Raw genomic sequence first — 69,328 nt, forward strand, 5'->3', positions numbered from 1 at the left:
TCCCTAATTCTACTGACGCCGTAACTGTACTTCTACTACTCTGTGATTTGTCATGATAATTTCATCTAATTGTGTTGATGTGGTGCGGAAACTTGAACCGATACACAAGTTCTAAATTGCTTATGGCTGATAAATTGATAGGGCATAGCAAGATTCGAAACTACAACTCAGTGACTGAAAGTTGGGCATTTAGACCAGTGAACTACTACTACTACTAGTGATTTAATGTATATTTACTGTTATATCCGAACCAAGTGATAGTAACTTCCAGGACGAACTTATATATATATATATATATATATATATATATATATATATATATATATATATATATATATATATATAATGATCATGACTTTTCAATTGAACTACTAAGTACTGTTGCATAATTTACTACTCTTAATCTGTCGCCAGTTTATTATTCAGTCTCACCTACTCAAAGCCACTTTTGGCTTAATCATACATAATTGTTATTTTTTATTTTATGGTATGATGTGGTCGGATATGCCCGTATATAAACTGCGTATGCTTGAAAATATTCGTATATTGGAGTCTGATTACTGATTCATAGATGTAGGACAGGGAGAGAAGCTACTGAATTGAGGACCAATAAGAACTTAGTTGTTGATCCAAGGATATTAGTGCTGAAACGGATTTCGATAGGTTTCTATCACATGATATTAGATAGGGTCATTAAGTCATAATGTAGTGGACTCTACTCGCAAGGATGTTTGTATGTAGCGGGAATCGAAGTCGAAGTTGCAATAATTATCAGACGGAGTGAAGAGTTTCAGTGTATCGAAAGCACGGCGTTGGCAGAAAAATTGGAGACCAGACGTGAACACAGTTCAGATGGCAGAGCACACCGACAGATGCAAATAGACGATCGAAAGCTACGTATTATGAAAATACTGTGTAACTTCTCGCGATACACATACATTCCTCTTGCCTATTGTCTTTTTTTATGGTAGCGCTTTCAAAAAAATGTCGGGAATGTTCTATTTCGTTCAATTATATATATAAAGAGCTTTTCTACAAAATTCTCCAATGCATTTATTTGATTTCTATAAAAATAACAACAATAATAAAAAAAATAAACTCTAGAGAAGAATGTTAACAACCAGACTAGCAAGAAAAACATAAATGCATTCAGAAACAAATGTGTACATAAACGTACAAAAAACCGGGAGCAGGAAAGAGGTAGTAAATATAAAAGAAACAGCAAAGAAAGTTAAGTGTAGTTTAATTCTGTTCATTGAACTCCAGTTAAACGTCCCTTTCCCAATGATGCTAAATCAAGTGATTTCAACTCGGTGAACTGAGCATCTACAGTTAATTTCAATGCTTTAATAAATATACCCAATGAAACATTATTCGATTTTACACAATTAGGAATCGGCAATGGTAATGATGATAATTCGGCTTCTGGTACCACCGCTGCTGTTCCTGTCGCTGATATCATTGAAGAATGAATCGATTCATTCATACACATACTGGATGAGCTAACATTATAAAATGATGAAGATTCATTTAGAATAGAGGAATTATTTTTATTAGAGTCTGGTAGATGAATTCGACGACAATGAAGGGTAGAATTATATCGCATATCAGGGATTAGTTTATTCAAATAAAATGCATACGCTAACAAAGGTAATTTGCGCAATGTACGACCATTTAAACCAAGACTATGTTCTGCTAAACGCCATAGTTCTATACTTAATGAATTGGCCTATAGAATAATGTATAATGAGATATACATATATTGAAAACAATTAATAACATATATCAAACAGATTAACTATTAAAAAAAAAGAAACAGCTTCTCAGTATTACCAAGTTAATTTTACTTACCTGTGAACGCTTACTATCTAATGAAATCAATGGTATGATCTGTTTATTGTAATATAATTGGTGAATAGAAATTCAGACACTTAACTATAAGGATGTAGACTAGTACCTACCTTACTAACCTACTACGAGTATGGTTTTCTTCAAATCATCATGATATCGGCCAGTTGTTAACGTTTTTTATGTAGATAAAAATTTAAACTAGTTATCCATTTAAATGTATTCACAAAACAACTGGACAATAAGCACGGTAGTCACAAAGTATACAGTATTCGTTAAAATTCTCTGCTAATGAACATGATTCCTTAATAAATTGTTGGAATGTTTAAAAATTTAAGGTTAGGAGCTGTTCAATAAGAAAAAACAGTACCATTCTATGATAGCCGTGTTACAGATCAATCTGTTACACAGCAAATAGGTTGCATTTATCGTGTGAGAAATTATGATCAGGAGTATGCTTTATTCTTCATGGGGAATTAAATTTCAGAGAAATTGTTTCGAGTTTGTAACACTTCACAGAGTCAGCACATAAAAGGTTACATCAATGATCTAAAACTTTGAAACAGAAATATCTATCAGTCTTTTTCCACTTAAGAACTGTTTAGCTTCGAACTATACAAGATACCAACACATTTTATTGTTAACTATACCTTATCTAAGACTTTGAAATCTCGATCATTAATCCATTTAGCTTATAAATTAATACATTTACATAATTTAAAACATTACGAGTTACCTGTTTAACCAATTTATTCACACTAGAAAAACTCAATTCACAATAATTGATCATTGAGTACAGATCAATGTCATCTTTGTCTAGTCCTTCTTAGTGTTTATCGAATGCTATCGATGCAATATGCCCATTAATCTAAGTGATTCAACATCACATATACTATGTTCTGTTGTTAATTGGTTCGAGATAGTCAAAGGAATACCTTGGACTATGAATATGTATACCAAAGATACTTATTCAGTGAAGCCCAACTGGGACTGTGAATGTGACGAAGTAACACGGTTAGATAGCTACAGTTATATGAAGTAAATAAATACAACACTTAATAATATATTTTTTAAAAATCTAGTCCTCACTTGATTTTCCATAAATTGTACAGATGCCAATGTTTGATAACTTAATAATCGACTATCCTCTGTAGAATTGATTAATCCAACTCTTATTAATTCATATAAACAAGTGCGATAGATTGAATAAATAGCTGGTGGAGATGGTGGACCAATAAACAGACGTATATCAGCTCTGTCTAAAAATGCTGGGTCTATAACACCGGTTACATTTGAAGTGGCCAATATCAAAACATTGGGGAAACGTTTAATCTGAGAAAAATAATTGTTGGATAGAGAAAGCAGAAAAAATTGTTCAATATGCTCTGAAAAAAATTGTTAGCTTTATTATCCAAAGATAAGAAAATGGTTCATCAATGCAATATCAAATATTATATATACAGTTGATCGTTTACGATTCTATTGGAAGTATTACTAAATTTATAGATAAAAAATCACTCATTTTATTTGTTTAAATAATTTGATTCATGAATTAATTGAACTTCTAAGATTATTATTATATTATTACAGTGTAATCAATTGTTACTTGTATTGTTTCAAAGTGACTGAATCAATGGAGATCAATCAGACTATTTTGCTGATTGTTATAATCATAAATTCATCGGGTGGACAACTGAACGACATCTTTCTGAATCAGTGTTTTTACTTTACAATCAGCGTTTTTAGTTATCTAAACAACTATTGATCATTGACTTATGATGGTTGAACTTCTGTCTCTACTACTCTTATGGTTCATTCAATTCTGTTTCGTATTATGTAAGGATTTTCAAAACATTACTTTGAGTTTACATTTTTTCACTTATCCATTTGTTTGGTAACTTCTAATTTCTACTGATATTCAAGATTTTAATGGATGTTACTATTGGTATTCATTTGTTGTTTTGAAACAAATTTTTATTTATTTATTTATTTGAACACATAAATATTGATACAAGAGAGTACCAAATATATTTGCGCCACACAAAACAATGTGAATTCGAAGAGAAGAAAAAGAACAATAACAACCACAGATTAGTGTAAGGTGGCGTAATAATAATAATAATAGTAATGGTAATAATGCGGGAAACGGAAAGGTACAACCAGGAAGAATTCCTTCAGTTAAGGTAGATACAACCACTTTTTATGAAGTAAAAGAAGGTTACAGTAGGATCGCCACTGGCTTCTATTCTGAGCCATATCTCATAACGTCTCTAGCCACTGTGTAGCACCATCTCTCGGACCCCAGCTAGGGAGTCATGAAGGACCAACAGAAGCCAGCCTTTTGCAGCTTTCTTTCATACACTGACCACCTTTCCGCTTTTTCCAACCAGTCCCAGAATCGGCAAATAATGCACGACGAGGAATGCTCTGGGACGACATTCGTAGAACATGTCCAGGCCACCGAAGTCGGTGTTTCAAGATGGTGACACCAATTGAATTATCGTCTCTGTGCCCAAACACACGATGCTGAACCTCTGCATTACTGACATGGTGTTGCCACTGGATGTCAGCAATCCTTCGGAGACAACGATGGTCGAACACAGAGAGTCGTCTAACATCCTCAACTCGGAGAGGCCAGGTTTCAAACACAGAGCAAAACCGCTCTCACCGACACGTTGTAGATCCGACCTTTTACAGTGATTCAAGACATGTACTAGCCAAATATAGTCCTAACTACTTCATGCTCTGATCAGATATAATTTGAAACAAGTTGGTTGATCAATTTTTAATGAATCAGCACTAGCAAACAAATCGAGATGCTAGAAGATTCTGTAAAAACTATTATTTGTATCATTGTAGGTTTGGTGTTCAGGTTATCGGGATATATATATATGTTCGCTCTAAATTGTCGTTCTGATTTAAAAAGAATCAAATGGAGTATCGTGGTCATAGAAGACTAGATACAAATAGAGCTTAACAAAATACGAGTGAAAAATTTAAATGATCTGAATATAGATGAAAATGTATACGGTAAAGAACAATCCACATGATTATTAGTATCACACTACTTCAGTTATCGATGGCATACATGTGAAGTGATAATCTCAGTAGCCTATAGAGCAAGCAATTTTCTGGGTTTGACAGTAAAATAAGGATAAATTAAACCTTTCGCCATGTATGAGACACAATCCAAGTGTAAGGACTGACGGTACTTACCAGTTGCCTAAACCGAAGTAGGTGAAGTGGTATTTGAGATTGGGACTAAGTAGCTGAAAGTCAATAACATGATTTGTGAAACTGAGATTATGTTATCAATGAGATTTTTTCAAAATATTTAGTGTTACTACAATAAAATGGGATTTATCACACTTTTTAAATATATACACAGATCAAAGTGAAAACTTTTGATGCCAAAGCAGAGTAAATTTAATTTTGGATGCTTGTTTATAATAGACTTATTAGCTTCATTTCCGCTGTTCTATCACGATCGTCATCTGGAAATTTTACGTTTAGACTGCTTAATTTCAGATGAAGGTTTGACAAATCACATTCACTGAACCACACAGAAGTTGTTCTCTTACTACTTTCTACATACTTTCTTCTATAGGTACATGCAACTTTGTAAATGAAACTGAAAGTAATCTCGAAAGAGTACTTTCCAAATAACTTTGTCAACAAAACTGTATCAATCCCTTATTTTTAATTCCCATGAAAAAAAACTTAAAATAAAATGAACTCATTTATTCATGTAGATCTTAACTCAATCCACCTCGCTCTGTTCAAGATTATGCCAAAGCAACCAGTATTGGCGAAACTTTGAAGATATTCCAACTTATTATTAAATATAAATATGATAGATTAATAGAGAAGTTACTGCGTTATACCTCTTTCACTAGCCACATGGTAAACCAAGCGTAGAACACAAAAAGAAATATTAAAAGTATAAATCAATTACTTTTATTTTACTGATTTCTAATTATAAATGTGATGAGTGTCAATATCCCCTGTATTCACTTTCTTTGTACAGCCTCATAAGGTTAACGACTGATTATCAGTTGGTCAGTCTTTCCATTTAAACTAGTGAATATAACTTTTCAATAAACTATAAGCTCGTGTAACAGACTTTAATTTACTTATAATTGATTGGTCACTGGGTAGTGAACAATGTCGTTCTTAATGCAGACTGAATTTTATCGACCATGTTGCAATGTGGCCACTAGTCTAGGTGACTCGACATTGCGTGCACCATGTTGAGATGAGGTGGTGGTTGGAGGTGATCAACGGGAAACTAATTTACGTATGAGTGTGATATTTAGAAATATCATTCAGGAGAAACCATACTGACAATAAATAGGAAATGATTTGAATCTGATAGTCGTTGAATGGAGGTATGGTTTGTGAATTGATGAAGCAGACAGAATTTCAATTTGTATACATAATATACACTAATATTGGGTTTTAAATATTATAACTTTTAAAGATAAACCGAAAAAAATGAAAAACTTAATTTGCAAATTTATTAATCCTTCTCTAAGTAAAACTCACTTGATCAATTTGAGTTAAAACAGAATTAACAACACGAATAGCATCGCTTGGTTCGCAGCCTGACATGGAAGAAGTTCGGACAGCTGTTAAACTTTCAACTTCATCAATTAATAAACATACAAGATGATCATTTGACTCTAAATATTCTTTAATTCCATCAAACATTTTTGTTACGAGACGTGCACTTTCAGAAAACCATTTCGACATTAAATTCATTGTATTAATTTCAATTAATTGTGCTGATGAGTAACGATCAGCCATTCTTATGGCTAATTTATTAGCTAATGCTCGACATAGTGAAGTTTTACCAGTCCCTGGAGGACCATACAACAGAATTACACGATTCCAAGAAATTACAGATGAAGATACCTGTCAAACCAGCAAAAAAACCAAGTAATAACGGACTTAATAACATATAGAAGTGGAAGATTATTACTGTAGTAGTATACAAACTAATGTTCTTGAAGGTGTTTGAGATAATCCTTATGTAAAACTATTACAATATGAAACTTAAGCTAATACCATTATCTGACGGTTATTTAGACTTGATATGAAAGTAAAAACAGAAGAAAGATTCAAAATAAAAGTATGTTCAGTTGTGTCAAGAAATCAAAAAGCGGAAGTAGGATAGAAGAAAATACTTTAGATTGTTATTTGTAAAGCGTAAGTTTCGGCCGATAAATGTTTCAATGAACAGGTAGATACTAAGTACCAATGCTATACTATATATTATTAATAATGAAGTTACAGTTTATTAATCTTACTGTTTGTTTCATTAATATATTCTGACGCCTAACAGAATAAACATTGAAAAAATGTTTTAACTAAAAGAATAATTGAATGTTTACGTCAACGTCTCAATATGAAAAATATCCCAAAGGCAATGTGTATTACAGGTTTGAAATATCTGGAACCATGGAACTTAGTCAGAGCATTCGAGTGATCATGAATGAGTCAACACAACAATAATAGGTTTATTTATTTTCATTTATTTAAACACATAAACATTGGTATAAGGAGGCACCAAATATGTATACGCCACAATTCATCATTCGATTTGTGTGAGGGCTGGGATACTGCCTGGGTACCAAAACCGAAACGGGTGGTTTTCTTAGAAAGACACACCAGGAGCCTTTAATTTACAGGGCTAATTCATAAGGCAGTGGAGCAACATCAGGAGATGCAGTACCATGGTAGCCAGTGACCAACAATAAATTCATACGCCTTTTGTTCCCTCAGGATCCTGGAGTCATGGGCTTGGAATCAAGGTTTTTCAACTCCCCTAGGTGGATGCTCTATATCCACTGACCCCGTTAAAGCGCCGGACATTTGGTTTTTATCTTCTCAATTTCGTAAACAACACCCTCGCCTCGGGAAGGTAGTGAGTAAGACTTCCTTGGTAGTGGCTGTATACGCGTGACCATGTGAGAAATGACTCTCCCCACACTCCACCATACCAGGGCATTTGGGGTCTAGTTGAATAATTCGAAAAATGAACTTCTGATTTACATTGTAAATGCTAAGCAATTACTTCTACATTAAAAGTAGTAACCCACTCAAGTGACAAGAAAGTTGGGGAAGAGTGGACGAGTTCCCCTTCATCGTATTAAAAAAAAAAACAGTAAAACTATTTTATTAAATTTTGACGAACAACAAAAAAACCGATCGGATTATAAGTAGATTAACTGCTCGAGCCGGTTGAACAAAAAAACGAAAACAATTATCTGTAAATAAATATAGAATTATGGTCGAAGCAAATAACTAACTTTTCGATCAGCAAATAGTAGAGCAGTTTGTGCATACTGTAATAAATTTAGTTTTATATCTGTATCAAAAATAAGTGATTCCCAGAGACCTGACATTTCTGCTGATGGAAGTAGCCATGTAGTTCCACCATTTATAGATTCTGAACCGAATTCAATTAATTCTTGAACTGGTAAAGCTTCATCTCCATTAACCATTTGATAAATATGTACTAAAATAGGTGTAATACAAAGATTAACTGATCGACCAGTATCATTATCATAAATTCCATCAGCTTCATCAAGCATTAACTAAAATTTAAGCAAATAAGACAAATGAATAACAAATAATTACAATTTTCAAATTATTTTTGATTAGTAACAAATAAATTTTGTAAACTTTTGATATTTTGACAGCTTCAAGTTCAATAAGCACCAGTCAAATTAATAAAGTCAACTTGAAAATGACGCGGAATCCACGTGAAAAAAAAATTATACTTCGTACTTTCATGCGGTTGGTCATGGAATAATATTTAAGAAGCTTTGAAAGTTTATTTGGAAATAGTATTCAGTAAATTAGCATTGGCAGTAGTGTCTTTAAAATCTAAGAATATTTTCATGTATTTCGTGTGACTCTGGAAATCAGTCAGTCAGCAACAACGTACGTACATCAGTTTGAGTTGCCATACCACATTACCACATATATACAATTGTCGATTCAAATCCCGTAGTTGTATTGGTAGTTAAAGTATAAGCAATAATGAAAAAGAGTAGGGTTTGAATATGTTATTCAAAGAGTACAATCCAGTGAAATTAGGAAAGAGAAAAAAAGGGACATGAATAATTCAGATTAGAATCTGGGAGAACACAAAGAGTGGATTCACCTGTGCCATTGCAAACGATTTTGAGCCATGTCATTCAGGGTCTCTAACCATCGGCTGCTATTGTCTCTCGGATCCCAACCAGGTAATCTACACCTACCAAGAAGGCTCAGTTCACTTGTCAATGACTTCATGGATTTGTGCCATGTTTTGGTCTGGCTACCTCTAGCTTTCTTCTGGTAAAGTTTCACTACTTCATCAATTGATTTGCCATCCTTACCTAGTACCCGTTTCCTAACAACCGTATTACTTACTCGGTAGTCCCAGGATGTACGAGCAGCGCTTCGAAGACACCTATGATCGAATACTAGTAACCTACGAATATCCTCTACTCTTAACGGCCATGTTTCACAGCCATAAAGTAGGACGGAACGAACTGCTGTGCAGAAAACCCATCCTTTGGTTGATAGACGGATATCTCGCCTACGCCATAAATGATGCAGGTTAGAAAAAGCTAGTCGAGACTTCTGAATCCGTGCTGAGATGAAATCTAAATTTACCATAATGGTCGGAGTATATTTCTGTATACACTCAGGTTACTTTGTTGATGTACATAACATAATTTTAAAATTAAATAACAGAATTTAAGTATTTTAACACTGTATAACTCAACTTACATTAATTGACGCAACACAACTAGTAAGAACCTGATGAAACTTATTCACCTCACTATTACATGTTACTAAACTCAATTCATTATCAAATTTGTTTAGGACAGTTGGTATGTGTCGAGGACCAAGTTGACGTAGAAATTCTACGACGTAAGATTCAATGACAGTAAATTCTTCACAATTATACGGAGATACACAAACTTCAGCATGCACCGGTCGTAAAGAGGGATCAAATGTTGTTAAATTCTGATGTTCACACATACTACTATTGGATAAGTTTAGACCGCACTGAATTCCACTATTGTATATATTCGCTTTATTATTAAGTGGATTCTCATCATTGTTTTGTTGCATTCCAATGACACTAGAAGTTCTCAAACAGTTGTTCAATGATACGTTTGGTAATTCTCTTTCCATTGGATACACAACACTATATGACAAATAAAAATGAGATGAAGGATCTGGACGAATATATTACAAAGTATTTAGTAATAAATATAAATGTAATTTATCAACTGAGGTCTACAGTTATTATTGTGGCAGCCAATGATATCTGTTAAATTATCCAAGTATCATCCAATTATGAGTAAAATTTTCGATTCGATTCCATTCCATGTATTGGATCAATTACTTGTTGATTTGTATCTCAGTTTTAACTTTAATGTGATCTTCCTCACACTGAACACAATTGAATGAAATAAAAGAGAAGTCAGGATGCATCTTGTGAAACTGGAATTCCAATTACCGATTACCTGTAAAATTATCAAAGATAACTTTTTATCTCAACTACACAATATCCAACATACATCCACGTAGTTTCGTATACACCACAAACGTTTATTCATGATAAATAATATTCACTATGTTCAGGCCACAATCAACGTAGTCTTACAGCACTTACCATTACGTAAACTAATACATGGCATGATGTTAATTCCCAGGAATCATACATTTGTCTCAAATATTTCATTTAGTAGTTCACTAGTAGATTTTCGTATATTACTTGGTACATGACCCTATTGACTGAAACACTAATATGCTTAATATTCTTTTTCACTTAATTCTATTCATGAATTTCTATATGTTAAATGAATTTTTCTGCAATAATCAAAGAAAAAGATGTACGAAAACTTTTAAGCGGTATTTAATAGTTTGCGGTAGAACAATTATCTGATTGATTCATTTCTATACAGCACGAACGCATAGTTGAGAGATGTTTGTATGGCTAGTTGATACATGAATGCAGTCAGTACAATGATAGCTATGTAACTCCACTGCTGGGTTTTTTTACAGCCTAGTTACCCTGAACTGTCAGCTAATAATTTTGGATAAATATTTTGGACAAATAAGAGGTAAACACAGACAATTTTTAACTTCCATGTTTGGTATGCTCTTTTAGTTTCCATATCTTCAGAGTCAAGATTTTCCGGCTAGTATAATAAATTTCATGTATTCACCAAGTTCCACTGGTTTTTGTATTTTGGCAGTTTAAATTCTTAGTGCATATTTGCACACAAGACCCTTTTCCCAATATTCATGTCTGAAATCAGCCAAAGAAAACCGTCTTTACACAATTTAACTACCATTACAATGGTAGATTATATCGGTTCTGTCTCGATGGATTTCACACTAAAGCTACAATCTGACGATAAGATGAAAAGTTTATATGTTGTTAAGTACTCAATCCACACTGAAGTATACTTGAATAGGGAAAACAAATCATAGTAAAACTATGGTATGTATAACAATTCACCTTTAAGTTACAAATGAAGATATCATTCATGATATATATATATATATATCACTACTATGATATTTCAAGCAAGCATTTATAAGAATTTAACACCAAATACTCGTTAATTTATGTATATTGATCATAAGAATTTATACACTATGTACAAAAAGCATGAATATCGATAGATAAGTGGAATAAATGTACTGAAACTTATTTCGGAGTTACTGTTTACTATGATTCCACTCTAAAAATCGTTCACATAGTGCGGAAAGACTATTAGAAGCTAAGAGTTGACATTCTGCATCTGAATCAGACAATGAACATGATTTTAACCAGCTAGAAATAGTACTTTCTACAGAGCTTTTTTTACTACCAGATAAAACGATTGACTTTCTAAAAATCAATTCAGGTTTAGAAGATAAGATTTCCAGTGGAGTAGTGGTGATAACTGTTCCAACGACTATGTGTAAAGCACGTCGCACTGCAGGTTCCGGATGTCGATGAAATAAAGGAATTAAATTTATCAACTCGTCAGCCATTCGAGCTTGGACAGATGAGAGACTGGAGCAAGCATAAATAGTTCCCAACGACGCCAATAAGCTAGCCAATAAACTAGCATCTTGATGAGCGAACGGTCCTTTAGCAGAAGAAAGAGATAACTGTGGAATGCTTTTTAGCAAGGGAAAGAAAAACTCTCCAGCAAAAGGAGCAAATTTATTAATAATATAGGAAGATGGAGGGCGCTTTTTACAAAATCGACGGGTTTTTCCTTTATGATCGTTGTTAGCAGTGACCGCATCATTATTGGCTATCTGATGATTTGAGGAGAATCTTTGAGAGAGTAGTGCGTCTTTGCCCCCATACAACTTACAGGCAATATCAGTGAGAGATGATATAATATTCATCCTTTGGCCAATGGAATATCCTGACTGACAAAATTCTGAAGTCAAATAACGTGCGCATTTTTTCGGAGCAACTACACCAATAGCTACTAGGGCATCATGTCTGGCACGAGCTATTTGTTCCGGATCAGGTGTTACAGGTGGTTCAATATGAACAAGAACACGAGCGAATTCTAGTGCTAACTCTTGTGCCGCTTCCGGATGAGCGTAGATCAACTTTTCTGCAGACATTGTACATGCAATATTCACTGGGTTATCTTCAACCTTAGATAATAACATTCCATCAAGACATTCACGAAGATAAAATGGTGTTTTATTGTAGCGATTTGAAGAACTAATGGAAGGGAGTGGTGTCAATGAGTCATTATCACTATCTGGATCATCATCACTGTCTAGTTTATGTAGAGCTTGTTTCGCAGTTTCACAGTTTTCGTTCGTTATCTCTAAAATAAGAAAAGGCAGTTGAAATATCAAAGTCGCAATAGATTGAAAAAGGAAATATTAACAATTCAATAATAATGAGCTGTAAATTAGGTGGAAAAATGAAGCTTAAAATCAATCCCAATATAGTTCACGTGACAAGCGTAAAGAATATAAAGGGGTTGAATGCACCAATGTCATGTAGCAAGGCGAGTGAGATAGGAACATTAGCTTTTTAGCTAATACGGGAGGTAGTTACATATTAGACTGAGTTTTCAATCATACTAATATATTTATAAACATAGAGTGATGTTCAATTTCGGTAAAATACTAGTGAATATACAATCATATATTTTATCAAGGACTAACACTTTATTATATATGAGTATAGGTGAATGAGAGCAATTCAACGACCAAATTGATCTAGGCTCATGTACTAAACTATGAGAAAGATTTAGCGTATGTGAACTATTGATAAACACTTTCAAGGTGAAAAGTATATCAATCAGATACATAGCGATTACATACGGTATATTTAGGAAACCTTTGTCACTAATAATTTCCAATATTAACGTATAAAACAAAAGACAACTAAAGAGGGAATATTATTAGCTTTCACTGAGAACGAGCCCAAATAGTTCCCCTAGAACTTTAACTAGGTATTCATGGGGCATGAGTAGGTGTTAGTCCAACTAAGTAACCACACTATGACATAAAGTAACCGTATCACCAACTTTCTAGTCAATAAACAATTTTCAATATAGAGTTTGTTGAGATGGCACAAGTAAAACTAATCTAAACCGTTGTGAAATACATTAACATAGTATGATGACATCCTTAATATTCAAATGATATGAAACCCCCGATATTCTTAGTTTTACCGAACACGAATAACCTTAAGTACAGCAGCAATTAACCATTGAGGATCATAAGCTCAGGAGTCAGATCCTATATGTCTAGGAAAAAGCAGCTGGTGACGAAGGTTTATGCACTCAGTCATTTACAGGTAAGTGATTGTGGAGACCATGGCCATTGATGTTACCTTGACGTGATGGTCGGACTAGCCTATCGTAATGAACCAATCGAGCTATACTGGCTGGAACAATCGTTTTTCAAGGTCCTACCATGCCAGACAGGTCGGTTGAAGAACGGTGAGACTAAAAGCAGCAAACCCAAGGTCCGAGGGCGAAGTCGCACTTTTGACCATACAGAGGTGTGATGGCAGTAAGGCGTTTCCTTCAGACAAGCAGCATAACAGCGATGCTGTCTTCCCACAAGGAGGAGTAGGGTTAGAAGTCAATCCTAAAAATGTGCACCTCGCCATATCCGACGGATTTTTGTCTCCGATGTGTCCGGCAAGGTTGTCCACTATCTCCATTTTTGTTTAACTTCATCATAGACATACTGATGGAAATAACGTCCTCGTCGACTGAATTTCCGGGCATTGATCTCCTATCAGGAGGTCTACTTATCCACTTAGGATACACACATGACATAATCCTGTTTGGTGAAGACGCTGGGAAAATGTAGTGTTTCGGTAGCACTAAGCAACAATGCCAGGGTGTTTAGGATGCGTTTCTCCCCTCCTCTGAATGAAAATTGTTGCTCCAGGACTGGCCTGCGTCAACAACTGAACTAAAGATAGGGAGTGAAGTAGTCGAACGTGTCGACATTTATTTTGGGCATCGGATCAGCCCTAATGCGTTGGTATTTGGCAAAATCTCTTCATGGATTCAAAAAGCTCGCTTGGCTTTTGCCAACTTACGTTACTCAAGGCGAAGGCGAGATATTCGTCTATCAATTAAGGGACGAGTATACTGCGCGGCGGTTCGTTCTGATGACCAGTGTTGGAGATGGTTGGGAGTAAGTTAGGGGCGGCCAAACCAAAACATGGCATCAATGCTTGGAGTCACTAACTTCTAGTCTTAGCCATGTTGGTAGATGCAGACTACTTGGTTGGGGTCCGCGTGACTATCGTAACCAATGGTCAGAGACTGGGCGACATGCCTCACAACCGATCACAATGACGTAGGTGCATACACTCTTTGTCTTCCCTTAAACCGTGAGATTAATATTGTTTTATATCTTTCTTTCTACCAACTAATTCTCTTTCCCTGTATCATATTCTCATATGTAATCTTTATTTACATATATTACCACAATTGAAGTAACTACTTCTATAAATTTGGTGTTCATCCTGTTGTGCTAATGAGGTGTGGCAACTTGGACCGATGCATATATGTGCCTGATCCTACGTCGTAGATGACTGGCTGACCCTGAATATTTGGCCAAGGAGGGCTTTACAACAAAATACTTGAGTCAACACAGTAGGTGGAGCTGGAAATGACTCCTGGACGACCCTTTACTTGTAAGAGAAATGTAAATTTGCATCCTATGATGCTAATGTGAGCAAATTCGATTATTCTTTCGGTTAAACTAAGAGGTAGATTATTGGAAATCTCGTCAAAAAGTTGGAACCAGTGCTTCTATTTACCACAGACGCCAAACACCCAGAGCTAAATATTGCAAAGGGTAAATAGTAAAAATTAGTCACTACAGGCAATAATCGGGAAGGAGAAAGTGATGTCAAAACAACAGAGGAATATTTGTAAGTTGCTGGGTATTGGTTACTTCTCAGATATCTACACAGTGGATGATTTTTTATAAACTAACCTTGATGAAATTCCTATTTCTTGGTTCCCCATAATAGACTTCCAGTACGAATATTCAAGAGACATCTATTCGGGGTACTTTTAAAGCCTGAGTGAAAATAACAATAACTTTCACATACAGTTTGCATGACCTTTTACCACTTTAAAAATAAATTTCCTTAACCGTCTTTGTCCTGCAGTAAGGTTATATTTCAAAAAGTTCCACTCCGCTGAAAAGGATCTCGTTGTTACAACCTATCACAATTAGAGTGAAATGGTGTAAGGTTCTTCCTAACACAAAAATACAATATTTTTCTTAGAGCTAATATTTAAATTAACTATATTATATCTAGGGCTTTTGGTTTTAAAAATCATTAGTCAAGTTTCCTACCGCTATAAAACGTTGTGAATCTAGTTACATGCAACTTGGATGGACTGTCAGCATCAGTAATCATTATCATTATAGAGATGTGCTATTCTTTAATCCGAATATTATCGAAATCGGTAGTCAATCAAGTGAGATTGTGCCAAAAACGGTTATTGAAGATAAAAACTTACTGTATTCAAGTGAATTAAGGGCGATTTTGGGAGACTCTACACTTGACGGCGTTTGAATTGGAACTGAATTGTGATCACCAGACTCAGCATCGACAGCCTCATCCAGAGGAACAAAATATGGTCGAATATGGCTAAGAAAATTTAGTTCTTCATAGTCAAATTTCAACTTCTGATTCTCATCACCAGGACTCCAGTCGAAAATTTTCACAATCCACTCCGCTATAACCATACCAAGAGTACGAATTTCAATTCGCGGACTTCCAAGGTGATTACTGATTCCATTCAGTACATCAGGTAATAAGTGGTCATTGGATAAGTTGATGGATAAATTAGCACGCACAGGGTCCCGAAAATCAATAATCCATGAAATTAATATTTGCGACAAATAAATACGTCTTTCTAGGGAAGCTGTTTGTATGGAGTTTATGTCAGACCATACGCGAAGAGCAGGTAGTCCCAAATCTTCATCAACCCTGGTAGCTAAACAGGTTGATTTTTCAAGCGTCTCACACTTTGAAACAGCCATGAAAAACGAATTAAAAATGTTTCTGACGGTATTTCCAGATTTAAACTGGCGGATGTAGAACAAACGACGACATAACCTCATATATGAATCAAAAGTAGGAGAGGACATTTCAAGAATTCTTGATAACAACGCATAATATTTTTGTGGGGTTGGACATTCTTTAGCGAGTGAAGCCAAACACATTTCCATACTTTTTGTGTTGGTGTGGATTAGTAATTTAGACCAAATGTCAGCGGAATTATGTTGTCCCTGCTCAACAATAAAATCTGAGACATATTTCGAATACCCGGCCAAACATAGATGACTAACAATTAATCCTAAAAGCTGATACATATTTTGCGATGTATTGGAAACACGTTTGAAGGCTGACAAAATGTTTTTGACAAAATGACTCCCAACAGTGAAGTAGGAGGGATTCTCACGTTTCACGTTAGCAACATAGTAAGGCACGTTGGCCAATAACCTGGCTCGTGACTCCAGAAACAATTGCGAGCTATCTGAGACAATTTCACTGTCATCAATGCAAGCAGAAATAAAATCTGACACTCTGTTGAACTCTGAGAAAAACTTTTCTAGTTCAACTACTAGTAAATGAGCTTCTGTAGATACAATATTGCTTGACAACAAGTTGCATGCGGACTCAAGCCAAATATCGCCTTTCGAGAATTCCGTCAAAAATCTACATAATGATAACATTTCAGTCGTTGGTAATTCGTTGACAATCTTGAAAGTGTGGCCCATTATTTGATGGAAGTATTTGTCATAGAGCAGTTTCTCATCTTCTTTAGTAATCCTGAAACCTAATCTATCATGTTTTAAGGGGTAGTGTACTAAGCCTTTAACACACTTAATAATATCCTCCTTATCTGCATTAGTAAGAAAGTCATTTACCAAATTTATCATCCTCGTGTAGCGAAAACTTCATCCACTCGCCTTATTCAGTATCCAATACTGTCACAATAAATCAAATTTGTGGGGCTTGATGGAGTGGTGAACACTGCTTTGAGTCATAAGAGAGACTAATTCCATATTAATTTGCCAGAACTTAATTCTCCCCAGTTTTGTCCTGCTTTTGACAACGTGGACATTTACCACTGATCAAAAGTTTGTTTAATTCATTTGTCGGCAGTACAAATACCAGTTATAACAAGTGAGAATTTACCACGCAAATCACTTGTTTTTTTCGTATTTGCGACACTTTTGACCGGCTGATATTACCACTTTAGTTTTTAGTAGTAACGATAGGACATCAATCAAAACGTAGAGGTATATTACATACTTACTTACTTACTTACTTACTTACTTACTTACGCCTGTTACTCCTCGTGAAGGAACATAGGCCGCTCACCAGCATTCTCCATCCAACCCTGTCCTGGGCAATCCTTTCTAGCTCCGTCCAGTTTGTAATTCATCGTTTTCATATCTGCTTCTATCATCCGACGCAATGTGTTCTTTGGCCTTCCTCTTTTTCGCTTCCCTTCAGGATTCCAAGTTGGGGCTTGCCTCGTGATGCAGTTTGACGACTTGCGTATTGTATGTCCTATCCATTTCCATCGTCTTTTCCTAATTTCTTCTTCAGCTGGAAGTTGGTTTGTTCTCTCCCACAGAAGGCTATTGCTGATGGTATCCGGCCAATGGATGTTGAGTATCTTGCGTAGACAGCTATTTATAAATACTTGTACTTTCTTGATTGTGGTTGTTGTAGTTCTCCAAGTTTCAGCTCCATACAGTAGAACTGCCTTGACGTTCGTATTGAAGATTCTCACTTTGATATTGGTTGAAAGTTGTTTTGAGTTCCATATGTTCTTCAATTGTAGGAATGCTACCCTTGCTTCGCCGATCCTCGCCTTCTCGTCTGCATCTGAGCCTCCTTGTTCATCGATGATGCTTCCTAGGTATCTGAAGGATCTTACATCTTCCAGAGTTTCGCCATCAAGAGTGATTGGATTGCTGTTTTCCGCTTTGAATTTGAGGACCTTGGTTTTCCCTTTGTGTATGCTGAGGCCTACTGATGCAGAGACTGCTGCTACACTGGCTGTCTTCATCTGCATCTGTTCGTGTGTACGTGATAGAAGGGCTAGGTCATCTGCGAAGTCCAAATCGTCTAATTGGTTCTGAGCAGTCCATTGTATTCCGTGTTTTCCTTCAGATGTCGAGGTCTTCATAATCCAGTCGACCACCAGAAGAAAGAGGAAGGGAGAGAGTAAACAGCCTTGTCTGACTCCGGTCCTTACTTGGAATGCATCTGTCAGCTGTCCTCCATGCACGACTTTGCACTGTAGTCCGTCTATGAGTTCCGGATAATATTGACAATCTTCTCAGGAACTCCGTAGTGTCGAAGAAGTTTCCATAATGTCCTCCTATCTACACTGTCGAATGCCTTTTCATAATCAATGAAGTTGATGTATAGTGATGAGTTCCACTCAACTGATTGTTCGACGATGATCCGTAGTGTTGCAATTTGGTCTGTGCACGATCGATCCTTACGGAATCCAGCTTGTTGATCTCGAAGTTGGGCGTCTACTTCATCCTTCAACCGGTTCAGCAACACTCTGTTGAAGACTTTCTCCGGTATTGACAGTAGTGTAATGCCTCTGTAGTTTTCACATTTGCTCAGATCTCGTTTCTTTGGAATCTTGACGAGGTGTCCTTCTTTCCAGTCCATCGGCACTTGTTCCTCCTCCCAAATCTTTTTGAATATAAGATAAAGCATGCTTGTGGTTGCTTCGATGTCTGATTTCAGTGCTTCGGCTGGTATGTTGTCGGGTCCCGCTGCTTTCCCGGTCTTGATTTGTCTGACGGCCATTCTGATTTCTTCCGTCGTTGGTGGGTTGACATCTATAGGAAGATCTATGTGTGCTGCTTCGATGTCCGGTGGATTCATTGGAGCCGGCCTATTCAGGAGTTCCTCGAAGTATTCTACCCATCTGTTTCGCTGTTGTTGAATTTCGGTGATTTTCCTGCCTTCTTTGTCTTTGACCGGCCTCTCTGGTTTACTGTATTTCCCTGCTAGTTTCTTCGTTGTATCGTGAAGCTGTTTCATATTTCCTTCTCTAGCAGCTTTTTCTGCCGTCGTTGCTAGTTCTTCCACGTATTTCTTCTTGTCGGCTCTAATGTTCCTCTTCACTTGTTTGTTTGCTTCTATGTATTCAGCTTGTGCTTGGAATTTCTCTGCTCGTGTTCGGCTGTTGTTTATTGCTGCCTTCTTGTTCTTCCTTTCTTTGATCTTGTCCAGTGTTTCTGTAGAGATCCATTCCTTATGGTGGTATTTCTTTAGACCGAGAACCTCTTGACACGTTGAAGTTAATGCTTCCTTGATGCCTTTACAGTTGTCCTCCATGGTAGTTTCTTCTTCCTTCAGTAGATCTTGAAAGGCTTGGAATCTGTTGTTGAGAGCTATCTTGAATTCATTGAGTTTGACAGTATCTCGAAGGAAGGCTGTATTGAACCTTTGTAATGCTGTTTGACCAGTTGTCCAGTTCCTTTTTAGCTTCAGTTTCAAATTGGCTACAACTAGGTGGTGATCTGAAGCTATGTCAGCACCTCTCCTGGTTCTCACATATTCCATTGTCCTTCGGAATTTTTTTTTGATGCAAATATGGTCTATCTGGTTCTCTGTAGTGTGGTCCGGTGAGATCCATGTAGCCTTGTGTATACGTTTGTGTGGAAATATTGTGCCTCCTATGACTAATTTGTTGAATGCACACAAATTTGCAAATCTTTCTCCATTTTCGTTCCTCTCTCCCAGTCCATGTCGTCCCATAATATCTTCATATCCAGTGTTGTCTATTCCGACTTTGGCATTTAGATCTCCCATCAGAATAGTTAGGTCCTTTCTTGGGCATTTCTCAATGATTGACTGTAGCCGCTCGTAGAACTGATCTTTAATGTCGTCGTTGCTATCATTGGTGGGTGCATAACATTGGATAATATTCATTAAGATCCCCTCCTTCTTTGTTTTGAATGATGCTTTGATGATTCTGGATTCGTGAGATTCCGATCCTACAAGTGCATTTCGTGCTACTTTGGACAGCATCAGAGCGACTCCCTGAGTGTGTGGAGCATTGTCCTCTTCGTGACCGGAGTATAGCAGCATCTCTCCCGTAGCTAGCCTTTTCTGTCCAGCTTGGGTCCAGTGGGTTTCGCTGATTCCCAGTACTGTTAAGTTGTATCTCCTCATTTCCATTGCTATTTGACTGGTCTTCCCGGTTTCCCACATTGTTCGAACGTTCCATGTACCTATAAAAATTTTTGCTCTGGTTGTTAGAAGGGGCATCGGCCTCGTGGCTTCCGAAGGAGCTTGGCTTTCACCATGAAGCGTCATAATTCTTCTAAATGAAGACCTTCTAACTCCTAGGGTAGAGTTAAAATGGTTTGAATTATTTTCTCTGGTAAGCGTTTTTTTAGCGAGTTAGTTTTCTACGGGATGGGGACGCTAACCCCATGCCCAACCCTCCTCCTTTACCCGGGCTTAAGACCGGCAATAACCCTATAAGAGCTACAGGCGGAGTTGTATAGGTATATAAATCCCCAAAATTAATATCTGTAAGTCTTCGACATTTGATACTGACTGCATTCGCTTTAATGGACTCACCTGGTTGAAGGCTTACAGTCATTCATCCGCACCATATAACGAATAAGTACGCTGTGCTACATATCTCCTACAACCACCGGCCAAATTAGATTGATCACATATCGATATATCGATATTCTATCAAATATATCTTCGAACCTCTTCACTTTTGACCTTCGACTTCACTGGGTTGGCACATTTTGATTGTAGGAAATGTTACTGGTTAGGTGTTATCAAACTACAAGTGCTTGTATCACCTTTAAAACTTTTAAGCGGAGATTTTCCCTACCCTTTCTAGTTACACCAGTGCCATCTACTATTTTATTCTCTATCCTAGAGACATATCAGACCGCAGTCAAATATTGGTGTTATCGTGACATCAAGCACCAGTCAACAATACATTTCGTTGTTCGTCTGACCCTAGGATTACTTCAATGAGTGTGTATAGTCGGAGTTCAACATTTCCGTTGGTCATCTTATCTATTATTCCCAATCTTTTATCTGAACTATTGTAGAATTATTCGGTAAGATGTCAGGAGCAAATGCCTTGACCTTTTCCAAATTACTTACGAGTCTAAATTTGGATCAAAGTCACCTGATTCCAGCAAACTGCCTATAATAATATTCGACTAGATCAGGCATTTCTCAGCAGTGCTAGGGTCAAGTCTAGTCTAAATTTGGGGTTTTGATGGTGCGCTTTGTAATTCAGAATAAGAGTCTGCCAGAGACTCATCAAACAGGCGGACGCTATTTGTAGCTTTTTCTTTTTCCTTGTTTCTAAACTATCGTCCACTTCCCGTCATCTAGGACAACCACTTCGGGACTACTTGCAACGGTGACAGTTTTACCTGGTTCTTCAAGTATTACTTTTGAATTATGACCATTAATATCTAGCGATATTTCAATCCCTGTTTGTTCCAATGGGGATTTTCTTTTCCATGTTTCGCATCCATGTATTTGGCTCGTCCCATGAAAACACGTGCTGCGCTGACAAATTAGCACTCTTTATACCACTGCCGTGACCCTCAAATTTCTCTCTGGTTAACTCCAGAATGATAATTACCTTCTGGATCAGTAATGTTTTACCTGAACGCTAAACATTCAAAGCCAGTGTGAGTTACGCTTCTAGTAAATTTTGTATGTGATGGGATTTAAATGTGTACACATGTTGTGAAACCATCACATCAAGTTGCATTCCTTCCGCCATAGGGAAGCAACAATTTGGTTGTCTGCATCTATAAGTATAGTCAACCATTATAAATAGATGAGAGGAAAATGTAGATGAAAATACACAAGTCAGTCGTTAGTATGAGAATCAACTGACAACGAATAGCACAAAACGGACTTGACGAAAATTTCAAACCCCAACCGAAACTATTCAGGTTAGTGTAGACTAAGTAAGCTTTTGATGCAATAAATACATAGAAGCAAAGGTAATTCAGAATTAGTACGCAATCACTGATTTATTGTAAAAAAAACTCGCACGAGAATATTCTTTGCTCGAATCCAGATCCTAAGGAAATAAAAAGATTTACCTCTTAAATAAGTAACCTTGTAAGTACCAAACACTGATGCTCATTATGATGTTACAAACGACTCAATCTGAACTGACTTCTTATCACACATAATCTTTCGAGTCCCTACCAATCATATACACAAAAACTGCAATATCCGCGCCAAATATTAGAGCGTAAACATTTTTGAAGTAGTTCCTTAACTAACGTGTAACTGCTACTAAATGAATTTCCAACAATTCCTAACGCTTACAATGCTTGGAATGTCGTAAAGATGTCTCGGAAATTCAGGTTTTGATATGCATCTTATCCGTTGCAACTATATAATTTAGGATCTCAAACCCAGTCATAGTAGAAGTCAGGAATGAAAGGGTTAGAAGGCACATCATTGTGATTATTATGATTAATGGCTTATTCAATATTATATTTTTACTGTAATATAGAATTATTAGCACAAAGTATTCCAAAAAGCTTCCTTTTCTTGTTTCCTGATTGATCCTGACAATAAATAATGAGTGATCGTCAGTTATGTGTTACCAGTCCAGGAATCCACATCTGAATAATGTTCATTCTTTCAATTCAGATTGCCAGACACCACAATGTTTCTAATTGTACTTCTTTGTAACTCGTACAGCAAAAAGTCGTATACTTTTCATAACCGCTCTTGAATAGATTATGCGATTATTAGCCATAATGATGTGTTAAAACGAACAAAAACACAACCTTTTGAAATATGGAGGTGGCAGAAACAAATATCTCGGATATTCAAGCAAGCTGCCAATGACTTTTGGAAGCTAGTCAGTATTTTGAAAGGTGTGTCGTCTAAGTTGAATAGCATTTGCGAGGGATCTGGTCCAGATCCTTGACCAATAGCTCACTGTTATGGAGTGTCCAGTAAAAAAATGTGGTCTGCAACAATGTAGAAGACCAACAGAATTATATATTTTTGGAGCCTGTCCACCACTACGATCGGTGAAAAACGGGAATTATTTATGATAATAGATCATAGAGAGTTAAATGCCTCAAGAATTAGTCACAACAATAAATTTAGCCATATAAATGCTCTTAACAAGTATATGTGTGACCAGATTGTTCGAAATGTATTGCGCTAATATATCACATAGTTCTGATAATCTTCGTCTTCTAATATCATTATCGAAATTTATCAAAGGGACTAATTGTTTTAAATGAAAGCTCTGGTGTAGATGATAGAAAATTCCAGATACTGTGTGCATAATTGTCAAATCTGCATTAAATACGAATAAATCTAGAACTAAACAAGCTTGACATACGTGTGGCAAGTCAAGCCGTCAGTTGATGCACGAGAAGAACAATAGGTAGAAAGCATCATTAAACATTATTATTACCTGGGTGACCAGATTTTGACAGGTGCAGAGAGCGTAGCCGTTTTACAGAAGAATGTCGTCGAATGCTTAGCAACGACATTGAGCAAAATATTGCGAACAGTTATGCGATGAATTTCTACTTGTGGCCTACGGTTGAATTAAGCCATTTATATGCAGGTTGCTCATTCCTAGTATGCCGCCTTATGGGTTATTTAAGTATGCGTAATTCTAACCATAGCTCACCCCTGATGGGCAGATTTATACAGGTCAAACTGAAAGTAGTTACTAAATGTTATAAGGCATCACAAACAGTAGAAAAATCATTTCATGTATAATGAAGCTCTCCAGAGCTACTTTCATATGTATGTGTTTGTTAATGACCATGATGGCTTGATTATAATCATAGTTGACCGCCTATGTAAGTCGGTAGAAGTATTTGTCTAAGTTTATATGGTAATCAACATTGAGATCAGACAGTTAGGCCGTAACGGATATGCAGTTTTTAACTAAACTATTGTCCTGAAAGTTTATTTATTCCAGAATCCCAAAACGGTTAAATGGGTCGTTTACTCAGGTTGGAGGGGAATGTCGTTACCACTTACCTTATGATGGATTCACACATCATGACCATCACATAACTTGGATTATCCTGTCATGATAATCAGATGAACCGGCCGCCTTAGTGACTGATTGGAATAAAAAATCTTATTAGGGCAATAACATACATTAGTAAAGACAGATTAGAAAAACACGGAGCGGATTTACTGAGACACGGGCCATTTATAAGCATGTCGATAAATTCATATCTCTTAAGTCTGTCATTAATCGTTGTTTTCAGTTGATGAGGCTTCCGTTAAATTTATCACTCAAATTTCTCTGCGTGGAGGATTCGCATAGATCTGTTAGTGACCTACCTGGTGCGACTACTTCCGGCGAATTCGGTGTCGAATCAAACGTACATGTTGGTTCAGTGAAACGCTACTGAACCCTAACATAATCAATCGTCAAGCCGAACCGATCCTACCTTGCACAACAGATCAATGACCACCGTGCAATCGTAAAGATTAGAGATGACTGAGGTTAATTAGTCGATTGAACGTCATGGACTGGCCCTCGTCAGCCGTGCTTGCACTCCATATTGCTTTAACCTGTTTTAACTAACGCATTCCTTTAGTACTGTCACGTTTGTTCTATACATTCGTTAAAGAAGCCACAGCACGTTATTACCAGAAAGATCAGTCCATCTTTTCATGTTTCACGTTTTTGCCACTGCCAAATCCATAGTTCGAGTTTTTCACTACGCGTACATGGGATGATATAGGTTCAGTGAAACATCTTAAGCCTCAGACGAAATGTACACCGACCAGAATCGTCTCTACCTTAGACGGCTAAGAGTTGAACATTTTATCGAACCTTGTCATGATCAAGAATAATAAACACGGACTATTGTGTAGAAAGCCATAAGTCGGCCCAAGCTGCAGTGGTTCTACTCTGTATTTCCGAGGTGTTCCTTAATATATAAATTTCGCATTATTCTTCCTGTCATAGTTAATCATCAAAGTAATTGCCTTACCTGCTTATCACGAAATGACAAGCCAGATTACGCATCGATGATTAGGTTAGATTCTGACGTGGGCTGCGATCCAGCACCATTCCCGTCCTTTATTGTCATTAAGGTAATCAAACGATGCAAATGTCTCATCATATTGACATATATTACCGAACTAAGATGAACTAAGTTAAAAATGACAACTCATAACAAAGTGAAAGTAGACCTGAGTGAACAGCAGACAACATAAAACTGGAAAAGTACAAAACCTAGCACGTAGTAGTAAATAACTCCTTAAAATACATGGTTCTGTATACATTAAGCGGTGAGATAAACAAAAATTATTCTAAAGGACACCACCAAGCATCATCAGATCACGGTACATCCATGACGTCATAGGCTTCTCCTCTGCATGATGACCAGCTTATAAATTATATATTCATCGGCGACATGCAAAAGTCGAACGTACCTTAACTCAGAAATGTTAGTATCTTATTCCACATCCTCAGGTGGAATTGCAGAAAGTTACTCTTAACCAGTATTGTCCAATTCTGACGTTACCAGTATATCTTATGTAAAATCAAGCCTTTGCAAATGAAGACATCCAGAAGAGTGAGACACTGTCTGCCACTATGTAAATATATTTTAGTTTAAAGCATTAAAATGTTTATCTGCCTTTGTATGCTTCTAATTAACTACAACTGAGCTTTCCGCTATTCATATGTAAGTTATGTTGTATACCTTGAAATAGGAGTTGTGAATTCATTTCGTGAGATAATTGTGCTGGACAATGATTGATTACTGCAAATATTTGTGACTGAGAATCGTATGTCAAGTAGTGTTACTTTAAATGGACTAAATGTATATATATAGCTATGGAAATATTGAGAGTGGGAAATGAAAAGTCGCTACTTTACACCAAACGAGGTTTTAGCACATAATTCACCCGAAGACTGTTGGGTCTCGTTTCTTGGACATGTTTGGGATCTCACACCAATATGCGCACAGAACAAGGGTGAATATTGTTGACTGTATCGATTCTACTTAAATCGCGTATATATTCATCAATATCAGATTTCAGATTTGTGTAGTAAGGACAGAAGGCCTACCGCCTATGTTATTCCTTTTCTAGTATGCTTCTGTGAGTGTCCAGTCTTCTCTTGAAAGAGTCAATTGAAGGTGCGGACACCACTGCTTCAGGCAGCAGGTTCCAAGTATTGATGACTCGGTGTGAAAACCTGTATGCCACGGATATTTTGTTCGTTCTTGGCTTTTCTACTCGCCTGCTATGTCCTCTGAGGTGTCCCGATCTAGTGGGAAGAAAGAGAGAGAGGATAAGTTAGGTCCGAAATCATTTCTCAGTATTTTGTACATCAATATTAGATCTCCCCTTAGTCTGCGATAGGACAGAGTAAAGAGGTTCAGTTTTTCAAGCCGCTCTTTATATGATAAACCCCGGAGTTTCGGAATTGCAAGGGTAGCTGCCCTCTGTACCTTTTCTAGTATGTCTGAGTCACCTTTTAAACAGGGGCTTGCAGCCTGAACACAGTTCTCTAACTTTGTTCTCACTAAGGATGTGTATAATGTGGTGAACATGGTAGTATCAAGCTTAGTGAATGTCCTTTTTAAAGCCCAGAGGGTTCGAAACCCCTTAACTGCGACCTCCTGGCAATGGGCCGTCGTCTTAAGATCATTGCTCACTGTCACCCCTAGGTCCTTATGAGACCGGACTACGGGTAATGACACATCCCCTATGTTGTACGTTTTAACCTTTGAATCCCCCAAGTGCATGTAGACACACTTTTCCGAGTTGATAGGCATTAGCCACTCTTTAGACCAGTTCATCATATTATTTAAGTCCGCCTGAAGAGTAAATGCGTCTTTGTCTCCAGTTATTACTCGCCAAATTTTTACATCGTTAGCGTACAATAACATTGGAGACTGTACTATACTTGTAAGATCATTAACGTACATTATAAAAAGTAAAGGACCTAAGACGGAACCTTGGGGTACTCCACTAAGTACTGGTCTCCAGATGGAGCACTTGGAATTTATTCTTACTTTTTGCCTACGACCTACTAGGAGATCCTTAATCCATTTTAAAAGAGGTCCGGCAATACCAAGGTTTGCCAACTTCAATAGCAGTCTATTAGTTGGCACCTTGTCAAAAGCCTTACTGAAGTCTATGTAGACAACATCCACTGATTTTCCGTTGTCTAGCGCATTAATCCAGAGCTCCCTAGCTATAAGGAGGTTCGTTGTACAGGATAGACCCTTTCTAAAACCATGTTGTGCCATGTTCAGCAAGTTATTGGTTTCCATAAATGCTGTTATGGTCCGTTTGATTATTCTTTCCAGTATTTTAATTACAACACTGGTGAGGCTTACGGGTCTGTAATTTGATGGAACTTGTCGTAGACCTGTTTTATGTATAGGAGTGACGATTGCGTCCTTCCAGTCCATAGGTAACACACCTTGGTCAAGTGACATTTTGAATATCACAGTCAGTGGGGCTGCGATATATTCGGCAATATGTCTCAAGATTTTAGGGTGTAGTTCATCTGGTCCTGTTGACTTCTCCATGTTTAGGGTGCTAAGAGCCTTAAGCACATCGTTTTAGTCGAAGTCCACGGTGAGCAGCTGGTTTGTTGACTCTGTAATTAGGTCTGGTTCTGTCTCTAGAGGAGGTTCCTGAGTGAAAACTGCCCCAAAGTAGTCAGCCATAACCGAATTACATTCGTCTTTTCTGGGAACAGTTATATCATATATATTTCCGGTTTGATAGTTATTTTAGCCTTCATAATGGTAATAGATACTTAGAACATTCAACACAATCTTATGTTCTGCAATATCTGACCCAAAGAATTTAAGCTTTTGATCAAAATGACTGAAATGTACCTGACACTTGTTCGTGATATATTCTTTGTCGTATTGTTATTTCTCATGAAAAACAGATGAATTTCTTTTTGAATTGTTTGCAACTAATGGTGATAAGTGACGTTATAAATTTGACGATCAATAATAGAATTGAATGAAGCTTCACTTAATTACTTCAGAATGGTTGGTGGGTTCATTATTTATCACAACAGTCTGAGGAATAGATGTGAATCTGACTGATTTAAAAAGTTACTGCTGCGCTATGGGGCATCCACTAGTTATAACTAAGTGTGGAATACAGTCCAGTTATGTCTAGGAAAGTAGACAATCCGGTGTACATTTATGCGAAAATTAGACACTGATGTAAATTCAGTCACTTCAAACACATGGCGGCAGAAGGAGGATATGTCCGACTATTTGCCCTCGGCAGGCAAGGGATCGGACTTTTTGACGCGTTACTCCTTATTTTCCTTGGGAATATTTGTTTATTTGCCTTACATCCGTCTTTATTTCCTCTTTTTGGTTTGCTTTGGTAAAAATGAATACACAAACAGTCCTAGATTAGTTTTAAGTGAGGCCGGATTTGATCAAGCTGAAAGCTATTTTCCGTTCTAAAAATACAGTATTCTAGCAATTTTCGATCGTCACCCAAGAATGACTGACAAAGATTAGGCGAAACCCAGTTGCAGTGAAACGAATACTGAAAAAAATTAAGAAAAAACGATTATACTGAATTACATGTACATTTAAAGACAATCAACAGACTGAATCTCAATATTTTTGTGATTGTGACGTGTTTTTAAGTGACTAACTGGATGGTGTTTTAATGCGTCTCATGAAATCACACGAATTAAAAGGTTGGGTAGAGTGAAAGTACTGTCAAATGTTATTGAAGCTATTCATACTGACTAGTCTCGATCGATTTGAAACTCAATTTATTGTATTCATTTTAGGTAGCATACTTCTCCAGCCAATCTTAAACGAAGCTGGTAGAGACATATCGCACTGGTTTGATGCAAAAACTGGTGACGTTCGACATCACATTGATCCAGTTACGAACTGTTACGTACCTTACACCCCCTTTGGTCGATTTGTTCACATACCACCACCTTATCCAACGACAGATTGGGCTACAGATTTCGGTATACCTTGGTGGAAAGATGAGAGACTGATTGTTGGATATTTAACTAAGAAGACAAGGTTTGTACGTATTTTCAATACACTTGCGCTACTTCAACACGAAATTGAGGTTTGTTTTCTTTTTTGTAAACTATTATAATTATGCCTTTAGTCAAAAATATATTACTATCTCGGCCATTTGATCAAATGTGAAATACCTCTAGCGCCGAATTCAGTGACTTATTAAACACAATAATACAAGAAGATAGTTAGTTCATTAAACTCCTCTGGATATTTGTTTTTGTGTCAAAATAAAAGTATAGCATCGTCAAAAATTAGAAGTAGGATAACTACTTTTCTTCACGGGATACACAAACGTCAATCACTGCTTGATAAATTCCAGTTTTTTAAGAAGAAAATAGGTTCAAAATATCGTTTGATTCACATTCTCAAAAATATTTCCGATGTAAAATCGATGTCCACTAGAGAGACAAACAAAAGTGGAAACCGAGTTTATTCAACATCGATAATTATTGTCTCGAACCCTATAGAATCGTCCAATAGGCTGTTGGGCGTGATAAACACCAAGATTTTCATCTGGTACGATATCTTAATAAACATAGGGGTTTTTATTGTTTCAACGTTAGTATTTAGGATTTGTTTTATGACCGATGGTTCTCATTCCGCCGCTAATTGCTATTCAAAATATAATTAGTCAAAAGAACAAAAATATTATATAGACGTCCATTCAGTTAAGTCATACGTTGTGAAATGTTGTCCAGTGAGGCGAAACCGAAAACGTAGGAACCATTTAATTTCAAAAAGATAATACCTATTGAGAAGGGGTCATACGTGAGGCAGTGTAAATAATTTAACGTACCGCTATAACATCTGTTTATATAACATTTCATTTTTTATTATTTCAGTACAACATTTCGTCCCATCTGTTCAATAAAACATATCATTTGTATCAATTCAGTGTAAACTTTGTTGTTTCAACTCACTACGACTTTCGTCAATTGATAACTAATGCAGGTAAACCTGCATGTAAGAGAGTGTATTTTGTTCTCATGAAGGAGGAATACTTTTGGTATTGGATGATTAGAAAAATCTTCATCTGCCAATAGTGTTGGTCTCCGTTGCATTAAACCACAGCGACTCTCAGTTTTATACATACCACTGTTCCCGCTTCTAAGTCACAATGCAAGCAATAACAATATCTATTAAATAATTTGGCTTGCGAATCCAAAGCTTAGTTCATAATGTTTTAGCATTTGAGGTAACAGGTACTAGATTCAATTCTTACTGCGAAAATTAACACTGAGATTTAGGTACATCAGTCTGACTAGTTCCAAATAGGATTAAACATAGATCCTGAATCCAATTGTTAGCGTCCGTTTAAAACATATCTAATTTACTCTGTAAATTATCTCTTTGGTGATAAAATTAAAATTTGTTTACAATAAAAATATAACGACCTGTTGATTGAGTCATGTTACCTGTAAAATATTCGTCGACTTTACCTACAATGTAAAATGTTAAACTATTTTTGTTTTTCTAACTAAACGATAAAATTTTGTTAATCAAGCTGTTTACTTCAAAGAACATCTTATTTTTGCTACTCCATAGACCTTCTGTTATGCCGATGCTTTAAAAATGGGAGATTCGGAAATGTATTTTTCTAAAAATCTGTACATTTTCTTATTTTAAATCTATTATTTTTTTTATTCTGTCGATTAGGTATGCGTTGAGGAGACTATTACAGATATTCTTGTTCGTTACTTAAAATTTAATTCACACGCTGCCTCGTATACATGGAAGTATAATGGTGTTGTACTAGATATGGAGAAAAATCTTGAGGAGAATAATATTAGGGAAGAAATACAAGATATTGAAGATTTATTTATGCCTCAAATATATCTTTATTACAATGACGATTTGACTGAGGCATAATTAAACAATAAGTCAAAAGAATAATTTATGATTTCATGGTTATTTGTACGCAACAAATATAAGTACCATTATTTACATGAAAGTAAATTTCTTTAGGGACTTTCATTTGATATGAAAAAAATCTATTAATTTAAAAATTTCGTTTTCTTATGTGTTTTATTGGCTGTTATACATGTTTAAAATAGTTTCTGTGATCAGGTTTCAATGATAAACCAAGATCTATGAAATATATAAAACTGAAAATTAAACAGTAACTCACCGATTGATTATAACTGACTGATTAGTGTGCTGTATTTTTGTTATCATAATGTTATTGATCACCACACTAATACATCAGTAATTTAAAAAGATGATTATCTAATGAATTTAAGATAATGCTACTTGAAAAATAAATTATTAGGGGGAATTTTATGGGAATAGTAAATTTTCACAGTCTAAACCAAGAACGCATCTCAGCTAGATCACCAATTAAAACCTACAAGCACTAGACAGCCGTTTCGTCCTAGTACGAGACTTTTCAGCAATACACACCCACGAACCCGCATCCGATAATTAAACTGAAGACCTTCGGTATCTTCCACTAATGCTTAAACTGTAGACCACGAGGCTGGCATCCACGTTCATTTTTTCAGTATAAAAAAATCATTATATTTAAAGCTTTTATTTCCTTAATATAAAATGTCCCTCCGGTCTGAATTATTGAGGATTTTTAGCTGCTATCATACTGATGTTAATCATTAATTATCATATAATCGTATTCTCTCATAAAATAAACTCAAAGATTGGAAAAGTTTTACTAACCTATTTAAATATTTTTACAGAAGCATTTTAAGGCATCCTAGTTAAAAGCACGTATGATTAACACCAGTATTGTACCTATAGAATAGTTAATTGCTAATTCATTCATTCATAGCTAAGTGAAAATATCTTTGAGATATGAATTTATGACCATCCGTTTAGAGATAAATCCATGAATACTTACTTTGAAGCTGTATTATTATATTGTATATCCCTTAGAACTACTACAAATATAATAAAATTATCAGAAAGTAATGGTGAGGTTAGTTAAAGGTTAATATTTAAAGATGATAAAACGGTTGGTAGGGCTATGTACTTTCGTCAGCTAAGGTTAATTATGTATGTGCTACATTTTATCAGTCACTTTCTACTACAAACCACAAAGTATGTTGGTATAGGAGCCGATGAAAACGAGTAAATGAAGTGAATAACTGCTGTACTAAATTATATCAAGAGGTACGTAATACTCGATCGGAATAAAATGGGTAACCATAATCTATAACCTCAGACTTAAAAAGCTATGATTCGAAACAGGCCACAATGGTACAGCTATATAGTTGTTTTTATCTACTGTTTTACCCTGAATTTGAACATTATTTTATCTCAATTTTTATTTCGAACTGTATTTTCTATAATTTATTCTTGGTTACCGTTGAAAATACTATTCTTACTCATTTCTATTTTATCTAAACAATTCCCTCTTTAAGTGTGCTAATTTGAAATGCAACAGTTTTTAGTAAGACACATTTCTGAAAACGCTTATACTGTTTATGACTGATTGATAAAGATTAGCTTTTAAAACATTGATATTTTCTCTTTACATACTCTTAATTCAGATAATATTCAACCAGTAAACTACAATAGGCTGTCTCAATACAATCATTATATCATATGTGAATATTTCCAAATTAAATTAATACTATTTACTGGAATCTTTAATATTCTTTGTCAATCTAAATAAAAAGAAACTTATAACTATTTTGTTTTGGAAAAAAAATTGCGTTAAGAAATGCACAATAAAAGAGGTCAGTCAGCTACAACGTAAAATCAGGCACATATATGCGTTGGTCCAAGTTACCATACCTCATTAACACAGCAAGACGAGCATCGGATTCATAAAATTAGTTAATTCAGAGGTGGTAATATATAAAAGGAAGATTACAATAAGGATATAGTACAGGAAGAAAGAATTAGTTCGTAGAAAGAAAGGTATGAAGTGATTTTAATCTCATAGTTTAAGGGAAGACAAAGAGTGTATATACCTACGCCATTGTGATCGATTCTGAGCCATGTCACATAGAGTCTCTAACCATTGGTTATGATAGTCACACGAACACTAACAGTACAGGAAAAAAAGAATTAGTTCGTGGAAAGAAAGATTTAAAGGTAACAACTAGAGAAGTAATATCAGTTGATCATATTTCATATTCAAATTCTACCTCTTTTTAACAAGAAAAAAAAGGGTAGAAGTTTTATTACTTTCTCTATTGTTATTTTTATGTTCATATATGACAGATATATCAATATTGGAATTAGTTACCTGTTATTTTCAAAAAAAATTTATTTTTATATTCATTGAAGGATAAAATACACTTCTACATAATTACTAATTTGTTTTCATAATGTTAAAAAAGATAAATATGCCATAAATCTTAGTATAGATTTAAGATAAAGATTATATTGTAATATATGCTTGAATGTATTCAATAATATGTTATTGAAGTTAATAAGATATGTCATTTATCAAACTGAACAATGAATTGGTTAGATTTAATCCATCAGTGTAATATGTAGTTTAAATTAAAGGTAACAATTAAAGTAATAATATTAGTTGTGTTGTATCTCGATGAGAATAATGAATGGTAATTTTTGGGATTCATTTATGGACCAATATTATGAGTATATTTTTATCGTATAATTGTTATGGAACTAAACTGTTCATATTCATGTCGCTCTTATTATAAGCTTTGATTTGACCTATGAACTATTATTATACGGTTTACCATTCATGAACTATTCCCTGTCTGTTAATCGCTACCTCCCTCATTCACAGCCACATCTGGCTAATTCCTGAACAAATGTTGTTTATATTTTATTGGTACGTTGTGGCCGGTTTGTTTGGTATACAAACTCAGTATGCTTGAAATATAATGATTCATATCTTAGAGACTGAGACTTGCGTTCTGGACTCAACTGGCTGGGCTAGACAGCGAAGCGAGACCAATCAGAACTCTAGGCCGTTCTTACGTGTTTTACGCGCCTGGTCCGATCGATAATACGCTGCGCTCTAGTCTGCAGTCACAAGTTACAACAAGTCGATCACATTTCAAGGCATTCTTTTTATTATTAAACTTATTAAGAAAATTAAGTTCAAATTCTTAAATTGAACTAATAGTTTAGTCAGTGAGATTATAATTTATGGACGATCTTTGAGCGACGTTAAGATGATCTTAAGAGTGTTCATCTACTTATTAGGGCTAAATGAGGGTTATAAATCAGTTTGAAGAATAAGGATTATGATTTACAGTTGATGGTTAGGGTTAGAAATTAGATTTAGGGTTTTTATCACAAAGTGACATTAGCTATAATGACAAGACTTAATTCAACCAATTGGGTGAATGAATTTCGTGCTAAAATCTAAGACCTGTAATCTTACACATGATTGGTTTGTTCATAAATTATAGCCTTGGTATTTAGGCAATTTAACTGCAATTGCTTAAAGTATTTGAAGTTGATCTATTAACACTTATTGTTCTCTTTTATGTCAAGTTATTTCCAGTTATCCCAACTTTTTTACAGTTGTGAAACCTGATATAAAATAACCATTTGATGTTGATACAAAACAGGATGTAACATTAGTGCAAATGATACATAATTTCAGTTTACAAACAGGGAAAAGTACAGTTTTCTAATCTGGTCACAGATGTATCAATAAAATCTTTATCTGTCATCAGTTTTGAAAATTGGCATTCTGACTGGTGTTTGACTATAATTAACCCACAGGTCACACATGACTAATTAATACTTCAGTGACTGCGTCAACTGATATTAGTCAGGACTATTTATTATACATCATTGTGATTAGCTAGACCATAATTACGTCCCTAAAGAATTTAACATTTATATTCAACTCTTTTAAGACGTATCTCTCGCATGTAGATCTTTTCATCAACCTAGATCTCGTCAGTGATAAAATGTATAATCTTGCACAAACTTAGATAATAGTGATAGAGCTTTGAGAATGAATGTGTTGAGCATAAAATATTTCCTTAGGACTGGTCTATATGACATCATATTTTGATCAGTATTCTCAACAAAAGTGATTAACTTAGGCATACTATTTTTTTCGAATAGGTGGTATAAATGCTTCAAGTTAAAAGTGGCTGATGATAAAAAATGGATTTATACTATTTTACTACAGTATCTTTACTTCAACGTATCAGGAGATTCTAGGCCCTAAGAAGCATCATTATAAGGAATGGATAACTATCGAAACCCTGGGCAAGATTCAAGAGCGAAAGAACAAGAAGACAGCAATTAACAACAGCCGAACACGAGCAGAGAAAGACAAGACACAAGCTGAATACATAGAAGCAAACAAGCAAGTAAACAAGGGCATTAGAGCTGACAAGAAGAAATACGTAGAAAACCTGCCAACGACAGCAGTAAACGCAGTAAGAGAAGGAAATACGAGATAACTATTCGATATAACGAAGAAACTGACAAGGAAATATAGTAAACCAGAGAGACCGGTCAAGGACAAAGAAGGCGTGCCGATCAATGAGATTCAATAACAGAGAAACAGATGGGGAGAAGGACTTGGGGAACTCTTGAATGGGCCAACTCCACTAATCCCATCGGACATCAAAGCAGCACACACAGACATTCACTCCACCAACGATCGAATACGTCAGGATGGCCATCTGATAAATCAAGAGTGGGAAAGCAGTAGGACCTGAAAATATACCAGCTGAAGCACTGAATTCAAATATAGAAGTAACTGCAAACATGCTCTACGTTCTATTCAGAAGGATTTGGGAGGAAAAACAGGTGCCGACAGACTGGAAAGAAGAGAGTTTCATCAAGATATCAAAAAAGAGATCTGGATAAGTGTGAGAATTCAGCCACAGAGTCATCTCAACAGAGTGTTATTGAACCGGATGAAGGATTAAGTAGACGTCCAACTTCGACATCAACAAGCCGGATTCCGTAAAGATCGGTCGTGCACAGACTAAATCGTAACACTACAGATTATTGTTAGGAAATTGACTGAGTGGAATTCGTCACTATACAGCGATTTTTTTGACTACGAGAAGGCGTTTTATAGTGTGAATAGGAGAACATTTTTGAACCTTTGAGGACACTATGGTGTACCCAAGAAGATCGTCAATATCATACGGAATTCATATGGTGGACTACAGTGCAAAGTCGTGAATGGAGGACAGCTAACAGACACATCCCAAGTAAAGACCGGAGTTAGACAAGGCTGCGTTCTCTCTCCGTTCCTCTTTCTTCTGATAGATGACTAGATCTGAAGACCACCATATATCAAGGGAAGCACGGGATAAAAGGAACAGTTTGCATGCAACTAGACAATTTGGACTTCGTAGATGACCTAGCTCTTCTATCCCATAAACATCAACAAATGAAGGTCAAGATAAACAGTGTAGCAGTATCCTCTGCATCAGTAGACCTCAACATGCACAAATGAAAATGCAAGACCCTCAAGTATAACATGGAGGATACCAATACAATCACACTTGATGGAGAAACTCTGGAAGAGATGGAAAGTTTCACGTGCCTGGGCAGTATTATCGACAAACAAGAAGGATCTGATGCAAATGTAAAGTCAAGAATTGTCAAAGTAAGGGCAGCATTCCTACAGTTGAAGAACATGTGAAACCCAAAACAACTGTCAACTAATATCTAAGTCAGAATCTTTAATACAAACGTCAAAACAGTTCTACTTAAATTTTGATCTCCATTCAAGATTACCAATATAATTGGGTTTTGAATCATTTGGAGTTAAGAAGTAATCTAAAGATTCATCGTTGAATGTAAGCGAAACTAATATTATTCAATCATATAAGCAACAAAAGATTTCATTCATTTAAAAATTTACATCAAATGACAAGAATAAACTACTTTATAGTCAATCAAACAAACAAAACAGTGATCAAGTTGATTAGATTAAACTTTCCAAATTTCATTCTGATCAAGTAATTACATTTAGCAAAATGTATTTCATTGATTATATTACATCATTAAAGTCTATTTTTATTTTACATTACTTCTTAATAGACTTACAACAAATGTATTCATCTATTAGTTGGTGTCTTGAATTAATAAAATAAATGACAGAAATTTTACTTCATGTTATCTTTGTTGAAATACAAAGAAAAAAGATGAGTTTTTCATTATGTCAAGTGAACAAATCTTATTTTACCAGTCATAAAAATGTTTTCAAATCCCTCTGGGCAGGATCGTGGATGTGTACTACTGAAGAGTCCCACTATAGGACGAAACGGTCGTCTAGTGCTTCCAGGTTTTCTATGATGGTCTAGCTTCAATCGACTCATAATCTCAAGTATTTAAAGTATTATAGTAAATTAAGTGAAATAATACGGATTTTCAAACTAAATAGTTGAATAGATAACTTGAATAGTTATAGTTAATTGTTAATGAATTTTAACTTCTATTGACTTATGATGGGAAATGTTTTATTGACGTATTATATTGTTTCTTTAAAATAAACCTCAAAAGATAGAAAGTATCAACCAAGTTCAAGCTGAAGATTATGTTTAAATAGAGAAAGTTAAATAAGTTTTACCAAAATACTGAGTAGTATTGACCAATTTATCTGAATATCTATTAAGAAAAATATGTAAATATATAAATATATGGGTTATTTAATAGTTGAATTTGAGTCAATTAGAGCTAGACTATCATGAAAAATCTCGATTAACCTGGGTTAATTTTTCTAAAAATAAATTAACTAAACTCGTGAATTAATTGCTAATTGATATTTTGAAATACTGGTTATGTAAATCCGATTTGAAAGTGTGTAGCAACTATCCTACAACCAACCTCACTTATGGTGAAATTTGGTTAAACACTTTTATTAAGTTACCTAACTGACAATGTTATTTGAACAGTAACAATTCGCATATGTCTTTGTACTATTATGATCACTATCTTGTCGGTATAAATGTGTATCTTGATCACATGACAGACTCTAGCTAAAATGTTGATTGCTTAAATATCACTCGATGATTCATTTTCCTCCCCATGTATATATGTACTCAAATCCTATTATTAGCTTTCTCTTTGCCTTGCTGTGCCCTTATGCAATTTGACTATAAATTTGCCTGTGTAATTGTTTGCATATCCATAATCACCACTCTGCTTCAAATTCGCTTTAAGTGCCCATAACTTTGGTCTGCGCTATCTGCTAATAAACTGTAGTTGCCGCTTATCATTGCCTTCTGATTCCAAACACCGTTGAAATGTATATAATAACGGTTACAAGGGTGATTGATCAACAAACCAAAGCCACTACAAGCGAACCAGCTGCGTGATATTATCCATTTGTCAAACGATAATGTCAATTAATTACCTCTACGTATAATTATTATTAAGTGATATGTCAGGTAGTAAGTTAACCTGATAATTCAGTTTGAACACTGTTAACTGTTCAATGATCTACAAGATCAATATCCTATGATGACCATTTACGTTTTATTTGATGTCAAATAGTTTTTTTCTTTCGAAAATTTTATTATTTTTCTACACAAAACAGATTTTTCCTTACTAGTCAGTTCATTATTCTCATATCCATTTATTGAACATTTAAAGTCAGTAATTCTTGCTTTATGAGCAGTTTTCGTTCGGTTAAACTACTTCTTGTTAACTTATTTAAATGATTGCATAATCTATAAAGGAAAGCACCTAACTGCGTCACAAGACAAACCCTCACATGGAATCCTCAAGGCCAAAGGAGGAGAGGAAGACTAAAGAACACATTACGCCGGGAAATGGAGACAGACATGATAAAAATGAACAAGAATTGGATAGAACTGGAAAGAAAGGCCCAAGACAGAGTGGATTGAAGAATGCTGGTCGTCGGCCTATGCTCCATTAGGAGTAACAGGCGTAATTAAGTAGGTAATAATCTATAAACTTAATGTACAACAATTCATCCAGTTATAATACAGAATGAATGAAACTAATATTACCTTGTAGATCGAGCCTCATCAAAATAATTTGTTTAGTCGGCTTCCGGAGAACTTCAACAGAGCCCCCAGAGGCCCAAAAGGAGCCGAAGGGTCCTAGCCAATCAGAGTATGATGGAACGTTCGAGAATTCCGGCGTGGCGTGCTACTATTGGTCGGTAGCATAATATGACGTTAACGGATTGGCTGAAATATGATGTTGATTTAACAGACGTCAACATCTATAAATACCCTTGATTTTCTGTACAAAAAGGAACCTTAGGATAAAGTATTTTCTCTCATCCTTGTGTCTTCTCTCTGGTGTTTAAGTCGCTGTGTAGTTCTAGTCTGCGGGTTACCAGATAGCTTAGAAATCGTATATAGCGTTTCATCGACAAGACGTATCATAATTACATTATTAATCTTTATAAGATTATAATTGTTATTCCCATGATATTTCAATTCTGATTTATTTTTTATTGTTTTATAATCTTTTAACTCGATTTATTATTGTCATATCATTATGAGCCAATCAAATTAATCGGAATTTTAAAATTCAACTCAAACTTATCTACCAATCATAATTATACGAGTGAAGAATGAACATTCCAAGTTTTTTTTGCCCCTATCTATTTATCTATCTATTTATCTACCTTTAAATCTATAGTATTTAATGGTACTAAGTGTTATTTATTATTCATAAATACCCAATTTACATATTGAAATACATTGTTACAGATTAATATCTAATTTTGAAATATCATTTATAGAATAAAACTTTATTAGTACGGGTTTTTTCAAAGAATGAATCAATTTGTATGTTATTTTATTATTCTTAGTTTATATATAACTTATTATTATTGTTATACAATTAAAATGAACCCATATGGAAATTTTATGTATCCTTCATTATCAACCTCATCATCGTCTGTCTCATCATCAGAATCAGAACCAGAATCATCTCCAAAACTGTTAGTACCTTCATCAAAATCACTACCTATATCTCAATCTTTAATTGATAAATATCTTACATTTAATAATAAATTCAATAAAGATCAATTTAATCAATATTCTGATGATCGTTCTAATAATTATTATGATTATTATTATAATCATCATCATCCACGAATGTCGAAACGTGCTGATTTGAAAGATTTATCAATTCATAGTGATATGGCATTTATACGTAAATTATTCGATCAAAAAAATCATGAATTATTAAGACTTGGATAAGTTTTCAAAAACAAAAAAATCATAAAAATTTTAATTATTTTAGCTAAATAATGATCATTATTATTATCATTGATTTCATTCTTGTTTTACTGAACTAACAATTCAAAGATCTATAATTCTATGTTATTAGTAATGTATTTATTAGAAATGTTAACCAATAAAAATGCTAATAAAATTTAAAATAAAACTGGCGGGAATTTTGTAGATATCATTACCAGGGTTTTGGTTATTTATTCACTGAAGAAATAGTTTACACTAAGTGACGAAACGTCAGAAAATCTCATTTTTCTACTCATTAAGATATTACAAATATATTACTTTATTTATGGCTTAGATTTGTTTAAAAATTACTATTCATCTAATATATTTTTTTATATTTTAACAAGTGATCATGACAATAGTATATTAAGTAGTATAGTCTATAGTAAAAAAGAAATATCTCATCAAATCTAGTTCGTTTGTTTTATGAGATGTGAATATTTTTTTGGATTTCGACTTTTAGAAAGTTGAAATTCTGTACTGTTTAAATGTCTTAAACTAGTAAAAGAACTATCAACTGCCTCCTTATTATAATTAATAATGAATTTTTGTAAATAATAAACTGTGAATAATGAGGTTGGAGTTATGGGGATATTGAGTGTAGCGCACACAGACAGGTTGTATAGAGAATATAGATATAGTCAAAGTTACGACTGGAAAATGAAAACTCTCCTCTAAGCACCAATTATTCATTGAATGAACGGAAAAGTGACCAAATTTCTAGGTATGTTATGTACCGAACATGAAAATAATGTGATTAAACTTAATCGAGTAATTATATATTAACGACTAATTATTACATGCACGAAGAATTTTGTTAAAATGTAGAAAGTGAATATCACTTTGACAGTTGAATGGTTAGTTGATAAAGAGAAAATTTGTTACACTGCCAATAGTAATTTTTTGTCTATTTTTCTGCTTCTAACTTTAATTAAGATTGTAGTGGATTATCATCAAGATAATTCCTTATGCTTAACATGTTAATTGTCCTAACAACCGTTATTAAACCAATCTCAACGATATATAAATTTCAGAAGATAATAAGAAGCGTTAACTACAGTTTATTATTAAACAGCTTAGGTTACCAAGTCACAAACACACAAAACGAATTCGAACAGAAATGATAATGATATCGAACAAATGTAGAGGCGCATTAAGACATGAACGAGTTAACAAGACTCAATCTCACATGTATGAGAAAGCGAAGATTCATTGAACAATGTAAGCAACTAATATTTGAGCTAGTAAGAGGGATATATGTGTTTAAGCTGTAACACGTGACCAACCATACAAACACGATATCAATAATAATATAATGATATACAAATTGTCACTATTTAACGCTGCTTGCTAAGTTAGTTGAAGGGCTTGACAGGATTAAACGTAAACAAACTTAAGTGTGAGGTGCTATAATACTATGTACTACATAGTAAAAAGCTTCAATAACATATCGAAGCAAGATTCTTTTTGTATGTAAGTGTGAATATTATTATTTTCGCCACCTTAATCGTAGCAAGAAATGGAGTTTCAACTTGTTATCCATTACTGATATAATCATAATTATTACCATGTTACGTATTGCACTTAGCATTTTGCTTATACAACAAATTTGATCAGTTTAATTAAATGATAATTTGATCTCTATTTTGATAAAATCATATCGTCCTAATTACATCAGTGAATATTTGTCTGAAACGAACATAAAAATGATAACAATTTACCGCTTCATGTTATAAGTAAACGGAAACAATGTATAGCCTTAATTATTACAGTACTTACCAATAATTATCAACAAAAAGAACTCAGTGACAATCTAAATGCAAAATATCTCACGATTAATCCTATTTTAAGTTATAATGACTTTGAAGATTACCATAGTTATTAAAATGGATTTATACCGCTTAAGTACAATGACTTTCATTGCTACTAAGCAAAAAGTGGAAATTTAACTTAAATCTAACTTTTTGCAGAGACTACAATACTTGTAATTCTGACAAATCTTATTATTTAGTAGTTGAATACACCAGTCAATTGAATCTAGACAACCATGGAAAACCTGGAGGCACTGGACGGCCGTATCGTCCCAGTATGGGACTCCTCAGCAGCGTGCATCCACGATCCCTCCTGTCTAGCTTCAATTGACTCATGAATTCAACTACTATAGTATCCACAAAACGTTTCTTTGATTGAAATATTATTATTTGAAGTCGCCAAGATCTGACCAATTGTTTTCTATAACTTGAATGTCTATTCAGCCATCACATAATAATTATTTAATCTAATTGCATTTCTGAAACTTAAATGAATTAGGATTAGTAAGGGAATAGTCACTTTTCAATTAATAATTCTTTTAACTTGTCAGAGTTTTATATCAATCTAATATTAACTTTTTTTAATCATTTTACTTTACGAAAAAGTTTTCATACCAATTTTTATCATAAACCTATTCATCTTTTCGACTATTAACTCAGTTCGATGCCAATATTAAAATAACGTTTACTTAATTTTTCATGTTGTATAAATACCCTTGAAGAATCTTACTATCAGTATGACTACCATAGAATCGGTATTCACTGGACGCACATGAAAATTTGTTCTCCTCAAGATGTACTGTGTAAATGTTATTATTAATAAACTATTTATCTCAATGACCTTAATAATAAAGTATAATTTTTCTAATAGTTGAATTCATGAGTCAATTGAAAGCCAGACCACCATAGAAAACCTGGAAGCATTGGATCGCCGCTTCGTTCTGCGATGGAACTCCTCAGCAGTCTGCATTCACGATCCCACCTCATGAGATTCCAATCCAGGATCTATTAGTTTCGCATACGACCACCTAACCATCAAACCACTGAGCTGGTCGGTATCCAATCGTGGTAATGTCTAACTTCAACCAATCCACGAAATCGAACCACCTTCCACCATTATCTTTAGTGAGTTATTATCTCACGACAGATCCGGTTGAACTCCACTGATCACTAGAACTCCAGGAAATACGTCTTGGATACCGTCACTAGTGAGTATATGATGATTATAGTCAGAGAGGGGTTTAACAGTCAAAGAGTTAGTATTTACAATTTGTTAATGATTGATTGAACATAAAAATAAGCGATCATATTCTGATGGTAAATAAGACTATTGACCTAGACAAAGTTATTTTATTTATTAATCATGAGATTATATTCAAATAAACCATCAAAATATGTTTAAAATTTTTTTTAATTTTTTATTAAAACTGATTAAAGGAATTTGGTAAAGTACTCGATATTCATTTGTATAAACTATTAAATGAAAACAAACAATGTATTCACTAAACGAGTTCTTTTGAGTGAACTCATACTCAAAGCTATACAAAACGTATTTAGATGTGATAAATTAAAGGTCAATGAATAACTATATGTCTATTAGGATTTGATTTGTTGTTATGTGAAATTTGACTACACTATTTTAAATAAATAAATAAATAGTTGAAGTTAAACATCAATAGCATTGAATGCCTGCTCAGTGGTCTAGTGGTTAAGTGTTCATTCGCGAGACCCATAGGTCCTGGATTAGAGTCCCGAGGGCAGGATGGTGAATGTGCACTGCTGAGGAGTACCATACTAGAACGAAACGGCTGTTCAGTGCTTTCAGGTTTTAAATGGTGATCTAGCTTACATTAACTCATGAATTCAACTATTAAAATTATTACAATCTCCACAAACCCTATTTTGATCACAAGTCATTTTTGACGGCCTTCAATAATTAAAAGATAAAATTTCTTTGGCTTATTGTTTTGGACAATATTACAGAGTATAAAATTTTATCTTCCGTTTTAATAAAACCTTCAAGGGTAATCAAAATTAAATGTAGAATAATGAATAAGATCATGCAACACCAATTATATTTTAATATTGTGATAGAAACTCAAAATTAACATGTTAATATATAGTGTATAGCATAATGATACTATTCGATGTCAAATATGAATAATTAATTAACATATAGTTGTGGATTTATCCTTCTACTTTTGTTAGCCATTATCCATAAAATCTGAAGTGACTTGATGTTAATAACGAAATAAAGAGTCAGTGACAAACAATGAAATTGACTTCTTAAAATATTATCTTGCTTAATTCTTAATCTGTAAAGAACTAACATTTAGTTTTGTCTCTATTTTAGTATGTGAATTATAAAGTCTTGTTTAATGTATAAGTTACTGTCATATTCTTTGCTATTCCGAAGTTATTTATTTACTTATTATTTATTTGAACACATAAATATTGATACAAGAGAGTACCAAATATATTTGCGCCACACAAAACAATGTGAATTCGAAGAGAAGAAAAAGAACAATAACAACCACAGATTAGTGTAAGGTGGCGTAATAATAATAATAATAGTAATAATAATAATAATAATAGTAATGGTAATAATGCGGGAAACGGAAAGGTACAACCAGGAAGAATTCCTTCAGTTAAGGTAGATACAACCACTTTTTATGAAGTAAAAGAAGGTTACAGTAGGATCGCCACTGGCTTCTATTCTGAGCCATATCTCATAACGTCTCTAGCCACTGTGTAGCACCATCTCTCGGACCCCAGTCAGGGAGTCGTGAAGGACCAACACAAGCCAGCCCTATGCAGCTTTCTTCCAAACCACGACACCATGTCATACACCGACCACCTCTCCGCTTTTTCCAACCAGTCCCAGAATCGGCAAATAATGCACGACGTGGAATGCTCTGGGACGACATTCGTAGAACATGTCCAGGCCACCGAAGTCGGTGTTTCAAGATGGTGACACTAATTGAATTATCATCGGTGTGCCCGAACACACGATGCTGAACCTCTGCATTACTGACATGGTGTTGCCACTGAATGTCAGCAATCCTTCGGAGACAACGATGGTCGAACACAGAGAGTCTTCTAACATCCTCAACTCGGAGTGCCAAGGTTTCTCAAGCATAGGGCAAAACTGCTCTCACCGACGCGTTGTAGATCCGACCTTTTACAGCCAGACTAGCATCATGAAGGCGCCAAAGATGGCCCAGATTGGCATAAGCCGCTCTGGCTTTCACTATACGTGCATTGATCTCGTCACTCACGCCACCGCCAGCTTTTGTGCGGCTACCTAGATACACGAACTTCTCGACTACTTCTATCTGCTCACCATCCAGGGTGAGTACAGAATTGGAATCCTACCAGTCTTATAGAAGTACTTTGCACTTCGAAGGTGCAAAGCACATACCATACCTACGGACACTGATTGCCAACTGACTAAGTGCGGATTGCATGCCTTGGGCATTATCGTACAGTAAGACAATATCGTCCGCATACTCAAGGTCGAGAAGTCTTTCTCCAGGCAACAGATCCACACCACCATTACTTACATCCATCAGGGCTGTTTCCAGGACATCATCGACGGCAAAGTTGAAGAGGAATGGTGAGATTGGGCAATCCTTCCTAACCCCACTGCTTGAATAAAATAATGTAGAGAGGTGGTTGTATGCCATCACTTTGCCTGAAGTGTTAGTATATAAGGCTTCCAAGATGTTAAACTTCTCAGGCACACCCTTCTTCAACAGACAATCTCAGAGAACAGTCATGTCCAACGAATCGAAGGCAGCCCTAATGTCAAGAAACACTACGATCATTAGCTCGTGATATGTATGATAGGGTTCTAACATTTAATGGAGGGTGAAGATATGATCAATACGTCCTCGACCAGAACAAAAACCAGCGTGCTTCTCGCGAGTCAATCCTTCTCGGGTTTTGAACAACCTACGAAGTATGATGGAAGCCAATAGCTTGGACGCAATCGGAAGTAGACTTATCCCCCGATAGTTGTTGCAGGAACGACGTGAACCCTTTTTAAAGATAGGGACAACTGTCGACTCATTCCATGGCGTTGGTACACTCTCTAGCTCTCACACCTTTGTAAACAACGTCGTCAGTTCCTTAGTCAGAAAGTCACCACCATCTTTAAAAAGGGCCAGAGGTAAGTCATTCGGGCCCGGTAATCTGTTGCGCTTCAAGAGTTGGAGTTCCTTGCGGACTTCTGCCTCATTTGGTGGATCAGTCGTCACAGGCCATGGTAGGGCAGTACAGTTTGATCGATGTTGCCGAGGCAGCAGACCAGTTGCGCTCTGCTCATCGTCCAAGATGTCAGTAGATTTTATTGATTGGCATCCCGTCATCTTCACAGATTGATTCGCTCACACTAAACTTCTTGCTGCCACTGGCTCAGATGAGTTAGAAGAGCTTCCGGCAGTTACCAGATGCAGCTGCTACTTCCAACTCGTCAGCACGCTCCGACCACCAGGCTTCTCAGTCCTTACGCAAGCTTTGCCCGATTTCATTACGTAACAGCCTTCCTTTGTGATCGAACTAATGGTCACCCAGAGTAGACTGACGGACTTCGAAGAGTTGTAAGGAACCAGAAGAAACCCAGTGCTTAAAAGCGGGACGTTTCGCGAAGCCACAAGCGACTTTACTCGCCATTTCGATGGCGTGATGCCCTTGCAACCAATGCTCATCTATACTTTTCGGTGGAGTGGTAGCTAGCCTTGAACCTAGCTGAGTTTGATACTTACTAGCAACAGAAGTTGCAACCAGCTTGCTAACATCAATCCGTTGGTGGCGGTCACTTCGTTGTCCACTGAAAAGTAAGGTAAGATTGGCGCAGACCAAAGCATGGTCAGAGTCCAGATAGGTACTCCAAAAGGAGCGGCAGTCTTGTACATAACCACGCCAGCGGTAGCTGATCGCGATGTGATCAATCTGAGTCCAGGCTTGGGATGTAGAGGGAGGACGCCAGTTGGCACATCGGCGATGACCGTGCCGAAAGTTAGTGCTAGCCAGAAACAGGTTGTGGTCTGTGCACAGCTGCAGTAGACGGTCCCCGTTATCTGTCATGCGACCAACAAGTTCCCATCGGCTACCTAAACGATTCTCTTCTGTGCCTAGACACCCGATCTGGGCATTCAAGTCTCCGGCTAGTACTACAATATCTGTCGAACGCACTTTCTGGAGAAGAACTGATAACTGGTAGTAAAACTCATCCTTGATTGCATCCGGGCTGCAATATGTCGGGGCATAGGCGGAGATGACGAAAAGACATCGTTTCTCACGCCGATTTCTTCTCACTTTGATGGAACTTTCTAGTCTAACAGCACATAACCGACTGTTAATGGGGATTCAATCGATTAGTGCTGCCTCAGCTCTAGCGCTTAGTGAGACACCAACGCCAGCAAGATCAGACGAAGATGCCACAGGGTCCCCGGATAAGCGCACGTAAAACAAGCTTTTTGAAGTGACAGATGGAGAGCGAATTTGTAGTACTTCACCAGAGTCTTGAATATGGGCCTCGGATAGACAGCAGACATCGATATGAAGACTTTCCAAAGACATAGCCAGCCCTATCTGTTTTCCGACCTGCATAAGTGTGCGAACGCTGAAGGCAGCCAGTTTGAATGGTGCACGTGGTTTCAGAAAAACTGCTTCAGTCCTCGTATTCGGTGGTAACGTACAATTTTCAACCAGGCAGTGACTCGAGAACGTTTAGATAGAGTCGAGTTTCCTCCACAGGCGAGCTGCTGTATAAGTGGAAAAATAAGGATACACAGAGTGGGAATAAAAGAGAGTGAACAAATGACGCAGTAAATAATAATAATAATGTGAATCGTTTGATTGCTATTCGAAGCAAAACAAGTATTTTCCATAAATATTGACATTTCATCATATTTGTGTGTGGGCTGTGATAATGCCCGGGTGCTCTGACCGAAGCGGGTGGTTTTCTTATGGGGCCACACACCGAGCCCTTGACTTAGAGGTCTGATCCACAATGCAGTGGAGCATCGTGAGGAGAGGCAGCCCCACGATAGCCGGTGACCGACGATTGGTTCATACGCCATTTGTTCCCTCAGGATACTGTAGCCCATGTGCACCATTGGTTTGGGATCCGATTAAAGCGCCGGACATTCGCTTTTCGTCCTCTCACTTTCGTAAACAACACCCCCGCCACGAGAAGGCAGTGAGTAGGACTTTCCTGGCAGAGGCTGTATACGTGTGACCGTGTGAGAACATTTCGAGAGGGAGGGCGTGCCCACCCCACTCTCGGCCATACCAGGGCTTTGGGGGCTAATTCAATATAATCGTAACCCTTGTATTCCATTTTTCTACTCTAATATTCTAGTTTAGATATAATTTTACTTTTCTTGTTTTTTGTAATTTATGTATTTATATACGTTTTTGAAATAGTTTGAATCAGGAATAAATCAGATAACAGTTCTCTCTATCCTCAAGCCCGTTCATTCTTTCTCGAACTCATACTTTACAAGTCTTAAGGTTGTACTGAGAAATTTAGATCAAGACGATTTTCTCTCTGTATGTAAAGAATTCATTAGTGGGTAGACAGATCAAGGATGTACTAAAGCTAAAATACCCTCCTAGATTTTAAATAATTACTTGATATTCGGGTTCATAGTGAGACGATAACCAGCCTTTTTCAATGTCGAATAAAAATACAATATAAAGCATTTTTGAACATTTCCCTCTTTGTTTAAAAAATGAGTTCTGCATTTAAAAGCACAGTTTTTCAGAGGATTTCATTTTAATCACCTAAATTTATCTAAATATGTCTTCTATGAGCATCTCACTATAGTAAATCCCGACTTGCTGAAAAGAAAATGAAGCAAAATTCAAGGCTAGAAACGAAATCCTTAGTGAAAATTATGCACTTAAGTCCAGTACACTCACTAAATAAACGAAAAAGTGAAGCCCATATTGAACACTGAAAACTGATGAGCTGCAACCTTACGGACATGTGTCCAACAAATATAAAACAGGACACTCATGTCATGATCAAAAGAGTCATTTTAATTCTTTTAAATATTTTATACTTATTTAGATAACTGATTATGAACATTTATCCATGTACTATTTTCACGTCAGTGTGACCGCTCATTCGTTTTTTAATCTTATTTCATTAACACTTTGAACAGTTTAAACCGAATAAAAAATTCACTCAATCACTTACTGACAAAATCAAGTTTACACATCACATAATCGATCATCACGTTGATCTTTACAACCCACAGTTCCTACACATTTCGAACCTTACAAGTTTGGCCCTCTGGTTACAGTATCTGAAATACATATATTCCTAAAACATTTCATATCAGATATTTAATATTGCATTGCTCTATGAAGTTGATTACACAACAAGATTAACCTATGAAGCATACATAACTAACAGGGATCTAAAACAAATGAAATCAGATGAGCAATGAAACCTCTTATAGATTTTCATCATTTTTACAAACATGTAAATTAACTACATTTAGAAATAGATGATCAACTGTTAATCTTTAAAAGGACCAATAACTGTAGTAAAAATCAATATATCAAAGTCAATATCCGTGATTTAAGACTCACCGAAACCTGAAATGTTATGAAAATAAGTCTTATTATATTAATTAAAGACAATCAGTAAAATGTAAGTCCTTTTAATAGAGAAATTTAATAACAGAACTCATCCAACTCTGAATACACTAAAAATCAGTAATCAAAATACTTGAGAAAATAAAATATTCTCTCATTTCAAAATGTAGAAATCATGTTAATCGATGAATTGTTTGTATTTAATTCTTACCTTTTGATCAAATCAATATGAAATTATCATCTTTCCGTTATATCCCAGCGAAAATTAAAACACGAGTAACTCCTAAGACATTAATTGACTAATATTATTCTTATGGTGCAACTATTCAATAATTAGATTACATATATTTATATTCCTCTTATTATAAGCTTTATTTTGACCTATAATTTATTATTGTACGATTTACGGTCCCTAAGCTATGTTCAGTTTATTGACTACTTCCTCCCACGTTCACAGCCACATTTGGACAAATATTGTACAAATTTTATTTTCTATTTTATGGTACGTTGTGGTCTGTCTGGTTGATATATAAACCGAGTATGTTTGAAATAAATTATTCGATTCATATTGCAGAAGCTGGTATTGAATTCTGGACTCAAGCGGACGGGCTAGGAGGACATAGGACCAATAAGGACGCTAGACTGCTCATACCGGTTGAACGTCATTGGTTTGACATAGTGCTAAGATTGTATAAGTCGTATTTTGATGGGTGGATAAATAACGTGATAAAAAGCCGGACATAAAATTATAATACTTTCCAATTAAATAAAACGGTTCTTTATTTTAAGTGCGTAACTAAGACAAAAACAAAACTATTTTCAAACTAATTTAGTTGTAACTAACATTGTTTTTATTTTAGATAAGAAAAGGCTTTAAATGATTGTTTTGATCTGTTATTTGAGATGTTCATTTTATAGATTATCTTGATATAAAATAAATAAACTCGTGAGGTAGGATCGTGAATGCTCACTGCTGAGGAGTACCATACTAGGACGAAACGATTGTTCAGTACTTCCAGGTTATCCATGGTGGTCTAGTTTCAATTGACTCATGAATTCAACTATTAAAAAATTCAACGTTTTATTGACCAAAAAAATTAATTTAATGCAAATTAAATGACAGACTAGAAAAAAAGGGGTTTATTTCCTCTCAGAATTGAATACTTAACACAAACGTCTAGGTTTTTATAATAAATAGACTAAGTACAAATAAAAGTACTGAAATTGGAACCATACGCTTAGGTGGGAATAATTATGGTATGGGAAGTAGGATATTAGTTCATGTCGACTGGATTAAGATAGAATTTAAGATTACGTTTTGATATTTTAAGCTATCCGGGATTGTGAAGAAAGCGAGTAATTTTAAACTTACTTACTCCTGTTACCCCTCATGGAGGAGCATAGGCCGATCATTAGAATTCTCCATCCAACTCTGTGCTGGGTAATCCTTTCCAGTCCTTCCCAGTTGCTATTCATCCTTTTCATGCCTGCTTCCAATTCTTGGTGCAGTGTGTTATTTGGTCTTCCTCTCTTTCGTTTCTCTTCAGGTTTTCAAGTAAGAGCTTGCCTCATGATGCGGTTTGGTGATTTCACCAATGTATTTTCTATATACCTTCAACGTCTTTTCCAAATTTTCTCTTCAGATGGAAACTGGTTTGTTCTCTTACACAGTAGGCAGTTGCTGATGAAATCCGGTTAACGGATATTGAGTATCTTGCGTAGACAACTTCTTATAAATACTTGTACCTACCTGATGGTGGTTGCAATAGTTTTCCGAGTTTCAGCTCCATACAGTGAGACTGTTTCGACGTTCGTATTAAAGATACTGACTTTAATGTTGGCTTGCAGACAGTTGTTTCGAGCTCCATATGTTCTTCAGTTGTAGGAATGCAGCCGTCGCTTCGACAATCCTACTTTTAAACTTAGTCGTCCGATAAAGTTAAATATAATTTCTTTTGTTTCGATTCAATTCAAATAGTGTTAGAAAAGGAGAATTACTGTTCTCATAGTTCATCCGCCAAAGAAACGATCACCCAGTATGGATAGCATTTTTTGCAATCTAATTACGATCAGGTTTCATTTATATTGTGATCAACACTTCATATATAAGTATTTGTTATTGTTAATAAACGAAATACAAATTCGTTACTGTTTTAACTAAACAGAATTGCGAAGTGTAGAGATGGTGAATTCAAATCTGACATGTAGATTCATTTTTGTAGCAGAAGTGGATTACTGGATGATGTTAAGGTGATGGAGACGGTACCTCTAAATAGTTTATTTTCTATATCGATCTGCAGCATACAGTGGATAGTTGAAATGAAACGAAATGTTGTGTGAAGCTGTGCTTCGCTGTAATCTTTCTCACTTCAGTCAGTAAGATTTTAGTAACTTCATCTTCTTTGAATTATAGTGTTAAATGCAACCTGGAGGTGATTTTTGCCTGGCAGCATTATTAGGTATAGTACTGCTGTTAAAACAGTGTTAGACAACGATTTTGTTTTTATATAGAATTCTTGAACAGGGACCAAACACAATACCTTTGTGAAAACACTAAGCACTTAATCATCTAATCACAGAGTTAAGATTAAGTTATTCTTTTTCTAAACTTCCATCAGCTGTTAATATAACTATATAATCACTCAACATCAATGACTATTTCACTATCAACATGGTTAAACTTCAGTAGTCATAACTCTCAAACAGAATTGCGGGAATATATCTCGCAGTAAATAGTTAGTGAGCATGCATTTAATCAAAGTCAATACTTGTTATATGGGTCATAAGATTTTATGTAAATACTTGTATCATAGCGGTTTCTTGTAAGTTATTACGGATTATACACATTTTTCTCTTGAATAATGTATGTTCTGTTCAAATATTTCCGGCGTCAAACTAAATTAACAAGGAGATTTTCTTTTTTTAGAAAGTAAGACAAACACATAAGACTGATTAGAAGCACATTTGGATAGTGGCTAGCAGTGGAATCCAGGACGCGGGTTCCGTCCTATTTGCGACTCGCCAGTTGGACATTTCTACATCTCAGAGATGATGTTCACTACAGGACTCGAACTGAGTACCGTTAGCTTCAAACCTCATCGCGTTATCCACTTAGCTACTAAGACCTAATATCTACCTGCTTGTGAAATAGGGTGAAGCTTAAATTCACTTGGGTTCGAGTCTTAAAGTGTTCATCAATTCTGAGATGCAGGTACACCCAGTCGGCGAGTCCGGAATAGGACGAAACCCGCGTTCCGGATTCCACTGCTAACCACCATCCACCTTTTCTTATAAAGCTTGTAACTAAAAGCAATATCCAAGCAATCCGCACAGGATACACATATCTCAATAAGAGACTAATCAATTGCAATACTTAACAACAGCAGGAAGATTCAAGTAAACAATACCAAGTGAATTAAAATTGATTCCATTAAACAATCTTTAGTATATATAAATCTATTGATTGTTCTTATCTTATTTATCTACTTTATATTCCATTAATTATAATTGAATAATTTCTTTTACTAAACTATGATGATCTTTAACATAAATGAATGATTTCTGAATTAATATTATTCCCGTTGTTATCACCGTTCAATTTATTTGATTATTATCTCGGTTCTATGTAATCAGAGCAATGTAAATATTCTAAATAAATTTATAGAATGATTAGTATAATTTCAACAGTTGAGAACATGAATCAACTGAAGCTAGACCACCATGGAAAACCTGGAAGCACTGGACGACCGTTTCGTCCTATTGTGGGCTCCTCAGCAGTGCGCATCTACGGCTCCGACCTGCGAAATTCGAGCCCAGGACCTATCAGTCTCGCGCCAGGCTCTTAACCAACTAGACAACTGAGCCGGCATCCAATGTATGTTGAAAAATTATTGAGAGAATATAACTTATTTACCTTACTAATTGTCTTTTCTAATTAACAAAATAGAGATGGATACGAAAATGATTTTTTCTTTTTGGTTGAAAATTCAAATAATATCTAGAATAGGGAATTGTTCAATCTGAAAAATGTTTTTATCTAAATTACATAACAAGTATGATAAATTTAGATTTCAATGGTTATCATCATGAGTCAGTCGAAGCTAGACCACCATGGAAAACCTGGAAGCACTGGACGGCCGTTTCGTCCTATTGTGAAATGAAATTAATTGATGAATATATACCTAACTTAAGTGAATTCGTTAAAATTTTTCAACGTCATTTCTTCAATCAATCTGTATTTTTTTCTACATTGAATGTTCACCATCTATCCATGATCAGAAAAATTTTCCAACTGAACTTATTTTTGATAACAAACAACATCAAAAATTTATGTTTGCTGTTTCTCTTTACACGTTTTCATGCCTTTTTTTGTTCTTATTCATTATGATTATCAATAATAGTCATGTGCTCACCTTTGAAATTATATGAGTTATGTGATTCATCTTAATTGTTAATATTTCTTTAGAGGATATCAGTTTGTGATATCAACAGTGTCTAAACTGAAAGGGTTTCCACAGATCAATTATATTCAAGTAGTTTCTATTGAACATTTGGATAATTAACTGTTTACAAAAAATACTAAAAGTAATGAAAACAAAACTTACAAAATAAAATTTGTAATTATATGAATATTATAATAACAATATGTATTCTGAAAAACCTTGAAGATTTCATGCCATTTTCGAGGCACGATTATCTTTATATAACAAAACATTTATATACGTATGAAGCTCTAATTAAGGTGTTATTTTCTGTCACTTATTTTACATATTATGTCTAAACTAGGTATTAGAGTTCAGTCAGTTAACATAGCGTTTGTTTGCATCAATTGACTGACGGATTTTTCAGGCAGCTCGTTTGAACCATCAAGATCACAATAGAGTGATAGCCGACTATCCTACAGGATTTGTGTTCAACTGTTACGAAATTTCTTACTCAGAGAAGCAAATGCGAATGTGTCAACTTTTGGCGAATTACTGTTATACTGCTTCCACTACTACTACTACTACTACTACTACTACTACATAAATTTAACATTTTAGGAACGGTATGTTTTTAAATCTGTACATTTAGTGTATCGTCAAAAAAGAGTAAGCAAAAAAAATGAGACAATCAAATAAATTAGAGAAGAGTACATCTTATTCAGTACTATTTTCACTTTTGTATTTTGAACAGCAAACTAAATACTCAATAACTTGTTCATGTTTTCTGGATGTTGGCACGCTGTACATGTAATTTTCGGACTACTGAAGCACAATTAAGAGTATGGGATTAATGTAAATCAGGGAGTAGATAATGTACAGTCTCAAATAATATGGATACAGAGTTAAATATCATAAAACTGTAAGTTTCTACGGTTAATGAGCTGATTTTAGGTATCAAACAAGCCTGTGATGTAAAAGTTTAACTTTAATTGCACATGCTGAAAGATTATTGCCAATAAACGTTTCATCAAGTGGTTAGACAAATTTACTTAAGTTTTCCACCATATATAGTTCCTATAGTGAACTGTTTTACACCTGTTCAGTTTTATAATTTCTATTATTAATTAAATAATTAAATCTTCTAAATAACGTAATCCAGATTTTTAGCATCATATAAACTTATTGCCAGGTAATATACAGTATACAAATCTTCTTAAATTGTTTCATCAATTTCATTCATTACTGTAACTCTTCGCTTATGAACTAATTGGCCCTTTTTCTTAAAATGTGAACTAATTTACTGTATTTCCTAAAGTTCCTCGTAATAAAGCAAAGTCTGTCCATCAAAAATAATTATTTAATAGTCAGGAATAGTATGAATTAGACTATCATATAGCTTAACTATATTTAGGTAGATTAATACATATATACATTCATGAATCAGTATTCAAACTAATTAAACGGTTGTATTAGTTTAGCTAGATATAAAAGTTTTCATTCATTAAACTTGCCACCATATAGGCATGACAACGGCAATAGTAAAATATATATATATATATCTATTATATAAGATGGATAAATGTAGAAGCAAGTAAAATAATTTAATCGTTGAATCCAAGAGTCAATTGAAGCCAGAACACCATAGAAAACCTGGAAGCATTGGATCGCCGCTTCGTTCTAGGATGGAACTCCTCAGCAGTGCACATTCACGACCACACCTCGTGAGATTCCAACCCAGGACCTATCAGTTTCGCATACGACCACCTAACCATTAAATCACTGAGATGGTCGGCATCCAATGGTGTTAATGTCTAACTTCAACCAATCCACGAAATTGAACCACCTTCCACCATTATCTTTAGTGAGTTATTATCTCACAACAGATCCGGTCGAACTCCACTGATCACTAGAACTCCAGGAAATACGTCTTGGATACCGTCACTAGTGAGTATATGAAGATTATAATCAGAGAGGTGTTTTGTTGATATTATAGTAACTAAACAATTGAATTCATGAGTCAATTGAAGCTAAACCACTATTGGAAACCTTGAAGCACTTTACAGCTGTTTCGTACTAGTATGGTACTCTTCAGTAGTGTGCAACCACAATACCGCACACGAGACTCATGGATTCGTTGAAGTTAGACATTAACACTGTTGGATACTGGTTCAGTGGTCCAGAGGTTAAGTGTTCGCATGCGAGACCAAAGATTCTGGGTTTGAGTCCCCATGTTGCGGGATCGTTGATGCGCACTGTTTAGGAGTTCAATACTAGGACGAGGCGGCCGTCCAGTGCTTCTAGGTTTGCTATGAATATAAATCATAGGTATTCATATGAATAAAAACTTGTTGAGTTAATAAGCCAATGTTCTATCAGAAATTTGATGGTAGAAACGAATTAAATTGGAGCAATGTGGACTATTATCTAGTCCACTAAAAATATTTCAAACATTAATAATCAATACAATAATCTCAAATGAATTAAAGTGTGGCCTACATGTTTTCAACTACTACCAAACCTCTTCACTTAGTAATAATAATAACAGGTTGTAATACTTTGGTTAATTTTATACTTTAGTTGTTTCTTCGGAATTTTCAGAATGTTTTTTCTAGAAGTAAAACAGAAAATAACAGTAAAAAGGATTCAACGAATGATCATTCCAGACAATAATCATAAACCCAGAAAATGTAAAACTCATTAAATTATATCAAAAAATATGTTTTACTGTAAAATTAATTATAATAAACTGATCAGATACAAGAGTTCCTTGATGATTGTACATTTTTTTCATTTACTAGGATTATTCATTATATTTTGAACAAACAAAATCTTAAATTTCACTCGATATCGTTTGCTTGTATCTGCCCATAGTTGTTAAGGACTGCAGTTGATCACTTCTCTTATTGGGATATATGCATACTGTGTGTATTGCCTTGATATCGCCTTAATTCACAAGCTTTATACGAAAAGATGGATGGTGGCTAGCAGTGGAATCCAAGACGCTCGTTTTGACCTATTCGGGACTCGTCAGCTGGAAGCCGTACTCTTCTAGTATAAAATCGTATAGTTAAGCTTAGAGTATGAATACATTTTAGGTAAAGGAAGTATATTTTCATTACAGCAATTTGGTCATTATGGAAGTATGGTAATACAAGTTAACCTACTGATTCTATTGTTGAAGTGAATCATGAAAACAACTTTCATCTAGTAAGTCAACTTATACAAAACAATGAAAATACAAATGAAACAAAGATATCATAAATTGGTTTTTCTTCACATTGAATTATTAAAATATCACCCAACTTCTGAAATTTAGATTTAGAAGACTGTTGACTTGAAACAGTAAAAAGTAAAGAATACAAACAACTATGTCTATTCGTTAAGGTGTCTGTTGAGATAGCTTCCAAAAATTATGACGGAGCCTTCAGAAGCCTTAAAAGAGACGAAGAGTTCCGTTTAATCAGAACGTGATAGAGCCTTCTAGAATATCAACATGGCATGCTACGATTAGACAGTAGCATAAATTGCCCTTTTGTGGATTAGCTGAATTTTAATGACATTACAACAAACGCTAAAATCTATAAATACGTATGATTTTCTGTACATTTACCCAATCAATCTGATTTTGTGACTTTAGGGTTCTATAATTTGTGTACTGTATTGTGCGTTAATCTAGCAGCAAATATAACAGTGTTGTGAATGAAATAATTACACAGCTGAATTATCTCAACAAATAAGTATCGAAGTAATACACTTCTGAATAATTTATTCGATATCTTTCTGTTTAATAACTTACCAAATGGATAATTCTAGACAAATTGTAAACAATAATTAGATAAAGTTGAAACCTTATTATTATTTTTCATGGCTTTATTCAATTTTATATTTTTGGTGCAATATACAACTATCAGAACAAGGTATTTTAACAAGTTTCCTTTTCTTAGTTCTTGATCAACCCTTTCAATAAATATTGAGTGATCGCCAATATGATGTTAGCAGTTCAGGCGTCAACATCTGAATAATGTTCATTCTTTTCAATGTATATTTCCAGCCATCACAAAGTCGCTGATTGTACTTTTTTATAAGTTGTACAGCGAAAGGTCGTAAACTTTTCATAAACTCATCTGAATAGGTTATGCAATTCGTTGATATAATGGTGTATTAAAACAAACAAAAGAAACAGATAACCTGTTGAAATATCTAGATGACAGGAAAAGGTATCCCAAATATTTAAGCGGGCTTATTATATCATAACATATTAATATAATTATCAGAATGGGTTTTGTGGAGATTTTTAGAAATTTCACAAGTTGAAATCATGAGCCAATTGAAGCTAGACCACCAGTAGGTCCTGGGTTCGAATCCCGCGGGGGCGGGTTCGTGGATGCCCACTGCTGAGGAGTCCCATACTGGGACGAAACGGTCGTCCAGTGCTTCCAGGTTTTCCATGGTGGTCTAGCTTCAATTGGCTCATGGTTTCAACTTGTGAAGTATTAATATAAATAAATGAAAATAAATCATTTTATATTTTGAACTAATGTTCACGGTAAAAGAAAAACAACTTTTAAATTATACAGAATATAGTACAAATTTATCTCATCAACATTATTTATTTCATCTACTCAGTAAAGCATCTATTTAGTACACAAATATAAACAAATATAATTTCCTAGTTTAAAAGAAAACACTGTCAACTAAGCTATAAGATATGAAAAAAGACAAGTTTATAATTAACAATCTTATTTATGTTTAGATTCATAAAGGGAATTTTCAAGTGTACCCACAGTATTATAATCACCTATGTATATTCAATACTGTGTCTATCACACTTTACAATAATCACTCAATCTCTTACAGAATATTATGTAATTCAAATGACAAAATAATTTATAGAATTAAAAACTATGTTTATTTTCTCTAGGAAAAAATCTTAGCATTCTAATAAAGAAACAGAGTGTGAAGAAAATAAGAAGTATTAAAAAAAACGGGGATAGAACATTGTTCTTAACATTCCCATCCCCCCTCACTCTGTTTATCACCATACATCTCAAATAGTTGTGAAAATAATATGAAAATAATCATATCTATAGTTAGACACTAGAGGAAAATAAAAGTGAATACATTTACTCAATAAAAAATTTACTTTGTATTCATTATTGTTGAATAAATAATAAAAAGTGATGTCATTATTTCGGTTTGTTCATATGTTTTTGATTGAGATCATGAACCGATTGATGTTAGACCATCATTAAAAACCTGGAAGCGCTGGACGGCGCTTGCGGGATCGTGGCCCAGGGCCTTCGGTCTCGCGCGCGAACGTTTAACCTACTGAACCACTGAGCCGACATCCAACAGCTTTAAAGTCTAACCTCAACCAATCCACGAAGTTGCGCGACCATCTTCCATTGTACTGAGGTAGACACCTGCTTCTACCCGACACGATAGGACGAAACGGCCGTCCAGTGCTTCCAGGTTTTCAGTGGTGGTCTAATATCAATCGGTTCATGATCTCAATCAAAAACTTAACAATCTCCACAACCACTATACTGATTATTCATATGTATTTGTATGTATTAATCAGTTTCAATAACTAGCTATTAAGATGTTCATTGTTAAATCATGCAATAATTATCTTGACAAGTGAAATTATCAATATTCTTATTTGTACTTCAATATGAAGTTATAAAGAAATAAATAGTAGAATTTATTGAATTGTAGAATGAATAAATTAAATGGATTATGCATTAAATTTACGAACCAACGAACCAACTACTTTACATTTCTGAGATTAAATTTTTTTTAGATTCCCGCTGCTTGACTAATAAAAAAATACTTTAAAAGAACTGAAGGATAATCAAAAACAAAAGTATAGTGAAAGATAGTGAACTGTGTTGTTAGTTCAATGAAAGATTAGTTTCTTCTTCTTCAATTTAAGCATGCAAAATATTTTTTATGCATGTGATAATTATAGCTACGATAAAATTTTAAATGGATTGTATTTCATGAAGTTAAACTTTCTGAAACTGTGATTCTAATGCAAACCAGTTGTTTATTTTTTGAACATTTTTATAGAAACTCAGGTCAAAACTACCTCCTCTTTTGTCGTTACGGCTATTTCAAAAATATGAAAATTTAACGACTTTATTACATCATAAGGTAATCAGAGATTACAACTATATGCAAAAAGATTGTTTAGTGATCAACAAGCTAGAGAAGAATAAGATGATGAAAATAATTTATAGATCATAAATATGAGGGATAACTTTCCACTTAAAAGATTCGAAGAAGAAATTTAAAAAAAATAAAGGTCATAGTGACAATCGAATCACTGTTACAATTGTTACAATGTAAAAAATACAAATTAATAATAAAAGCAAAAACAAGACTGAAACATACTGGAGAAAGGAATTAGGGCCAAGGTAGAATAAGAGATTCCGCTTATGGATTTTAAGTCTGTTAAGTGGACCGTTATTTCTCATACTTATCATCCATAAATTATTTTCATTCTCCAATTACTATCTAACCTTTCGATCATAGCTCAAAATTCTCTTGATTCTTGAAATCTCGGATCAGGTTATGATATAATCCCTTTATATTCTTCAATAGGGAAAATGTCATCCAGGCCAACTGTTAAGTATGAATGTGAAATTGATGAGAAACATTTCAAATCAGATTTTATAATTATAAAAATTCGGGCTAAATATTATGAACCAGAGGTATTTTCATGAATGGTATTCATCTCAGAAAGAAATAACAGTTCATGGTTAAGATTATGAGGAAACATTTGTAAAGTTTGTTACAATGGATGTAGATCCATGAAACATATCACCCATCAATACAACAAACTACCAGAATCCATAGTAAATCCAGTGATTGAATTACAGGCGAAATGAGTGCGACGCTTCTTTCCTACAAAAATTGTCGTTTCATTTAACCATAGTGTAATGCTATCAAACGTTCCCATATACACGATTATCCATTAGTTTAACTGCTCATGTGATAATATACAGATTCAGGGTCAGTTTAAACTCATCATTAGATATTTGTGTACTGATCAGTGTTAGAACTAGGTAAAGAGATAATTAAGTCCGTCAAATTCCTGTTCGTTACGATGTAAGAATTAGGTTTAAATACAGTGAAAATATTGTCAGGAATTGAAGTCTAGATAAATATCATCTACAAATAACTATTTCTGCTAGGACTCGTTATATATATATATATATATATATATATATATATATATATATATATATATATATATTGGTCTTGTTGAACTACGTTGAGAAGCATTTATATATTAGAATTATCAGTAATTACGAGGGATTTTACAGTACTATGGCTTACATTAGATCAAGTGGGTTTTTTCAAAAGGTGTATCCTTGCCTACAAGATCGCTGACTAAATATCACAGAAAGCTGGTCTCTTTCATTATTTCAAGTGTATTGAATTATTCAGTTATTAATAACCAAATAACGAGAACTAGAATGTTGTGGAAATCGATTCATCTAAATTGTTAGGTTATTTTCTCATCTAAACAGTTAAAATCTCATAACGATGATAATAATAATAGTAATTATTATTATTATTACTATTATTATTATTGTTATTATTATTCCGAAGTAATTCAGTCAATGAACTACGAAGTAGTTAACAAAAATATATACCTCTCTGTTAAACGTTACAATCTAACCATTTTACAAGTAATGAAATGAACTATTCTGACACGTATACACTTTTTGAAAAGTGGTGTGAAATATTGTGTAGTCTACTCTTTTGTCATTTTATGAATTAATTCAAAATTATAAATATTTTCTATACTACTTATAATCTTTTTTAATGTAAAGGTGATTTGTGTTTCATGCACAATAAAATAAAATAATGTATAAATTCACTTGGTGTTTTATACATGTATCTTCCCATTGTTGTTTGGACTTCAATTGATCAGTCTCTTATGGGCATATGTGCTTCCTGTGCTGATCGCCTCGATATTGCCTTAGTTCACAAGCTTTATAAGCAAAGATGGATAGTGTCTAGCAGTGGAATCCAGGACGCGCGTTCCGTCCTATTCCGGACTCGCCAAATGAATGTAGCTGCATCCCACACAGGATGCACAAATGCCAATACGAGACTGATCAGTTGCAGTCCTTAACAGCAATGGGAAGATTCAAACAAACAATACCAAGTGAATTAAAACTTCACATCAGTGTACAAGCAGGTGGCTATCAGGTCTCAGTAGCTAAGTGGATAACGCGATGATGTTTGAAGCTAACGGTACTCAGTTAGAGTCCTGGAGTGAACATCATCTCTGAGATGTAGAAATGTCCAGCTGGCGAGTTGCAAATAGGACGAAACGCGCGTCCTGGATTCCACTGCTAGCCACTCTTTATCTTTGCTTATAATCTATATAACGTATTTATATGATTGTTTTATCCACCAAACTATCAGAGAACAATCTTCATGAATTAGTGCCGTGTAGTTGGCATGACGTTTTGATGATCAACAAATTTTTCTTCGAGAAATAATCGTTTTATAAAATCCTGTTGTTGTGCATACTACTTATGCTGACAGAAATGAATAGTAAGTAGGGCCTTTCGGGAGTGTAATGCCTAGCAGCAGAAGATTGCAATAAAGAGAACAGGAAAGAAATCTGTGAGCAATCGAAATAACAACAGAATTAGAGGAATGATTGAGTATATTAAGGAAAACTCAAAAGCGAATTGTCGATGATGTATTTAATGTATGGCTTTCATATTTCGCTAAGCCACTGTATGATTTAGCGTTAAGCAACAAATTGGTTTTCTCCACTAAGTCTCATTCACTACAATATATTTACTGAACTCATTAAGGTGGTGGTTGGATGTAGTCAACGAGAAACTTTGGACCTAGGTTTCGTGCTACTTGGCACTCCTAAGTAAGGTGTACCTGTAATCTTGAGGGAACTGATACCCCCTAACAGATTCGATCACGTATCACCCAGCTTCACAGTCAGAAACGTTCCCAGTGTGCTATTCGTTCCACGACTGACTTCCTGTAGGATTGAGATGTATTTACAAGTGATTGATCACTGGGCGGTGATCAATGTCATGTATGTCAGGTACTTCTTACTGAGGATCGAATCTTATCGACCAAGTTTCAATGTGGCCACCAGTAGAGTTGACTCTACATTGTGTGCACTATGTTGAGTTAAGATGGTGGTTGGAGGTAGTCAACAGGAAACCCTGACATACATGACATTGATCACCACCCAGTGATTAACCAAATTGTCACTAAACTCAATCTAATCCTAAATTACCACATTGTAATTTGAGTAGTTCCATAACCATACTCAAAGTGAATTTATCAAATAACATAAATCTATGTTAAGACTTTTAAAAAAAGTTATTAATTATTTTTAAAGTTCACTAGAAGTTAGTGACCATGAAAATTATGCAAATTTATGAAAAAAATTATCGAGACAATGTTTATGATTTTCATAGCTTTCTTTTGAACCTGCATATTTGAAAACAAATAGGTGGATAGAATTCACGGACTTACTTCATTTAAGAACTAAATAATAATACTAGTAATAACAATAACAATAAGAAGAAGAATAAGAATAATAATAATAAGAAGAATATAGGATCTTATAATTTACAGTAGATGTGATTTGTGAATCGCACTGCTGAGGAGTCCTATACTAGGACGAAACAACTGTCCAATACCTTCAGGTTTTCAATGGTGGTCTAGCCAAGATTGACGCATGAATTCAGCTGTTAATATTATTTAGTAAAACTTAACTTCATTATCATACAAATAATCATAAATCTGATTCACAGATTAATAAGATAAAACTTTAATATTTTTTCACTCATTTTCCAATGCAAACCAACATGAAACTAAATATTTTGATTGTATTGTAGTAAACAAGAACACAATTGGGGACAATCGAGTATATTTCAATACAACATAACAGAATCTCTTAGTAAAATCTGGGAACTATACAATAAATACTTTATTTTCAAAATATCTCAGACTTTATTGTTCCTTCGTTTCCACACCAATCATTCTCTGTTCTCGTTCACTCTTCTTCGATCTTTGTAGTCTTCTACCGTCAAGGATTTCACTTTCTACGGATGATACATACTACTTATATCGGTCGATATCAGTAGCATACACCACAATATCATAATGTGAGAAAAAGAAAGAATTTAAGACAAATAAATATTACGAAAAATTGTTTTGTATAAATATGAAGTATTTAATTGTTCTGTGGGTCAGTTGTTGTTTGTTTGTTTGTTTGTTTTTCTGTGTACACAAATTAAAAGGACAATATAAGAGAAAAACCAACAAGAAGAATAATGAAAATAATAAAAGTAAATAAAACCTTATCAACAATTAATACATTGAATGTTTTTTTTTGGAAATTTAATGTCAATCTGTCAAATAACAGTTTCATTGTATGTTCATGACCTGATCAACAAACATAAAATCTAATTCATCTCTATTTTAATCACTGAAAAATTCCCATCACATTAAAACATAATATGAAGGAAGGATATTCTTTTCAATGAATTTCTCATCAGGTTCTACAATTATCTCAAATCCAAATTAATAATCCATAAAAGTGGTTAGATTTAAGGCAGAGTACATCATTTGGAAATTGTAATATGTGAATCAGGAACTGTTGTTTGTCATATAAAATCAAATCGTTAATGTTGGGGTTGACTCATATTTAGTGTTAACTTGAATTAGTTTATAAGTGAAATGAAATTGTGAGATAAATGATCAGAATAAATATGGTTAACATGGGGTGTGTGAGAGAGAGAATAATGGAATAGAAATCATAAATTACGTAATATGTAGAATAATATGAATTAGGTCAGATATAGTAGATAGGGGTGGATGCTGAATAAATTTCTCAAAAAGTTTGTCAAGTGTAATAGTAATAATAATAACAATGATAATAATAACAATAGTGGTAAAGATAATAATAAGATATGTTTGGGACATAAAAATAAACATTAATCACATTACGTCACCATATTATAAAACTGATTATTAACTAGTTGGTCCCGAAGTTGGCCAGGGTAAAAGGAGCGGCTGAACATATTTCTTTTGGATGGAAAGCTCTGGCTTTTTGATCCGAAGAGCAATTGTTTCAGCCGTCTGCAAGATTTTCAGTCTGATGAAATTAGGTAGACTGCTGTTAACGAAATATTGCTCCATCTCTATTTATATGATAAATATTTTGAAAAACACAAAGAATAGCAGTTCATAGAATATCCAAATGAAGTGTAAATAAGATCTAGGTATGATGCTTTTTAGTAAGTTTAACAATACTCTATATAGTTAGAATATTCTTTACCTTTTTTATTCATTCACATATGATTATGTTTCCTATCTGAATACAAATAGATCAATTATTTGTAAAATTCAGCATGAAAATAAAGCTGCATCAATATTTATTACAGAATCTAAGGAATTCTTCTCATTATATTTCTTTAAACTCAATGTTGTCTTACGTTTAGGAAACTTACTCCATCTGTTAGCTGAAACGATGTAATTTAATATTATAGAAAAGTATACTACCGTTATCATTATTTTACAAAATTGTAACTAAGGCATCAAAATGTCTACTTATTTTCCTATTAAAACAATACTATTATCTTCACATCATTGTAGTGTCATGAATAATGATTAAGTTTTCAGTATACCTAAATAATGAATATTGAATACTACAATTAGACACTATGAAATATTTCATTAAAACTTTGAAATTTATTGTTAACACCACAAATTTAATCTTTGATCTGGATTAAAAATTTTGTCTATTACTTAGTAAGTTACCAATATTCTATTAGTTATGTAAAAACATGATTTTACAAACATTCATATACAAATAATTGTTTATTAAAGTGAAACAATACAAATATAAATGGGGATCATGGTGTAGTGTGTGCTACTTATATTGACATAAGTAGTATACAATGTTAGTCGTGAACAGAAGGTCTGGCAGCAGAGAGACAAGAGGATCGAACAGTAAAGAATGGAAACAGAATGCAATTTGTATGAAGATGCAAGAACAATGAAGTTTGAGTCATTTTGAGACAATTGGTGGACATTTTGCAAATTAAACATTTGCTTTATGATTGTTAGATTTTATTAACAAGTCCTGTAATTTTGTGCTAGATATATTAGATTCTCCCCACGGATGTACTGTTCACTGCAATGCTATTAATTTACATCACATGTTTAATATACTCAATGCGGATTTTTAACTATCCAAAAATACCTACATTTGTTTAACATCTAACTAAAAATCTTTCTCAGAAAAGCTTTTCCGTCTAATAATGACTGTCATGAACTATTCATGAATCTATAATTTCTTTATCCTTTTAAATATTGATTAAGTAAAACAATATCAAAATCGTATTGACACTTCTTCATTAGCTCATATCAAAATCATTTATCGGTTTTAATACTTACTTTTAAGCTGATAATTTAGCAACAAAATTTTGGTATTAACATTTCACTCTACTATAATTCAACATTTTTATAGAAAACAATTTGAAAATTATGCGAAATCAAAAAGAACATGTCACAATGACCTTGAACATAGTTAAATTCATGTCAGTAACAACATATATCTTTGATACAAATAGTGGTTCCCGTTGAAAACTTCATTCAGTAATTATCTGTGGATAAGTGTATTTTCCTTTGGAAATTATATAAATATTAATCAATGGTACCGCTGTTTCAGAGAATTTTAACATATAAACAAATAAAAACAAATGACCTAAAACCAATAATTGTAATAACAAAACATATGGTTGCCTTATCAGGAATTGCTAACTGTTGACTTTAAAAACTAATTCTTTTTCGAGAAAGAAAACAGATGTTTCCAAATACTGGATGAAGGTCACTCACATTTCTCAAAATAAGGAAAGATATATTGAATGTATAAATGATAACCTTTAAACTGGTTTACCACACTCAGTTGTATTAGGTAACTTAATTCTTTATAGATAGTGACTAGTTTATCATAAAATTATTTTACTATTTGTAATCTTACCATTCACATTTTAATATTTTACTAAAGAAATTTGACAGAACCTGAAATCCCACAAAACATTTATAATCCATAATTCTGTTTATCAGTCCATATTTGTTTTTAATTAGCACACGAATTAGACTCACTAGTAAATACTTCAGTAAGTCAGCGATAACGTAGAAACTTACGTACGTACATCAGTTCAAGTTGCCATACTACATTAGCACACATATACAATTGTCGACTCAAACCCCGTAGTTGTATTGATAGTTAAAGTATGAGCAATAATCGGAAAGTGTAGGGTTTGAATATGTTATTCACAGAGTACAATCCAGTGAAATAAATTAGGAAAGAGAAAAAAGGGACATGGAGAATTCAGAAGATTAGAATCTGGGAGAACACAAAGAGTGGATTCACCTGCGCCATTGCAAACGATTTTGAGCCATGTCATTCAAGGTCTCTAACCATCGGTTGCTATTGTCTCTCGGGTCCCAACCAGGTAGTCTACACCTACCAACATGGCTCAGTCCACTTGTTAGTGACTTCATGGATTTTTGCTATGTTTTGGTCTGGCCTCCCTTAGCTTTTTCCCAACTTATTTCTACACCGTAAAAAATACTTCGAGAACCATTTGACATTTTCATACTACATATTTCCATTTGGACAGTTAAACACTTAGGTAAATTCCTTTCATATAAGTGTATCGTGTAGTGCCAAACGTCAAAAACTAGAAAAAGTGTCTGTCATTATCGGTCTTATTTCGTGTCAAATGAATTTGCTTATAGACAGAAAAATCTCTATCAAAAGCAGATATAAGAAAAATGGGACCTCTGGCCGATTTCAATGTAAATTGTAGTGAGACGTATTCTCTGAAAAATAGGAGGATCTAATCCACTAAATGATGTGCCATGAATTTTATCGAAATCGAGATTGAGTTTGACAGTATAACACAACTGTTATAAATTTAACAACGGTTAAATCTCAAAATTATGTTTAAAATAATAAAATATTCAGTATAAAGTTAAAATTTCCTCTCTAGACACTGACTATTTAAAGTTTACAGTCTTCATGTATCTTGTCGGCAATTTTATGGTGTTCGCTCGAATACCACATGTTTCCAAGGTCATGTGATCTCCATGACTCACATCTGAAATCGCAGTAAACTTATTTTGTTAAGTTACGTAAGTAAGCTAACTAACTTACATTGATCATTGAGACAATGGGCGACCTCGCTAAGTTTCTTCATTGTGTACTGACTATAAGTAATATTTTTAAAAAAAATTGGAAGAATTACTTTCCTTCTCAGTGTTACATATTCGTTTTTATTATTATAAATACTTAACCAATACATATTTCATCGTACTACAAGTGCTTAAGAGTAATAAAACCGAATAAACTATTCACTAAGTGATGTTAAAGATCCATTAAATGTCACCACCGATAACAAAAGTAGGTTTATCAGTATCGCATAAATTGCAGAATAAATCTTATTTTTAATACTGTGTGGAGACGAAAACTGAAAAAACAAAAAAACTAAGAAGCTAAAAAGGAGTTGGAGAGTGAGTGTGGCGATAAGTATTTACAGATCGAAAACGGTATTTCTGTGTTAAGTATACTACCCACATTTAAAATGTAATGCCTCCCTGTTTGTCTATGTTTGTATACTATACAACTTGAGATTCAACACCTAGGAACGTATACCGAATGATGTCTATTTATTGTAATGTACTGATATTTCCAAGTGTTTGCATTTATCCCTATAATTGTAAAGGCAATTTTCTCATTCTTTTTATATAATGTACAATGAGAATTTATTCA

At 34.5% G+C, this 69,328-nt stretch overlaps 3 protein-coding genes across 6 annotated transcripts; 2 read left to right on the top strand and 1 right to left on the bottom strand.

Moving 5' to 3' along the window:
- Positions 1-892: 892 nt before the first annotated feature.
- TELO2 (TEL2, telomere maintenance protein 2) lies at positions 893-17,516 on the bottom strand. Of its 3 annotated transcripts, none has more exons than XM_051214399.1 (7): positions 15,894-17,516; positions 9,634-12,707; positions 8,160-8,447; positions 6,394-6,762; positions 5,065-5,117; positions 2,938-3,180; positions 893-1,729 (listed from the first exon to the last, which is right to left on the bottom strand). In XM_051214399.1, exons 1-2 carry the CDS (start codon positions 17,320-17,322, stop codon positions 11,584-11,586), a joined length of 2,553 nt encoding a protein of 850 aa, XP_051067567.1. In that variant the 5' UTR covers positions 17,323-17,516; the 3' UTR covers positions 893-1,729; positions 2,938-3,180; positions 5,065-5,117; positions 6,394-6,762; positions 8,160-8,447; positions 9,634-11,583. The 3 variants fall into 3 exon arrangements, with proteins under 3 accessions (XP_051067567.1, XP_051067568.1, XP_051067569.1); XM_051214400.1 differs by having other exon boundaries at positions 1,029-1,729; positions 9,634-10,057; positions 17,311-17,516; XM_051214401.1 differs by lacking the exon at positions 5,065-5,117 and having other exon boundaries at positions 1,029-1,729; positions 9,634-10,057; positions 17,311-17,516.
- Positions 17,517-26,280: 8,764 nt separating this feature from the next.
- On the top strand, positions 26,281-31,631 carry CYB5D1_1 (Cytochrome b5 domain-containing protein 1; the record flags this gene model as incomplete). Of its 2 annotated transcripts, XM_051214402.1 has the most annotated exons (4): positions 26,281-26,416; positions 29,232-29,527; positions 29,570-29,665; positions 31,138-31,631. In XM_051214402.1, 3 exons carry the CDS (start codon positions 26,299-26,301, stop codon positions 29,642-29,644), a joined length of 489 nt encoding a protein of 162 aa, XP_051067570.1. In that variant the 3' UTR covers positions 29,645-29,665; positions 31,138-31,631. The 2 variants fall into 2 exon arrangements, with proteins under 2 accessions (XP_051067570.1, XP_012799575.1); XM_012944121.3 differs by lacking the exon at positions 29,570-29,665 and having other exon boundaries at positions 26,299-26,416.
- An 8,604-nt stretch (positions 31,632-40,235) lies between these two features.
- MS3_00006271 (uncharacterized protein) lies at positions 40,236-40,779 on the top strand (the record flags this gene model as incomplete). The annotated part of the gene is made up of 1 exon (XM_012944120.2): positions 40,236-40,779. The coding sequence occupies one exon, from the start codon at positions 40,236-40,238 to the stop codon at positions 40,590-40,592; it is 357 nt and encodes a 118-aa protein (XP_012799574.1). The 3' UTR covers positions 40,593-40,779.
- Between the last annotated feature and the right edge of the window lie 28,549 nt (positions 40,780-69,328).

The sequence above is a fragment of the Schistosoma haematobium genome, chromosome 2 (genome assembly GCF_000699445.3).
Source record: "Schistosoma haematobium chromosome 2, whole genome shotgun sequence".
Taxonomy (NCBI): domain Eukaryota; kingdom Metazoa; phylum Platyhelminthes; class Trematoda; order Strigeidida; family Schistosomatidae; genus Schistosoma; species Schistosoma haematobium.

Coding starts and splice junctions, on each gene's coding strand:
- TELO2 (XM_051214399.1), bottom strand. CDS start 17,322: ATGATAAATTTGGTAAATGACTTTCTTACTAATGCAGATAAGGAGGAT. Junction 12,708..15,893: donor CCTTAATTCACTTGAATACA/GTAAGTTTTTAT, acceptor TTCTTATTTTAG/AGATAACGAACGAAAACTGT.